The following is a 72,089-nucleotide window of genomic DNA, read 5'->3' on the forward strand; positions in this document are numbered from 1 at the left end:
AGAACACTTGGTTAAGGATATCTAGCATTATCTTGTTCTAGGCACTTAAACCCTTGGTTCTTTTAGATTATGCCCAATGTTCACAAGAATATATCAGTGCTATATCTTGAGCCTGGGTTGAACTAGTTAAAATTGGAATATCCTTTACTGGCTGCTCTATGATATCCACTAAAACTGATAGCTGCCCAATTCTGTCAAGTAACAGAGGTCACAAGGTAATGCCATCTACTGGACAGATAAAGCTGACGAGCTATCCACTGATCCAGTAGAAGTAATTATTTACCAATCTGTGCAGGTTGCTAACTGCTCTTATATTTTGTTTAAATAAATATTGTTTCTGCTATTATTTAAATGCATGTTGTCTATTTTTCACACAAATTGAATCAAGTTATTAAAAGTAGAAAACTCACCTAATTTTCAATCTAATATGCTGTTATTTGAAGGTTTACACCTCTTATAGTTGTCAGAAAATCAGTTTTACCTGAAAATACCATAAAATCTTTCTTTTAAACAATAAATACCAAAATTTAATAGTTTTAATACGTTATACCTTTCAGTGGATTATTTTGGATTACTTGATACAAAATAGCTGAAAAGCCAATCCAAATAATGAATTTTTTTCCAGTGTGTGAATAACGTTAATTTGTAAGCCTAAATTTGAATATGATGGTTCAAATAGTGTTTTACAAAATTTCCAAAAACAAACATATGCCCAGCTCATAAATACAAAACTCTACGACTCAGTAACTTGCTGCTACAATCATTCTTGTACTTTTATTTCTACATAATACACAAAATTTCTATATCCTTAGATTAAATGAAATTTCTTAATATTACATGGTGCTCCCTCCAACAAGCATTTAGGTTAAAATACTAAAAATATAGACTATAGCACTGATCCTGCCTCTAAATTCTGAAGTTTTTAGAACAATCCTAATTTGCGAACAAAGCAGCACATTAGGATGTTCATTCACAAAATCTTTTTGGTTTTATTTTCAGCATGTTATGGTATGCATATTCAATGACCTCTTGTACTTTATCATGTGCTGTTCTGTCACCATAAAAGTTCTCCATAAGTGGTTTTTTTAGCCAGCTCACTGACGTTGGAAACATTCTGAAAGTGCTCTGATGAGAAATTCTTGACATTTTCTCCAAATATAGTACTTTCAAAGACTGTCAATACGTACTACTTCTTGATTCTGTAAATCACATCAGTGGTTCTTTTTTCTAACAAAAAATAATCATTCTCAACACATGCTTAACTTTGAAGTTTATCCTTTTTATGATGGGTATTTCCAACCACAGCATATTATTTCAGTAAAATCCAGTCTTATCAGCTTTATTATAGCAATTTTTCATTTTATCATCATTACCTGATTTAACTCTTTACTGGACAAATATATGATATCAATTAATTTATCTAGCCAGTGGCTCTGTAGTTCCTTCACTCATAAGTAGTAGTGAAAGGTCTTGATTCCATGTTTTCTACAGTTCATCTACATAAATGGATAACTAATTTAAAAGTGTAATGTTGCATTTCCCTACTATGCAAAAAGAAGATGGGCAAAAGGATGTTGTCTGAGTCTATTTCCAAGGATCAGGCACATTTACACAAAGTTTATTCAAAGTTCCACTCTTGAATTCATTGACAAGTTTCCTTGCTAATTTCTATTTTCTGGCTATTTGGTTAAATAGTTTATTACAACCACGATGTATTTATTTCAACTGTTAATCTGTGAAAAAGGACCAAGTACACTAACAGCAGCTCTCTCTTGTGATAATTGAACACATTGTTGCTGTAGCTTTCCATGCTGTTCCTCCTCACAACATAGTTAACAATTTAAACCTATTCATATCCTGTAGCCCACTTTAGGTTGATCATCTTTACTCTCTGGCCCTCTATCTTTTCACAGTGTTTACATTCTTTGTTAACACACAGTTTCCACAATAATGCATTAGCATTTACATGGTTCCAAGGTGGTGCACAATGTTAAAGTTGTATTTCTTCTTTTTGCAAAAACTCACCAGCCACTTCAGCATTGTAGGATCTGTTCACAGTGTAAAGATGGTGATGAAAATGGCTGAATACTCAAAAAACACTTAGTAGCTCTTTCCAAGTGGTAAAATACCCTCTTTTTACCAGATTGGTTCCCATGCTATAAGGCTCTTTGTGAACTTGACGATGACTGTTAGTGAACATGTTTATTTCTAACAGCTTCAGCAACTAACTCAAAATATAAACAGAGACATTAAGTGTATGAAACAATTAAAGTTTATACTTTTATTTGTTCATGTCTTTGTACTAATTTATTTCACTGCTACCAGATTATTTATTCTCTGACAGAATAATACTTTTGGCATTATCATTATCTGTGGAATTTATAGCTAATTTGGTGATCAAATATTCAACTTTTCCAAAAGTAGATTAATTTATGCAAGTATTTGTAGAACAAGTTATTCAACAGAAATGGGATATAAATTATCAAATTAACAAGTATGTAGCTTTCCTCTAACTTATTTAACCCTCAAACAGCGGGAATGCTGTGGGTAGCAGCATCAATTGATGATGGCTGCCATTTAAGGGTTAATAAAAGAAAAAATAATGGAAAACTGTATAATCAGCTAAGGTTGATAATATATTTCTCTTTTAGAGCATGAATTTCCATGTCCCATGACTGTCGTCTAACATTTGATTAGAAGATCACTGGAGCCATCTGCTGAGAAATATTTATTTTCTTTCTTACACTTAGTATTCTCATGTCTTTTCCACCTAAACTGACTACAAACATATATAAATCTTTTATTCTGTAATTCATAAAAAATTCATGTAGTGTCATCAACTACAGGCTGAAAAGCAATAGAATATAATAAAAAAACTAAAAGTTGTGGTGTTTTTAAGTTTCGATTATTTGTGCAAAAGCACCATCTTTTACTATATTTATGAAGTACTAACATTCTGTATTACAGATAAGTTTTTATTCTATATATTTCTAGAATGCACTTTTTCTATTGTAAGGCAAACCCTGGAAATTTAGTATTTTTTGGGCACTATCTTACCAGTACATCTTCTATTTCTATTTTGAAAATGTAGAAAGTTAACATTTTTCTAAACTAAAAATATATTTCTGATATTTACATCCTCTCAAAAATAGCTTTTCTTGATTAGTACTGCCCTGTATCTGTTCAAATTTTCAATACCTGCCACTAGCCTTCCACTTCCCACTTCTGCATATTCATGTGTAAATAATTATGCAGCAGTTCTTCACATGTTTCTTTACCTGAAGATGACCAAAGAAAGTCAAAACATTGTTCTCTGCTTTATTAGTAAAAGTGTTAATACCCATACTAGCTGTCCTGAGATACGTTTTTACTTCAAGTGAGTTTCTCATCATCACAAAATACATGGGAGTCTCTGGAAGTGTACATCAGTTCCACAGTGGCAGATGATCATCTACCTCTTTACCTCAAAATAAGAAATGGTAAGGAAAACAAGCTTCTGTACCATAACTCATTTTGTAGGTTTGATAAATGCCCTATTTGATATCATATTTTAAAAAGTAGAGCCATTGTGTTGACAGGTTCAATCAACAAACACCCAGCAGCATCTGAAATTTTACATCAGGTCTGTGGTAGGAAGAGTCTGAATGCCATGGAGCATCAGAGATGGGTGGCAATTCCTGTCTGCTTTACTCATGGGTATCCATAAGTGTATGGTCTGGAATGAACATATTTCTGAAGCAATAGGACACTAGAGAGAACTACCAGTAGTCCTATGGAACACCCCATCTCTATGATGTGTATAATGTAATCCTGCAACGTAACTGTTTCAGCATAGATAACAACTGAATGGAGACATGCAACCACATCTGGTGGCATTTGAAATTGTACATTTTCTCACTTAAGGAATAGCTACAATGTAAATGAAATCATGCATGGTCATAAGATGAGCAGTGCAGATTTCCAAAGAAAATAAAAGTATATCTGGTCAGGCACCACTCACCATAAAGTGGATCTACAATATACTAGCAAAGAAGATCCTGTAAATAAAGAAATAACAAAAGCATGGTAAAGAAAAATTAAGTCTGTAATATAACAAAAACTGTTAATCAATTTGTAAGCAAAATTGAGCATGTCTGTACAGTATTATGCGCCAATTGAGAAGTTATTAACAAGTATAAGTGTGGAAAAGGCACTGGTTATAATAGGGGTTGTATTGTGCTCTTACTGGTGGAGTATTGCAACATAATCACTTACATATGAATACACAGAAGCAGACAGTGGAAGGCTAGTGGCATGCTTTGAAAATTTATGTTGACAGTGAGCAATGCTAATCAAAAAAACCTATTTTGTGAAAGGAGGTAAGATAAGATATCGGAATACTAATTATGTCTAGTATTCACACTCGGAAATATACTGTAAATGATAAATCTTGCAAACAGTGGCAAGCTTCCAAAATTAACAGATGAGTATTGAAATATAAGTGTCAAAAAAATGATGTATTCTTTTTTGAGTGGTCTCTTCCTCATAGGAACTCTTGATAAAGAACATAATACTCTTTGAAAACAGTCAACTTTAATAGCACAAATACACGAGTTGTGCAAACAAGTGAAAGTATATAGTTTTCATATCAATACTGATCAGTGGACTGTATTTATTAATTTAGTATTTATAAAAATACACATACAGCACTAGTCACATGTTAAGACACTGAATTATTCAGTAGTTAAACAAATACACAACCTTCAAAAATTAAAACAAATAAAAATTGCTTCAAAGCATTTCCTATGTACTTATTTTCTCCAAAGCCTGTATTTGTATTATAATTCAAAAATCTTTTTTTGAGCTACAATTATTTTTCTACATTCACAAGACAGAAATACTTAAAAATACCACAAACACATAACAAATTAAGTGCAAAAAATCTCCAATTCAAATGTGTACACTTTAAAATTGAGTTGGGCAGTTTAATTTCAATATTGGATGGTTCAAAATATTCAAGTTATTTTATACTTTATGAGTTTGGATAAGTTCTATCTTCTTGTAAATAAAAATAGCAACCAAAATACTAGAATGCCAGGCAACTGACTTTGTTTATTATTCCCAGTTGATAAGAATGGATAGAAAAAATCATGAGGTAGCCTTGCTTCTAAAACAGGTGGATGGACATAATATGGTGAAGATTGTTCTGAAACATCTACAAACATGACTGAAGTGGTCACTCTCACTACTTGAGTCCATTCTTCTGTCACAGAAGAGCAGTAAACTCCAAAACAATGAATCTTCACTTCTTTAGGTTCAGTGAATTTAAACAAAACACCAATGATTATAGATTGAGGACTAGCTATAGATCCTGCATTTGCAAACAATACATAAATGTTAAGTCCAAGCACAACCTTTGGACACACACCATCTGGTGTTAATTCCAAAATTTCTTCTGTCGGTTTACCTTCCTCTTGTATTTTTAACCAATCATTAATATCATGTCTATCAGAGTTACCAAATTTGCCAACATACTCTGGAGGGTTGTCTCCTACCAAGGCAAGCATAACCATTTTCTGGATGTACTGACAGCCCTTAGTCCTTAGAGCAGTGCTATTTAGGTGAAGGACACACCCAGAATGCAAGTCTTCAGCAAACTGTATCGGTAACTGACTTTGGATAGAGTCACATCTGCTATCTGCAGAACTTCTTAAAATGGTCAACCAATTATTTCTGTCACTGTCCAGCAAAATCACAGGATAAGATAAACCATGAGCATCTAAAACAGTATCCAAGTGGCCAGCTAGGACTGGCTCACCTACAATATAACCTGGATTTCCACTTCGTTTAAATGTTACATTACTGTTTGTTTCCCACAGAAATTTAACTTCCAACTTCTGTGATACAGAGTTTTCTGTGTCTCCTACTTCTACAGAGGCCATTTCAAAGCTTACACTTGCATTGCTTATCCCATGTATACCATTATGTACAATATTAAACGTAACAGCTGTAACAACATTGTGGCATATTTTGGATGACTCATTGAAGGATGGAGCAGGGAAAAAGCAGCTATCAGGTAAACCATCAGTATTCCAGCAATGATAATGTCCAGTTGGTATGACAGGTATGCAAGTATCAGAGTCTTGACACAAAATCTGTTTAGATTCTGTGGTGTTTGTATTGATGTTATCCTTTTCTTTCAAAAAAAGCTTTAGAGACTTTAATATATAGAACTTTTGATAATAGGTTGTAGTTGTAAGAGCAAGGTCCTGCTCACAGTTTTTGGATACAAGTCGTACACATGAAGAAACATGGTTGATCATGTACTTCACTGGTATAGAGCCATCACAAAAACTGCTCAGTAAAGAACCTGGCAAATCTGTAAAAAACATTTTAAACTCTACTTTGTTACAAGTTCTCTTACAATTTAAGTTTATTTTTAGAGAACTTGAATGCGACAATTCATATAGTTTTTACACTGTAATAAAGGCTATAGGTTTGGCTTATTTGAATTTTGTGCATAATTACATGAGGGCTATCTGTGTTAGCCATCCCTAATTTAGCAGTGTAAGGCTAGAGGGAAGGCAGGTAATCATCATCACCCACTATCAACACTTGGGTTATTCTTTTACCAATGAATAGTGGGATTGCCAATCACATTATAATGCTTCCATGGCTCAAAGGGCAAACATGTTTGGAGGGAGAGGGATTTGAACCTGTGACCCTTAGACTGTGAGTCGAACACCCTAATCATCTGTCTATGCTAGGCCAAACACTATCAGATTTATAAATAAATACAGCAGAGAAACAAGTGCATAAAATGAATAAAATAGAAAGTTAATAGTAATATTCATAAAAGTATTACGCTCAAATTAGCAAGTGCTATATAATAAGAGAACATTAGCATGGTTTCCTTGCAACATTCATATTAAAGGCATTTTAAAATTAGACAATAAAAATTATAAAAACTAAAAGGTAACAGATCAGTTAAGCAACCACTTATGTACATGAATTTTATCATGAGTGTCACTCTGGTGTATAGTTAACCAGGATGTTATATCCAAGGCTAGACATTCCATTAAGAGAACACAAAAAAGTATTAAATTCCTTGGGGAGGTTACTTACTACTTTACATTAATCTGTCAAGAAAACTTAGTATAAATCATTAACTACTGGTTAGCAGTAAGTTTGATAATGAGACCAAAGTAAACTTAAAAGAGTTTGCCTAAGTCTAGTCATACCCTCTGCTCCACCTATGCAAATCTCAGCTTCCAAGAAAAAATATATTTTTTTGTAATTACAATTTGTTGAGTGTAAGCTCCTAAATTTTTATATATATCAAAATTACATAGCTGTGGGTCCAGCACTAAATACTGACAGTTAATCAAATACTTGCAAAATGTACTGTAATTTATGATTGTTAATAAATGCCATATACTTCTTTACAAAAAGACTTTTGATGAATTTCGTATTCTCATGTATATTCCTTCAAGCTGGAAAACCCTATTGGATAGTGAAAAATAATGATTTAAAAGAAAAATTAGAATAAAAGCATTCTGCAGTAAATGGCATAAATATAGGCAAAGTATTGTACTTAATGACTAGAGAACTATTTTAGTAAATATTACAGTTACCAACATCTTTCATAACTTTTTGTTTGCCATTACTTCAAATATTATTAAAATGTGATACTCTTGTAAATTGTTAAACTCAGCAACAATGGAAAGTAGAAAACAAATTACATTTTACAAAATATTTGCTAAAACAAAGATTTCAGCAATTATATGCAAGAAATTTATTCCTTACCATAATTATTTTTAAGTAACTAATTAGAACTATTGATAAACATACATACATAATTTTTCTCAAACTATTTTAACTAAAGAATATCACACATACCCTGATACTTACACCAGTGATTTACTTGTTCAACTCCAGTTGAAATAACCCAAACTGGATCACCTGCTATAAACTCTTTACTGGAATAGATTATCAATTCTTCAAAGGAGTTTGAAAACCATGGATAAATATTTGTTGGAAGTAACTGCTTAAACTCTTCTATGTTTTCTACTGATTTACCATCTTTATACAGATGGCGTTTGCTTAGGTTATCACGTAAAATACAAAAAAGTCCACTAGAAGTTTTTTCTAAAATGTATTCAGTATTATTCCGGTAGAGAATCTCCGTCTGAGTACAGTAATGAACATCTAGGTTTTGCCACACCTTTGAACATTCAGTAAACACTTTCTTATCATCTGCAGAACAATCAGTATCACAACAACAATTAACATCACATACACTCACATGTAGGTCACACAAACAGAAATCTTCAAGAAATGGTTCTGACCTATCTTTTCTTGTAATCACATTGTTTTTAGGTGCAATACTTGTGTATGTAGGATCTATTAATGTTATATTGTCATCTTCTACTGTACTGAGTGTATCTAATACATAAGAAATTTCAGTTTCGAAAAAAGACTCTTCTGTTGTATCATTACTGTTGTTTGCATCTTCTTCATTTATAAGATATACCTGAGAACCTCTTGTACTGGTCTCATTTACCTTAACTGGTACAATCCCTGTCTTGTTCTTCCCCAATAATACTTCCTTTGTCTTTCCCTCTTTAGTGATATTACTTGTTTTAAGGTTATCAATAGTTTCTTCTTGCATAATACTTTTATTATTCAATGTCTTCTCCTCTTTAAGGGATAAAGTCTGATTTGGTTGTGGTTCAGTAAAAGGTTCCACTGTTGTATTCAGAGCTATATTAGACTTGTCTGATGCAAATAGAAATGCACATTTGACAACAAAAGTTATAAAGACAGAACCAACTATTTTCTTATGCATCATTGTCAACACCAGTTGGATGTAGTTGTTCTATCTCAACAAGTAATGCTTTGTAGAATTCAGAACTGAATTTTTCATTGTTAGGAAATTCTGTACAGGTGTATTGTGCCAATTACAACAGTTCAAAAGCTATGTCAGCAGAAGACCACTGTTACCAGAATCTGGATTTAAAAAATTCTTCTGATTGTTTTAAAATATTATCAACTCAACAGCTTACATAAAGTTGGAACATGACAGTCAAAGAACAGTATTTGTATGTATTCTGATGCCACACCTGGAAGTTGAATTAAAAAAAACCAACATAGTTATATGCATGACATTCAAAGAAGTAATTGGGAGAAAAAGTTTTCAGTCTACTTGCACATAAGATCAAGTTTTAAAAAATGAACCCATTGCCCATGAAAAAGGACTATATTTTTCTGTACTAAATAATATTTCACAATTATTCAGTAGACTGAGTTGCACAGCATTTTAATATTTTAATAGTACAGTAATACCCCATTTAGCACTCAGGAAGGGTTTCTGAGAACAGAGTTCTAAACAAGTTAGCTTTAAACATTGCCATTTTAACATTTCATATATGAAGATATGTAACTGAATGCATTGTTTCTTACCTGGGAATGGTGTTTGAAGATATGTAACTGAATGCATTGTTTCTTACCTGGGAATGGTGTATAAGTTTGGGTACTGGAAAACAAAGTGTTACAATACAACATTACTTAAAGTAAATGAACACAAATAGTCTTAAAATACAAAGAAAACACATCAAAGTGGTGTTGATTCACAATATGGTACCAACCCCAGGGTGGAAGTCAGCAAGTATGTGAGGCAGCAGATAGTGAGAGGCAAGGCACATCATATGGCTCTTCTCATCACTGGAAAAAAAACAAAACAACAACCTATAATGATGACCAACATGGTAATATGAAGTTATGGAGGTAATGAGCTGGTTGTTATAATAAAACTCACAACAACACTATCAGGCATAACTGAACAGCTGACAACTATTGTCTCAAGATTTACCATAAATTTAAGTAAATTATATTTTTATCCATGAATTTTTTTTCTTTTTTCACAACATTATTTATATGAACCCAAGCAATGTCATTTTACTTCAAAAATGTTTTAACATTAAATAACATGAAGAAAGCAAAGTGGGTGCATAGACCTAAACTATTCACATCACTGATATGCCAGCCTTCTACAACAGAAATGTTTTAGTCAGCCAAACAGTACATATTTAATATCACTTATAAGGAAAATACATGAAATAAATATGAAAGAATTAATTGTTACTGTGAAATTGTTTAAACAATTAAAAGAAAGCAAGAGGTATGTATGTACACATTCTCTCTCACAGAACATCTCTTTGCAACAGCCAATGCTTCTGAGCATAATTCTCTTTGCAATGATTTTGCATTCCCACTCTGAGTCTTTCTTTCTGCACTAGTCCATGAAATGTGTGATTTGTTTGATACTCTCTTCCAAAAATGCATGTTACTATTCTATGTTCTTTGTTAAATTATTCTATTACATAAAATTATTTAGTGCACTAGCACCATTAGTCAGAAAAAGTAGTGTTCAGAGAGATATGGATTTTCATAATTTGTTTTTCCCTCTTGTAAAAATAAAAATTCTAAAGAAGTCAAGAGCTGGATAGCAAATCAACTTAAAGTGGGGAGGTGCTAAATGAGGTTTTACTTTATTCCACAGAGGAGTTTGAAGTTTATAATTGATGGTTAAACTTCTATTGGTATGTTTTTAAAGTGTGAACAAGTTTTTTAAAAAATAAGTAAAACATCCACTACACAATAAAATAAACAACATTATTAAAAAATCTTAACTACCAAAATATAATACATATGATTAAAGCATACACTACTGTTTTTCATTTTTTCCTTTCTAGCACTTAGCATATCTACCAAGATGTATCCTTTCTTGCATGCAAATGGGTGAGCACATTGTTTCTATACCACAGACAGCATTTATTTGATAGCCCTAAAGCATTGCACTAACATGTTGCCTTTGAACAAATTTATATAATTTACAATGTATGACTTAATTTTTTAAAGAAAATTGTGCCTTTTTAATTCACTTTGTATTTTGTTGTTTTAGCTTCCACAAATGTTTATGAATATATTACAGAAAACCTTAAACTGTAAGTTTGAAAACCCTTAGTGATAAGTCTAAGGCCTATGAAATACCTTATCATATTCCATTTCACATATTCATTGCACTTTCCACTTGTAATAATAAAACATGTTTTAGGAGCTCTCATTATGTCTTATCTAACCAAGCATGAATGCGGTTAGTTCCACATAAGACAAGAATGTATGTTGTAAAATAGTATTTTCACTAATACTTTTATTTTTAATACACTTACTTTCAAGTTCATGACATACTTTAAACTCAACAGTTTAGACTTTCAGAGAATTCCTTATTTAAGTTATATTTCTATTCTGATTGAACACACACAGAAAAGTTAACCTCTGAAAGATTTTCAATTTCTAGCATCAATTCAAATAAACAATAAAACAAATTAGTACTAAAATGCACAAATAATTTTACAATTAATACTTCAGGTTTTGCTATATCACAATCATGAACAAGTAGCAAAAATGTGTGAGGTTTTCATTTATGTCTACAAATTTTTAGTCTGTATTGTGTACACATAAATCTCAACCATCTTTGCCTTTAATGCAATATTAAAATAGGTTTGTTTTTACTTTCTTCTACTACTACCAACCAAAGAAAAAACACTTATACAGCATTTTATGGATAAAACCCATAACTTATATAATGTTATAGTGGGACAGCATGTACTGGAATTACATTTTGACTTGTCTTGCATTTACTATACAGTGTCATGCCAGTAAAAACTGACGGCTTTTGGACAAGGTATGTAACTATTCTTTCTGAGGCTGAGGCAGAGTGCTTAGATCATGTTCAAGTTGGAGATTTAGAACTTCAAATCATCCAGAAAGAGACCTGTCATAAGCATAAGTGTACTATTCTAACACCTCATTTTTGCACTACTCTTTTCTATGCAGACATTTTATGTTTAAACTTTGCTCTCACTGACCTATCCATCTTGTCAATGTGTGATTGTAGATAAAGTGTAAGAGGAGGTGTGTTTCAGAAGTTAACATTTTCATTTAGAAAAATTTATTTCCACCCTTCCTCCCCATGAAATGGCTAACTATGGGTCAGTAACTTTGGACCTTCTCAAAAACTGAATAGGAAGTAATAATGTGGATCTGGTATAGTGGGTGCATTGATGTAGGTAGAGTGAATCACAAGATAAAAATTACTCTGGGTAATATAGTGGAATACAAAGGCTGGAGAAAGTGATGTAAGATTCATACCAATGCTTAAATGGGCAAAGAAGAGAACTTTTCATTGGGATGAAGAGAACTTTTCATTGGGATGAAGAGAACTTTTCATTGGGATGAAGAGAAATTTTCATTGGGATGAAGAGAAATTTTTATTGGGATGAAGAGAAATTTTCATTGGGATGAAGCTAAAGTATGAAAGGTGTATTTCAGAATATTGATTCTAAAATATCTTTAAACATAAATATATAAAACTTCCTTAAGAATTTGTGGTGGTAAACAAAATTGGAAAGCTAGAGTAAATCCTGTCTTTAGCTTTAATAATTTACATGTAGTTTACTCTGTTCATCCTAAAGTGCTGTACATAAAAATATTTCAAAAACATTAAGAACAACAAATTGAAAATATGATTAAGAATATTGTGCAGGTTTCTCCCTATGAATTTCAGCAAAAATGATATCCTGACACTGATGATTTTTTTATTCATGAAAATAAACATATTATTACATGATACTTTCACACAACAAATTTTATATAAAGTTAATAAACCTTGTTATCCTAAAACTTCACCAAGAAAAAAAAAAGTTTTGGCAATAAGCCAACATACATAAATTACTTGAATAATTCTTTCACTGTTGAAAATAAAATTATTTTTCAAACATGTGCAGAAATAAATATATCATGTTTCATGAAAAACAGCAATGTTCATTAAAAAAATAAATTTGAGAAGTTATTATTTCCTAAAACTGAAAATGTATTTCTAGCAATACTAATCCCTTCCCACACTTATAGATTCCACAGCTCAGGGTTGGAATTATAGAGTCATGAACCCTATATCCCATGTTGGGATGTACTGAACTAAGGACCCAGGATGGGAAAAACTTTGTTTTCAGAATTATGAAAAGACAATGGACCCTCTTCCATAAAAAAACATACTGAACCAATATTAATCAGAATAAAAGGGCCACACTTAACGTCACCAGAGAGATTAGCATCATATCTGAACTGTTATTATGAGTACACTCCCATGCAGGCTGATGCTTCACCTACTGACATTTGGGGAAAACATCCAAAGGCCCAAATATGAGTGCCCCCATTTTTGTCCTCTTCTCCAAGAGTGAAGGAAATTTGTTCTAACACTCTGGAAGAAAAGCTTCTGCTTACCATCCCAGTGACTGGAAAGTGAGTTTGGTAAAGACTCTCTACCTCCACTAGTAGAATTTGAGGGGATAAAGCATGTTGGGGAGCCCTTACAAACAGTACAATAGGTGAACCAAGTTTCCTAAATCTTTAAAAGCAAACCAACTCCAATTTATTCAATCTAATGATGGGCAGGAACTGGCAAGATCCCCTTATGCTTTTCTCCTGAATATCCATGAGAGGCAATACTGCATATCACAGTAATACCAGTCAGACTCTAGGTTGCCTTACAGAATACCTCACTTTTATGGAGCCTGCTGCAACCTGAAAGGTAGCAATGAAAATACTCACCTCTCTTTATACTCTAGCTAAAAAGGTTAAGATAGCTATAGGGCACAGGCAAATGCCCTCATATGCAGATACTGCAAGATCATACAAGTAATGTAGGATACAAGTACTGGGGAAGATCCACATATGAGACTGCACAATGTCCTCCTGCAGGAAAATCAACCAAGCCACTAAGAATATAGAAATGTGACATATCTGATTATATGACTTACAGAAAACCAACTACCTTCTAGCATCTCTGAAAATATTAGTGCTGGCAACAAAACTTACAAAACTTTCAATGAGCATGGAACTGGGAAATAGTGATCAAACGAGTTGGTGAAAAGGATTTATCCCCTTCCCTGTCTGACAGTGTCTGGGGTAAGAATAACCAATCTGAGGATGAAGCAAGAATAAAAAAGCAATTAGAGAGGACAAACAGTGCAAAACACTCTAACAAAACTGCATAACCTCTATGTCTGAAGCTTGAGCTTCTGAATAGCCAGATATATCATGTCAAATCATGGCTACCTCCACAAAGATGGACTAAGAAATGAAAGTGAATATTCTTGAAAGTATTGCAGAATCATAAAACAAAATGCAGCTGCTAATCCAGTACTAAATGGATTGGAACAAATCATAGTTAGTATGTTAAGTAACAGCATACAGATTAGCGGGAAGGTCTAGAATGATAATCCTATCCTGATCTGATGAAATGCACCAACTGCCAAAGACCAAAAGTGAGGTACTGAAGCAGTTTGGTGTTACAATAAGAGGCAAACTCTCCAATCAAAGTTGCAAAATAAGAGCTAAAGCAACAGAACCTTGAGATGCAACATCTGTTTTTGTTGGGAGAATCTGTTTTGGTTGAGATAATCAATCTGCTACTGCAATCACCACCTGTGTAACATGGCAATTTTGTAAGGTGATATGATAAAAGTGGTCCTGGTAAAGGAGGTCCAAGATTTGAAAGTAAGGAATCTTGAACCAAGTGCCTCTTTGATGAGAAACACAAAAAAAAAACACTACAGAATTGTTACAGTGAAGCCTGATGATTCTTCCATAATAAACCCTGACCATGAAGCATTGCTTTGGAAGATCAGGAAGGACTATAACAATATGTAAGGAAGCCTCATCATCTATGAGTGGACTCTGGAATTCCTAAATGTCAGTACATGTAAAACATCCCTGAATGGAGGTATTTATGAAGAGATGAAACTCTGGATGAAGAAATGATATAGGATCCAATATCCTAGTAGCAACCCAACTTAGCAACACCTCAAGACTGAAAAATGTTTGGGTGGTTAGAAGTTTATGGCACAAAATAATTGGAATGGAGAAGTGTGAAAAGCTCTGATATGGAGTTGAAGCCTCAAATGGTGAATGAGATCCAGCATCTTCAAGGCTGAGGTCCTGGCACAACCATAAACCAGAGACCTATAGTATAGTTTAGACTGAATGGAATCAAGATAGATCTTGAGCACAGAACATGGATCCACTTCTAAATAGGTGAGAGAGAAGATGCTCAGTGCCCTCATATTCTTGACAAATAGCTGCTTGATGTGAGGAATGAAAGTAAGATTATGGCCAAAGATAAGCCCCAATATCTTTGCCTCAGGGACCATGAGAAAAACAACATTACTGAGACAGAGCTCTGAATCAGGGTGAAGACCCCTTTTTGATGGCAAAAGTGTATGAAAACAGTTTTGGAGAAAGAAAAGGTAAAACTGTTTGCTGTGGTTGACTTCCACAAATGATTGAGACAGTCTGTAGCTGCCTTCCAATAAATCTTATATTTAACAATCCACGTGAAATGTGGTAGTTGTTGACACAGAAGGTGTTTGCAACAGTAGGAGGAAGTTGGCAAATAATATATATGGTGTTGATCTTGATATTTAAAAGTGTAGCATTTGGGATATACCTAAGAGCCTCCAATTCCGTGTGTAAAAGAATGGGAAATAGTTGAACCCACATGGACTTGGAATCACCTGTTCATTAAAAAAATTACAAATAAAAAATGGGTAAATGACCATGCAACCCATATGAGTGGAAAACCCATAATGTGCCATATCTAGATATAGTGTCACAAGTCTTCTGAAGGTCAAAGAACATGGAAACAACTTTTTCTCTCTTAAAGAAGGTTTCCATGATTGAGATTTTAAATCAAATCAGATGGTCCATGATAGAACACTGTTGACAGAACCTACAATAGGGTAAGAGGAAGTTGTCTGATTCAATGAGCCAAACTCAACAAGCATTAACCATTCTCTCTAAAACCTTACAAAGATAGCTAGTCAAAGCAATTGGATGATAATTAAAAGGAAATTTAGGATCCTTCCCATATGAAGAGGAAGGGAAGACAGTAGCCTGGAGCCAAGCATAAGGAAAAATATTCTCCTGCCAGAACCAGAAGAAGAGCAAGAAAGGCAGGGGAGAGATGGTGCAGTATTTCACAGTGAACATCATCAGAAGAGTGAGCTAGCATTCCATCAGTGTATAGAGGTGATTATAGTCACAGAGACAATCTGTCCAAAAGTAATGAGACAACTGCTCTGCCCAAGACTTGATGGGCAAGGAAGCAGGAGTGCTCTGTACATCAGCAATTTCCTGGCCAATGAAGAGCAAGATGGAAGGGGAATAAGAAGCATACCTCCCATTAACCTTCCAAATCCTGTTCACTTTGAAACTGGTGCTACAGATACTACAGGGTGTTCAGAAAGTCACTGTGCACTTACATATTTATTAACAGACATGTTTCAATATAGAATATAGGAGGTAAATATGAATGACAATTATAAACAATGTTGAAAGTGACCCCAGTTGGCATCAATACAGGCTTGGATCCTTCTTATTTTGTTTCTAAACACTGCTATCAGTTGATGGCTTGAAATAGACTGAATTAATGCTGTTATCAATGCTTTCAAAACTGCACAGTGACTTTCCAAACACCCTGTAGTTGTGATACTTAATCCAATATTCCTTTTGGTTTTGACATCTAACCTGCCTGAAAGCAATGTAGTTAGAAAAAGTGGGACACCTGTGAGAGATATATCACACCCATTTCTAAGCTTTCTGTACCTGCTAGAAGGCTGGAGACCACTGTGGGAAATGTGTCAAGGTTTTAGGTGCAGAACAAATGGCTGCTTGAATGATGCAATCAGTTACTATCTCTATGCAGTTGTTATCAGATGGAAGACTGAAGATAGTACGATCAAGTTCTCAAAACTATAGAAAAATGATAACTGCTCCTTAGGGCACTGTAAACCTTCCAAAAGAAGTGAGGGAAAAGTGAAAAGGAACAAAAAGATCAACAGCAGCAAAAGATTGGTGAAGTGCATAAAATTAAGTAAAGGAACCAGTATTTAAGAAAGAAAGGTTGTGATCTGGGAGCATATACTCCATGGAATGACCCTAACATCAAACAGCATCAGTCCCATCCCAGAGGAGATTGTGCCAATTAAAGTTTTCCAGAATTTCAAAGGGAAACAAAAACTGTTCTATGAAAGCACCTGACTGATCATAAGTCTCACCAAGAGACATAGAAAAAACACATGATGGTATGACCCAAGAAGATATGGATGGCTACAGCACCCAAGGATGTATTGAGCAACATAAATAAGGTAGACAGATGCTGGTTGACCAGCAGTGTTACCCCACCATGAACTCATCCATTATACAACTTATCATTTCAATATAAAGAAAACTGTCAAAAAGTGATAGTATCAGCAAGTTTCAGAAACGTTTCCTATAAGAAGATACACATGGAATGATAGGAATCAACTAAGGCCTTAATTTCTTTAAATTATAATGAAAACCTCAACAGTTTCACTCTATCAAAGTGGAGGAGAGCCTAAACTCCAACATTAGACACACTGTCCACAAAACTCATTGAAAATACCAAACACTGGTACTAAGTTGATCCTAGCACAATAGCCCTAGTCAAATGACCTGGGAACCACCCCAAGGCCATCTGTCTACAGGAATAGAAAGCTAAAGTGGTGGGTAGCAGTGCCACAGACATCACACAACCATCATGATCTTCTCCTCTTCAGGGGTTACTATGCATGGCAAACATTTTGGTAGATGTTCAGATCCTATGAGGTAAACTGAAATTATACAACTTTGTCTGAGAGATCCTCTCACCACATATAGGAATTCACCTCAAGAAGACTAAAGAATGATGCTGACTAAAATAACTGGAGAATCCAGTGAATTGATATTTGTGGTCCTTCAGTAACATAAAGACCATTAAAAGGATCACTTATGCTCTTATCCCAGAAGAGAAAGAACCATCCATACAGTGGGAGGAGAGGTGAAAAGAGTCAGATTTCCTCTTCCATAACACAGAGCCAGATGTGAGTCAGCTGAAGAGATTGTCATATGAAAAGAGATTAATCTCCTTAAAATTGTTTTCTCTTAAAAAAAAAAAAACAGTTAGAGGGAATCTAACTGATGAAACTTGTGAATGAAACTGATAATGTTGATGCATCAACATGTTTCATATTTAACAGCAAGAATCATAGAACTGGGTACACAAATAAAGAACCCATCTTCAGCTAACACAATTTTATTTCTCAAGTTGGGTGGTTGGCCTATGAAATGAGTTGCCTTTGGAAGTTGTAGAGGTAGTAAATTTGAGTGAGTTTAAAATAAACCTTGACAGATATACAAATGATAAAAGATGGATTTCAATTGTTTTTTTCATTTAATAGCTTTGGTTTGGCTTAGAGGATGGAATAGCTGAGATGGACCAACAGAGTCAACATGCTTCTACCTGGTGGTTTTAGGATATATTACAATGCTTCAACAACCTTGTTGGGTAAGGCACAGGTGTCCCTTCACATAACATAAGTGAACTGCCCTGCATGAACCACAATGTTTGCAGATGGAAATAAAATTAAATATTCACTCCTAGACCTTGCAGCTTTTATGAAAGGTGCTCGAAAGCATCTAGGAAGTGATCCAGGACAATGCACGTTCAAGAAACCAAATGAAGACAATTAACCAAAGGCAGCTTATAAAAAAGTGGCCTCATGTTTGATGCATACATCATTTAAACACTGTGTCGATTAATGTTGATTGAAACAACATTTAATCAGATAAATTTATTTTGTGAGAGCAAATTAAAATTGGGTTATTTGCTGTGTCCACATTAAATCCTGAATTCCAATGCTGCAAGCTCATAAACTCACCACTATCCTACAGGAGGACTGAAAAGCTCACAGATTAAAAAAAACAACAGGAAAACAAGAATTTAAATTCCCTCCAGAATGTCAAAGATTGCCCTCAATTACAGCCTTAGAGCTTCCTAAAAAAATTTTACAGAGTCAAATATATGAGGTGTGATCAAAATGTTCTAAGACTTTACTTTTATACCAAAGAGTAATGTACATACATCAGTATTATATGCCATCTCCTCCAAAGTAATCTCCCCCAGCCGTTCCAATGTTCCTGCCAATTTTGGAAGCAATGCTAGAAGTCTTCAACTGTTATGTCACTAAGTTCTGCTTTTACATTATTGTGGATAGTTGGAATGTCATCAAATCTCTTTCATTTCAACTTAATTTTGATTTTTGGGAGGAGAAAAAAATCACACAGGGCAAGATCAGCAAAATACATGAGGTGTGGTATCACAGGAATGTTTTTTCTGCCAAAAATTCTTGAACAGACACAGCAGTATGTGAAGGCACATTGTCATATTGAAGACACATGCAGAGTTTTTCAGTTAAAATCACTTGACACAATCCAAAGAAAATGTTCAGTTCATCAGCAGTTTTGCAGATAGTTAATTGTGGATCACTTCAAATTTTTCCTTTCACCTCAGTGACAGCTTCATCAGTGGACAATGTCAACGATCATTCAAAACATGGGTCACCTTTACCTGACTCCTGGCCATCTTGGAAGCATTTTATCCAGAGATAAATGACAGCCTTACTCAAGCACTCATCAGCAAAGGCAACTCTTTAATATTTCGAGGATTTCTGTCCTCCTTTAACATTTGTCACATAAGACTTGATGCAAAAATGCTGCTCTTCTTTTCTGTCCATTTTTATTAGGACAGGGGCAAGATATACGTCTGTCTTTGAACAACTTTTTGCTACATGCGTATAAGGTCTGGAGAAATGAAATGTTCATGAGATAGATCACTATTTGCACTTTGTACACACCTCAGTGAAGCTCACTGCCACTGTACTGGCATCTGTAACAGAAAAAGTCTTAGAATTTTTTGATTAGACCTCAAATGTTTACATTTCATTATGAGTAAAATTACTGATAGCCTCAACCATGAGTGATTTTCCTCCTCCCTCTGATTGTTGTGCAATGCTAGCTATCATAGGAGAAACCTGATTGGCCTCTATGCAAGAATAACAATACGATAATTCAAGTGATAAACCAGCATGCCAATCAGAAAAATATGTATCTAACTTTTTTATGAAAATTAACTAGATAACACTGAGACATCAAAGTATCTCCAAACAATTGTAGCCCTGGGAAAACCATTAGTAATGCTTTGTCAAGAAAAAGTGATAATTATCTAAATGAGGTGCTTGTATACAGTACAATGATTTAGGATGCCTTGATATAAATAAAGTGTGTCATGAGACAAATACTGCCGAGGGCAATTAAACAGGGTGTAACACTGGAACAAAAGAGAAAAAAAAAAATCAGACCAATGCTTAGATTGTCAAAGAAAGAAACCCTGGTAGGAATAAGAGCTGTAAGTGTAAATGGAGCTAAGTTTGTTTTGGGAATTTTAAAACTTGTTAGATGGAGTACTAAGTTAAACATTGTTAAAGATCCATGTTTTGAGAAATTTACACAAAACAGGGATCATCCAGAAACGATTCCAATTAGACTCCTATTAGCACAACTGATAAAATTATGTTATTGCCATTGCATATTTACTTACAACTATTCCACATGTGATTCCATATATTCAGAAAAAATCTTCAAACACAGAACAATGGAGAAAAAGAGCCATTTATAAGTCATGAAGATAAACTGAAAGTAGATGAATCTGTGTCCTTCCCAGTAAAATTCTAACAGCAACAAAACAATGTGTGTAGGGATGGGGCTAAATAGGACATCTGTGCCAAGGTAGATGTAAGGAAAGGGTATTGCCTAAAAACCCCTTAGGGCATTGAACAAGAGCAGCAGAAATGAGATATGGGTGAAAATGTATGATAGGAGAGCTACAAGGGTAAGACAAAAGGAGGAAACTGAGCAGGGGATAAATGGAAAGGATCTTCCAGGGCAGCCTTCTACACTGGAAAAACTCACACAAACTGCAGTGAGTTAAAAAAGGGTTGATCAGCTTGCTGATAAGCCAAAGCATAATGATCTTAAGCCCATGGAAGACAAGGCATGCAAACAGCAGAACTCAACTGAGAAATGAGAAATGCCCAACATGTACCCTGGTGTGAGGGAAAGGAAGAGAAACAAGGTAATCTAAGGATGAGTGTCATGTTACAAAGGAAAGAACAGTATCATATGTAACTGGTAAAAAAGAAGAAAATGGAATGCACCTGAGAAAATATATATATAAAAAACAGAGTTAGGAATAGTATATTCCATATAAGCAGCATGTAAAGGCACAGCATAGTTAGGAGGAGGAAAAAGACTGTTACGTTCTTCTTCATCATGCACAGGGAATAAGATGATGCAAGAAAAACCCAAACATTTTTAAAAGGATGATCCATATGATGTTCATTCTCCTGATGGATAGCCAAAAAATCCTTAGTAAAGACCCTCAGTCCTAAAGCTTGTATAATGGCACTCAAAAGTAGTGGTAAAAATATCAGAAGTTGTAAAACACAAAACATGAAATTCATCTTAAACTGTAAAGAAGACAAAAATGAGAAAAAAAAAAGCAAATAAAAGCAACTTAGAAAACTACCAATAATAATTGAATAAAACAAGTAAATCACTACTTCACAAAAAAGTTAAATTAACATGTGAAACGAGCCCAATTGAGAAATGTACACACTTGATCACTGCCTAACGAGGAGTGATAGTTCAGTAAAACTGAACAGAGGGGTCCTATGTGTCATGAAGGCATGTCGCACTTCTATCGGTAGATTGGTTATTGCATGATGATTTACACGCAACACACAGCTGAACCACATTGATTATGTTATGTAGGAGGTAAAAGCCTTGTTTCACATGCAGATATTTTGCATACAGAGAGCAGCACTAAATGAGAATAGCTATTCATGTGAGAGGAGCTAATGTATTGCACTGGAAACAGAAAATCCCGGACTTACAGATTATCACTTGTGAAAATCCCATTTACAAAAACTTAGATGTCTCAAGATATATATATAGTTGTATAATAAATGCGACTACAATCATTTAACTACATAATATGGACCAGGTCATTTTGATTGGATGACAACAATTTACTGTTTGTCTTATTTATATATGTGTGTGTGTGAGAGAGCAATGTTGCTTGCAACACCACTAAAAAGTGTAAATAACAATGCTGGTGTATTCTAAGTATTTCAAGAAGTTCCATCAACAAGCTAGTAGAAGTACCTGTCCAACAGATGGGTGAAATAAAAACTCATTTGTAACAAAGGATACAAATTTGAGCTTCTATTTTTTTAACATTATAAACACAAAACGTGCAACAGAAATACATAAAGGTATCAATACTGAAAATAAAGATAAACTGTGTTCAAGAATTCTATCAATTCTATACACATGTTATCCTACATCACTGTGTCAAGTTGTGCTGATTTTTCTTTTTGAAATTAGAACTAGGGATCACAAAAATGAATTATAGGAGGGTAGGAGTAATCATTAATTGAAAAAATTATTTTGCAAAGAGGAGTGGTTGATGTTTAGAATTATTTGCCTTCACATGTGGCAGATATGGTAAATTTAAAGAAGTGTAATGAAAGTCTAATAAATATTTAAACAAGAAGGGCTGGGATTTTTGGTTTTTTGTAGTTTAGTGGATGAGAACACTTACCAACAAGTACCCAGTTGTCTTTAAATTTTATGTTATTCTTGCCACAATTTCCTATTATATAGTTCATTAGTTTTCTAATGACATTTACATATGCAAGCAAGAAATTATATCTAAAATACACAACAAAAATATGAACTATTTGATCATAGAAAAGATTTTGAAAACCAATAGTTAACTCTTGAAATATTTTAGAAAGGGTTGTAAGCCTTAATGAGCTTATTACAGTTCTTTGGTAAAACACTAAATTGTTCTGAAAGGATGATGCTGTATATCTTGACTTACAGCTTCCATGTTTGCTGCTAAAGAAGAAAAGTCCCCCTTTAAAATGGTAATAAAGATGAGTAGAAAAATGAATTGATAATATAAGGAATGTTGGAAGGATGTGACAAGTGATTTTCTTTCTTATTTATGACATTTGCTATTATATTACTAACAGTTTGCATAGCTTTTCAAATTGTAATATTTCTAGATGAACAGGTTATGCTCCAAAGCTAAAATTGATTATCATAAGAACCTTAGTAATTTAAGAGAAAGATACACTGTCAAAAATATTCAGAATTGCTATCTAGTTACTCCACATAATTTTCTTGAGCAAGAGGAAGTTTGGTACTACATGAAAAAAACAACACCTAAGACATTAACATTAAGATAGCCTCATTTAGTTAAATTAGTTTGGTGAAATAATAATAACTGAGTTCCAAAATCAACCATGGCATTTGTGAAATTATCTGTAATAAGATTATTGTAAACTTGTATACAGTGATTTGACATCTCATTTAGAAAGCAGTTTTCAAATTTCTTTTGCACTTATTTCCATAAAGATAACATGAAACTGGAAACATAACACAAAGATAACAACAATTTGATTCTTCATGGTTGTCCTTTTCCTCAAAAAAAGAGTAAAAAGCATAGCTTGGGATTCTAAAATTAGGCCATGATACTTACCTTATGCTCTAATGAACCACTGAAATTTACCATTTAACAACTTTTCTGACAATGCATATGAAAATGTAGCATATCTTCTTATAATATTGGCAAGTGAAGTGTTTAATGTTTTAATATTTACAATAACCATAAACAGACATACAAACACACACACAAAGTTTATTTTAGTATTTCTTGTTATAACAAGATAGTACAATTGATTATAGAGTACTTATTTTCCTTGCTACTTTTATTATAATTTGTATAATTTAATCCATTCAAACACCTCATATGTAATGTACATTTTTGATGACAATGTGAAATGGCATGCTCTACATTTTTTAACAGTTAATTATACTGAAGAGTTAAATGAAAGTTTCATCTCCTGATGAAGGATATTTTTTAATTATAATATAAAACAAACTGTTAAGCTTAAGGATTACAAGTTTTAAAACATCCAAATTTTAAAGATAAATTTAGATATAGAGACCTTTAAAGCTATGGAAGACTATGCAGCTGTTTAAAACTGTACTGTTATGAGTTTAGGCAAAACTGTACCGAATTGCAGATTACTGAAATATAAAATACATACAAAATAAGGTAGAAAGGAACAAACTTTATTCAAACTTTTATCAGAATGAATATTTTCTCCATTAGCTTTACATTTGTGCTATATTTTATGTTGATAGCATTTTTGAGGTTTAATGATATTCTCTCAACATGAAATTCAAACCCAAATTGCTGATTACTGAAATACAAACTACATATTTACATACTTACAAAATAAGGTGGAAAGGAACAAACTTTATTCAAACTTTTATCAGAATGAATATTTTCTCCATTAGCTTTACATTTGTGCTATATTTTATGTTGATAGCATTTTTGAGGTTTAATGATATTCTCTCAACATGAAATTCAAACCCAAATTGCAGATTACTGAAATACAAATTAAATATTAACAGAATAAGGTGGAAAGAAACAAGCTTTATTCAAACTTTTATCAGAGTAAATATTTCCTCAATATTTGTGATGTACTTTATGTCAATGGTATTTTTGAGGTTTAATGATATTCTCTCAAAGTCTAAATAAATCTTATGCATCTATATGTTTAATGATTGTCTGATGGCTCATTCAAAGATAATTTCCTCTAACCTTTCAAGAAATACTAAAATAAATTCAACAAGACATATTCCTAATAAAAATATAATAACTTTATGCATGTAAGTTGGATAAATTTCACAATGAAACAAGAGGTCTGAAACCCTCAAACCTTAAAATTAAATGTTACAGTATGTGTTACTGTTAGTGTTATGCATGACTTATGTTACAGATGGTCTGACATTTCATACCAAGGTTAAACGTTTCAGATATTTTGTTTTATTACAACGACTTAGCCAACTCAGATGTGCAAGTTTACATTTATCAGGAATCTGCTTTGTTGAATTTAATTTAGTATTTCTTGAAAAACTTATGATAATTCATTTTACAATGGACATAACACTTATCTAAATAGAGATGTGTAGGACTGATAATGATATACTTATCTGACACTACTAGTAGTACAGCTTAATGGAGAGACGATACATATGATCCTAAACCAATACCAGCTGTTGCAATATTATGAAGAGCTACAGTCATGCACAACAGTTTACCAATTGACTTAAGTAAATGTAAACCAACAAAAGTAGGTAATCTTCTTCGCGAATAACTGACTGCAACCTCTAACCCTTTCAATAGCATAGTCCAAACAAAAACTGTAAATTATTAAATATTATTGAAAATATTACTCATTATTAGTTTACATTTGATACTTGAATTATTATGTCATTAGTCTTACTTACACCTCTTTCTATCCTGTGATGGTAACAGAAACAAAATTACTGTAAACATAAAATACCTATTTCTTGTTGGTAAACACGACGCTAACGTCACGCCTTATTTGTCATTTTAACCATTCAACGTTAAAGACAATTTTTTCCCTGTAGGGCGTAATGTTAAAACATAAATACAAATAACGTCTTTAACGCAACCGATATCATAATAAAATATAACCCGGTCTGTGAAGCAGTGTATCTTTCCTATGTCTGCAGAGAAAAACCATTATATCGAGAGTATTTATTTTAAATTTAATTAATTTAAGCCATCTAACAGAAATATTAAAAAGAAAATCAAACAGTGTATTTTCATCCCTCTATTGATAAAAAGGCATATAACACTTACTCAGTTTCCGTTAGAAAATAGAAAAAATTAAGAAAAAAATTTCTTAATGTATTTCCCTTACTGGAAACAGCGATAAGTTTTCAGATTTATAATACTAAAACGATGGTTTCGATTCCCCTTGATGGACAGAGCAGACATCTCCATGTGAGTTTGTTATAAGAAAAACATACACACTTCATGCAGCAGAACAAATTTTATACTTGGTATGTTGAAGGTGCTGAAAACCGATGAAAGAAAGAAAGGATTTTACTACCAGATATCTTACCTTGTATATTATATTTTATCGACGTTTCGAGAAACTTGCGTATTCTCTCTTTCTTTTTCTTTTTTTTTCAGTCAGAGATATAATTAGTATTTAATGTCAATTTTAGTGACAAGTGTGTGTCTTCAGGCATATGAGTTTCAGGTCTCAATCACCTGCTTCTTACTTTGCTCCATAGATGCCGCTGTTCGATCAAATTTTGATTTCATTATTCCTTACATTGTTGTTTGCTTGCGGAGCAATCTTTTATGTACCGCTAAAATACAGATATACCTTATTAAACAGGGGTAGAAAACAGACTACACATAATCCCTCAACCAGAAACGCGCCAGAGTTTTACGAAGTTGTCTATGACCTCCTGCATAAATTCTATAAAACACTTACTTGTCAGAGAATAAACACCAATAGTTTGTTTTTTTATAATATCGCGCAAAGCTACACGAGGGCTATCTGCGCTAGCCGTCCCTAACTTAGCAGTGTAAGACTAGAGGGAAGGCAGCTAGTTATCACCACCCACCGCCAACTTTTGGGCTACTCTTTTACCAACGAATAGTGGGATTGACCATCACATTATAACGCTTCCACGGCTGAAAGGGTGAGCATGTTTGTTGCGACGGGGATTCGAACTTGCAACCCTCAGATTACAAGTCGAATGCCCTTAAACCACTTGATCGTGCCGGGTCAATAGACAGTTTTCCTAATGGAAAGGGATTACTTTATTTTCTGACTGATTTTTTTCAAGATCTAATCCACGCATTTTGTTGTTCTTTTATTTTACAACTGCTTAGTGTTGGTTCTTGTTTTCTGATATAGTGCATTATTTACTTTCGTTGTTTCCTGATTTTTAAAGTTGTTTTCCCCTTAACCACTCTGTATTTTCTGGTACCTAGTACGTCCAATTTTATTGTGTTTTCTTCAGTGGTGAATATGTTTATTTTTTCTCAATGTGGTAACGACCTTATGTTATTTTAAACATTGTCTCAAGTGTCTGCCTGTCTCTTTTACGTATATTTCGATACCAGTGTATGGTAGTTTCTAAATATGGTTTAGGTTGTTCATATTTCTTTTGGTTACTATGCTGCTGTAACATTTTCATTTAGCACTGATTTTTTTTCCTGTGAGTGAGAAGATAGGTAAGTTAAATAATGGGAAATTCATCAAGATATTTACTACGGGTTATATTTGTACCCATTCACTGATTGAGTTCGCGGGAAATAAAGAGAGACCAAATACAAGTGCAAAATCACAATAAAGAACCTTTATATATAAAAAAACACAAATCAGTTAATATATATTGTAGAGGCAACAGACTCTGCCCATCACGAGTATCGAAACCCCATTTCTAGCGTTGTAAGTTCGCAGACGTATCACTGTGCCACTGAGGAAGGAGGGACAGTTATTGTTATATTTTTGCTGTTATTTAGTAAATTCAGTTTGCTTAGAATAAAATTAAAGTTTTATTCTATTTAACATCTGATATTAAAAAAATAATAGCGAAAACCATTATTAATTATGACACTGTGTCAGGCATACAACAAATGGTCAGATTGTGTTGGTCGGCTTAGAACAAAAGATCGCTTTGATTTAAATATGTGAGTTTTTTTACACTAAATATTATATCATGATTCAAAACATTGCTGTTAGATACTAAATAGAAATTTAAAATCATTGACAATGGTCAGTTTTGACTTATCTTACACAACTGTCTTTGCTAACATCAAATATTTCCGAGTCATACACAGATCTAACCATCGTTATTTTAACGACCATCCTAGGACTTTAACAAAATAGTGTTTACTTTGTCAAGTAATCAAGATAAAATATATACTTTGATACATTATTGTCATTTGTCTAGTAGTTTATTTTACTACAGTTAAAAATAATAAATGAATAGCTTACCATTTATTCATACAAATTGTATTAAAAGTTCACAAAACATTGAAACTATTTCATAAATGCAATCTCGACCTCACAAAACATAGAAACTAATTTATAGACCCATATGGTCTCGAGCTTGTATGAAAGATAACCATACGGTCACACATGACAATTAATGGTGATGTTTACTGTAAATATAAAATGTAAGAAACATATCATTAGCAGAGGCAATATGTTATAACTTTCGCTTTTCACATAATGTGATGATCTTGGAAATGACCTTTTTTTATATATTTATACAAAATCGTTTTATTTGGAAGAAGAATATCCTTCATCTTCATCATCTGTAATATATTTTGCCTAATTTGGATAGTTCCTAGGTTTCAGTAATATAGTAGCTGTCGAATATCCAAATGTTCAATCATATTATTGTGTGAATAACATAAATCTCCATAAACGAAAGAAATAGAATACTGACCAAAATTATTTGTTCAGAGATGATGAACACATCACTAATCATTTACAAAATATTATCCACAAAATATGCTCTCGTAACCCATGTTACTACTTATTTCTGTTTATTATTTTACACACACACATATCGAGAACAAATGACCTATCTAAGAAGAAATTAAAGGGTGACCATTGTTGTGTCCTCATTTCGTAGAAACGGTTGAGAATGTCTCGTTTAAATATCTTAATAAATGATGTAAAGTTAATAACTGATATTGTGTATTGACCAATAAGATGATTGATAAAAACAAGTATTGAGTTAGTTTCTACAAAATGGAGAGACAAACCAGAAATTCTGTTTCATAAACTTCATGTTTCGCGGGTTCGAATCCTGGTCACACCAAACATGCTCGCCCTTTCAGCCGTGGGAGCGTAATAATGTTAGTAAAAGAGTAGCCCAAGAGTTGACCGTGGGTGGTGATGACTAGCTGCTTTCCCTCTAGTCTTGCGCTGCTAAATTAGGGACGGCTAGCGCAGATAGCCCTCGTGTAGCTTTGCGCAAAATTCAAAAACAACAACAATCTTAGGATAAACCCACCATGTTTACAATCCAAACAAATTGTTCAGTTAATATAAAATTATTACGTAGTAAGTTGTTTTGTTGCATAAAGTCAAATTATAAAAAAATGTTACTGCACAATAAAATTTTATTGTAAAATGTAGTATAAAGTCAAAATTTTAAATATTGTATGATATTGTCCTATTTAGGGCAATTTAAACATACAGACATGTATTGTGTTCATGTTAAAATGTATATAATTGTGATCATGGTACATTAAATATTGTTTATGGCATTTATTATATCACTGAAAATTTTTAACCACGTGGTTGAGTAACATATAGTATTTTTAGGACAAGAAATTTAATTGACCGATGAAATAGTGTTAAGCAAGCTTTTTATGACAAATTAATTATAAATGATTTAATTTTGTTTGTTTTTGAATTTCGCACAAAGCTACTCGAGGGCTATCTGTGCTAGCCGTCCCTAATTTAGCAGTGTAAGACTAGAGGGAAGGCAGCTAGTCATCATCACCCACCGCCAACTCTTGGGCTACTCTTTTACCAACGAATAGTGGGATTAACCGAACATTATAACGCCCCCACGGCTGGGAGGGCGGGCATGTTTGGCACGACAGGGATGCGAACCCGCGACCCTCAGATTACGAGTCGCATGCCTTAACACGCTTGGCCATGCTGAGCCAAATGATTTAATGAAATAGTTATAATCGGTCTAATGATTTAATTATAACTGATTTAATGAGCTAATGTTAAGCATCTTTTTCGTGACAATTAAATTAATTAATTATCGACATTATGAGATATGTATTGTATGAAGCATGACAGCCTGAAAACATATTCTTTACTTTGTGGTGCAATTAGTAATCATCTATTATGGCCACCTGTCATGGAGGCCTAGTACGCTACTAACAATGCGTCCTCTGGCAGTAGTCCTTGGAACTACGTCGTATTCATCTTTGGTAACATCACTCCTCTCCTTGGGCGTGATAATGTGAATCTTAATACTGTCAGAAGATACCACCTGACCTATCACTGAAGGACACTGCTGTCTGCATTCTTACTCAAAGGGCAGCATCACAGTCGTGTCACCCATGTGACTTCAACAGAATGACAAGAAACAAAGACAGCTAGGATAATATCAATTTAATGACTTACTTGATCATGCACTGTGTGAAAACTGCATATAATTAGAAATAAATGACAAGTTTAGAATAGCACTATGTTTAAACAAGAACCTAGAGATGTATATACCACATTATCACAATTTATAAAGTTGTTAAAGATTTTTTTTCACATTCCCCAATTTATTTGTAAAACCACTAGAAGTTACTTGTTTCAGTTATATGCTCACCAATCTATTGTACGGAAAGTAACAGTTGTGTTAGATCTGGATGACTTAGTTTTCATCAGAGCTTCTGTAGCATCAGATGTAGTGTCTATTCATCAGTGGAGCTCTCACCATTTGCGTGATTTATCATCATGGCTGATACTTCGTTAAACTTCCTCTGGCAGAATTGTGTCCTGGGCTTGAACACTTTTCAAAAAACGGTTTGTGATCTATGACAATAATTTCCATATTTCATCACCTTGTGTCTGGCCATTCCCATGGTCTTTGAGTGCAAATATTATAAGCCATAACTCTCTTGTTTGTTATGTAAGTTATATATTACGATTTCAAATAACCAAAAATTTTATCGACAATATAATGTCGATATGCATCAAATTTATGATATTTCCTAACAAGATTAACACACAGTTTTCTTTCTTAACACAAATATATTTTAATATACAAGGGATAATATAATTTATAATAATGGTTATTACAAATAATGATTTATATACAAAAGTTTTATAAAATTACAATTAATATTGTCTTCTATCTTGTCTGGAACTGAATACTTTATCGGAAATTTTAACAAGATGATTCACGTAAATTTAGGTATACTAAACAATGCAAAAACCGTATTCAGAAACTTATCTGAAATCATTGGGCCTGAATATCAAATCAATCATTTAAAGCTGTAAGAGTATTGTGTATTATATAATAAATGAAAGTATGTATATCATCACATTGTACAAAACATATGTCAAATTAAAGTGCCTGTAAACACCTTGGTAATTTATTATTATCATGACAGAGACAAAATAATTGGAAAATAGGCCACAGATTGTCAAGCATTTCTAAGTCGATCATAATAGTTATGACTTACAGCTAAGATGGGATGTTAAACACATGAAGAATCAAGAAAAAACAAGGCATAGTTATGCCTTTCATACAAAAGTAAGCAATATCTTTTATTCCACATAAATGGAAGTTGTAAAACAGCTAGCGCTATTGAAACACTTCAATATATCGAAATTTTAAAGTGAACTAAACAAGAAAAAGACTTAAAATGAAAAATAATTAATACTTAGTTTAATGATAGAATTGCAGTTGTGTCAGTAGATCACGTCTAGGTCGGATTCCAAATATTTTCACTTAAAAGGTTTAATAAAAAAATAACTAAGAAAACTATTCAGGAAATGAATTAAATAAAAGATATTTAATATGTTCATAATAAAAAGAAAGGTTGTTGAAATGAACAGAAAATTTATATAACTGAATTTCAGGGTTTTAAGAATGTGATTTAAAGGCATATAAACTCCATAATCCTGTGGGGAGGCAGAGTAAGGAAAACAATATTAAATGATTTTCAACATTTTTAGCTATTTTCAATGATTTTTCGGATTTTTTTAATGAATTTGATTTGGCATATTTTTTTTGCACTATATAAGGCGAGTGTACCTCTGGACGGCTGGTATGGGTATTAACACTTTGACAAATAGAGCAGAAAACAACGTTTTGACCTCCTTAGGTCATCTTCAGGCTAACAAAGAGAGACTTTGGAACTGAATGTTGCTGGGCACCTGTCTTGGGGACAAGAGTATAAGTGGGTACGGAATTGTAGGGGACGTTGCAATTAGAGTTAGGTTATTAATTACTTTAGGTATAAAAGTGTTCTTTTATATTGGTTTAATTTTGGTTTCGGTTATTGTATAAGTAAGGCTTCTTTAATTTTGCGTTTGTTTATATTTATTTCTTTACTTAGTATCTGGGTTTTTTCTACGGTTATGTTGTGTTTATTTTATTTGCACTGTTCATAAACGTGTGAAGATATTTTTGTGTTATTTGAATCCCTTTTTCCATTAAAAGTCATGGGAGTAGTTGCATTGTATTTTATAAATAATGCTGGTGTTGTGGTTATCAGTGTAATTTTTACATAGTGTAAACTTTAGTTTTGTACTTGGATTTTGAATAAATTTGAGGTTTACTGAAATGTTGTGTTTTGTTGTAAAATTTTTCCAAATGTTGATTATTTTTTCGCTGATGTTGGGAACAAACGGTGAGCAGCATTGTAAGGTTTTGTAGTTTGTTATATCTTGGGATTAATTATTGTTCGTTTGTTGTTAATTCTGATGTTTATCTAGGCGTGTGCGTATAATTGTTTCAACATTCTTTTGAGGAAATTTGTTGAGGTTGTTGAAGGGTTGTGTTATTTTGTTGATTTAATCGTTAATTATATCAGGTGAGCATAGACTGTGGCTGTGTTAATTTGGTTTCTTAATATTTTGTGTATTTATTTTGTTACAAATGCTGAGTTCCAGGGAATGTATAATCTGGTATGGGTGATTTTTCTGTGGATTTCTATTTTGAATTGTGTATCGGTTCTTGTGATCTTGAGGTTGAGCAATGCTATTGGTTTAGTTTTTCTGTTCACAAGTGAACTTAATGTTGGGGTGTATAGAGTTAACGTGACTGAAAAAACTAAGTGTGTGTTCTATAGATGTGAATCCAGTAACTGAGTCATCAACATACCTGTTCCAGTATAGTGAAGGAGGGGGGTGTAAGGCTGAATTGATCGCATTAGATTCAATTAGTGCCATAAAAATGGTAGCTAGAACTGGTGACACCAGATTCCTCATAATTAGAGCATTTACGTATAGGTAGTTTACGTCATTGAATATAAAGTTAGTTTTGGTGAGGTCGAGTATTGCATGCCATTCTATCAGAGAGCAACATGTGTGCCGATTTCAGGCAATAGTGGAAGGAGCAGAATCAACGATTTGAAATATCACGCACCATAGACGATTACGTCAGAAAGTGACACCAAAAGGCGCTTGCAAGGGCTGCACAGCTGCCTGCCATTACCCTTGAAGATGGAAGTTATCTATAGGCAAAGAAAGCATTGCTGAAAGATGTCATGTGACATCATAATACGAGTGTTACTCAACAGCAAGCATATTGCTACACCACAAAGTAGCACCAGAGGATGTATTCAAATGATAGTGATCAATGCAGATAGTTTACAAGTAAAAAGTCAAAGTAGATCAATATGATATTAACTTTAGAATAACAATTAAGGTTCTAAAGGTGATAATTTAATTTAATTTCCGTAATTTTGCATTTACAACTAAGAACGAAAATGCATTAAATGAATTTTATTGTTTAATAATGCTGAGTTAAATAATTGTAATTGATAATTATTACGCTATTTACCTATATGTATACATATATAGTATGCTCTAACTAAAAACATGCCGAAACAAAAATATCTGCACCAATTGAAAGGATTCTCAAAGTACAGGCTATAATGTGAGATATAAAATGTACCTTAGGTTTTGAAGGTGACAGTTGAAGTCGGACCCACATTGCGGTGGGGATACACCCTCTATAAGTCTTAATATCTGTCCGCCAGTCTAACATAAAGAAATAAAATAATATTTATCGAAATTAAGAGAGTAAGTCGTGGGTGCTCAAGCCCACAACGTCCTACATTTATGAAGACAGTTGTGGGAAGATGACTGCTCTCCAATGTAAAGAAGAAGAAGAAAAAATAAGAAATAAAATGAAAAAAACATTAAAAATAAGGAATTACCGTTTCGAGGTAATTAAGTTAAATAAACTTACCTCCTGAAGTTAGCATTCCAGCCTCCATTATGGTCTTAAAGCGCTGTTAATACTAAAGAGTTAAGTAAAATATAACAAAATTAAAAGGAAATACAGCAGTGGTAGTTCTTAGTCTAGAGTACTCTATTAAAAAAAAAATCTTTATTCAACCTGAAACGTTTCTGGAAAAAATTTCATTGGCTGAATTATTATTAGTATTCGAGAGAGGTCGTTATGAGTTCCGAAGCACGTGTTTCTTGTAAGTGAGCAAGCGTAGAGAACTAGTGAGGTAGACTTTGACCATGATGGTGATTGTTTTGTTGAATGCACGTAGAGAATTAAGGTACATTGGTGAGCTGTCATCAAGTATTTGTAACAGCGATAACGAAAGTATTTTAATCATTGTACTTTGTGCTCCACGCGACAATTTTAGCAACCACGTAAGTTTTACGTCGTCAAGTAACAAGAGAGTTAAAAAATAACAACAGGATTTAACTTTGTAATGAGTGCTAATTTCCATGTAAAAAACTGTTAAAGGAAAATTATTTAGAAAATGTTCCTTGTTCAAACAAATAATTAAATTTCAAGAGAAAATTAACGAAATTTATAAATAATCGTGTTTCAAGGCAGATAATGGCTATATAACGACGTTGCTTTGTGCAAGTGGCTCTTGTGAAGTGGAAATACAGTAGAAAATTATTGATCTAACGTAAAAGAATAAATACAATGTAGTTGAAGGACCCGTCGAACAGTTTAATGTGACACAGAACGTTACGATGATGATACATATAAGAATTGCATAACGAGGCCAGTATGAAAAGTGAGTGTCATTGAAATGGCCCAACGGCGAAGAGGTTGTTGTCGGTTCTTGCATTTGGGAGAGGACAACGCTAGGTTTCTATTGCTGGCTGTTATCATGGTGATATATATGTTGTTTGGGGCCACAGCATTTCACTGGCTGGAAAGCGACCACAAGAAACTAAGTCGACAACGTTACGAAAGATCAGTTGAACAGTTCTGGATAAAGTATAACAATACTGTTAGCGTAAGTGATGTGGAACACTTGTTATACAGTTTCGGAAACGCTTCGGCAGCGGGTCTTCTCCATAAACGACGGCAATGGGACCTCTCTGGAGCCTTTTATTTCGTGGGCACTGTTGTGTCCACAATAGGTTAGTTGTGGTGTTCAATTAGTTACGATATTAGTGTAGAATACAGGGTCGTAGGAGTTCTTTTTTGCAATGGGGTCTATCAAAATATTCCTAATTCACAATATTATAACATATTTCAGTCATGTTGTCAATGCATTATTAATTATACTCATAATACCATGCTTAAATAAAAGATAATACATGTAGGTTATACTTCACCTATTAACAAAAACAACGTTTTTAAAGTTTATGTATATACGATTATTTAAAAATGATAGCATTATCTTGATGCCACCAAAACAAACAAATAATATGACACTGTATTTTTACTCTTTCTTACAAAAATAATAGTGAACCAAAATATTTTGTGTGGCACATGTCTCCAGCTCCTACATCCCTGGAATATAATATTACATTCGAACAGTGTGATATAAGTTACTAACTAAAGTAATGAGTAATTTCTGCCGTCACATAACGTTTCATTTCTTCGGTGTTATTCTCTTAGGGTATCAATATTAAGACGTGAATGTTTTCGTTTAAATTTGCGTATTTAGCACTGAAACAGTTTTTAGAGGGCAATACTTGCATTTCTTTAAATTTTTAATTTCATTACAAAATTAATAATTTAAGAAATAATTTCGTGGAAAATTGAAGATATACTTTTTAATATTTAATAAAAAAAAACGTTCGTGTGACTGTTTTTACTCATAGAACCATAAGGTAAATGAAGTGTTTTGAGTTAAACGTAATATTTTAGATCAAATACATTTCTTCTAAAGAATGTTTGTATTTCACCGACACACATTTTTATAGAAATATTTATATTCTTGCTATACCGTGTGCTTTTATATATAGTTGTATAATTCTATAGTCCAAATTGTGTCAATAAGAAGTACAACCTGGAGTGTTTTGTTCATTTAGCCTAGGGCCTGGCATGGCCTAGCGCGTTAAGGCGTGCGCTTGGTAATCTGAGGGTCGCGGGTTCGCGCCTGACTCGCGCCAAACATGCTCGCCCTCTCAGCCGTTGGGGCGTTATAATGTGACGGTCAATCCCACTATTCGTTGGTAAAAGAGTAGCCCAAGAGATGGCGGTGGGTGGTGATGACTAGCTGCCTTCCCTCTAGTCTTACACTGCTAAATTAGGGACGGCTAGCACAGATAGCCCTCGAGTAGCTTTGTGCGAAATTCCAAACATCATTTAGCCTAAGTAAAGTAACGGTAAACAAAGCTGAGGCATCGAGTTTTATAACAGGTTTAATGAAAACTTTTATATATATATAATATAATTATTGTGTGGCAACCTGATGTGTCAATGATTGTACTTTTCCTGAGTTCAGTTTCAACCAAATATATCTGAGTTGGATGACGAGAGCTACCATCACACTATCACTGGTTTACCAAAATCTATAAAATTTCCAGATTTGTTACAAAGAATTTTTCGCTATAGTACAATAAGATTTGTGAAACAGGTTTAAATTTTAAAAGTGGCTATCTACTAGTACGTCTCCGGTGGACCAGCGATATGCTAGTGCTAGTCTGTTTCTATTAAGACGCAAGTTTGATTTTACTATATGAAAATACAGGATTTGATTATTTCATTTTATTATTAAAATCCGGATGAAATTAAGAGTATTATTAAAATACTCGTTTTGTTTATATTTTCGTTTTTGTTAAAAACAACTTGTAGTTATGCTCTGTGAAAATAAAATACTAATATCTTATGTAATGACTGAAATGCAGGTTTTAACAATTCTACATTGATATTGCAATTCAAGTTATTCAGTGTATTATATTAAAATATACAGGTTTGAACTATATTATAGTATTATCAAATAATACAAGTTTTAACTATTTTATGTTATTATTACGATACCTGTTTTTACCTATCTATTTTCAGGAACAGGTTTTGAATTTATCATTTTATTAAACTACGAGCCTTCATTATTCTATATTATTTTTAAACGAACTTTTGTACGATTATATGTCGTACAATTATCAAAACGTAGGTTCTACCTGTATCTTATGTTATGTAATATAACTTATTTCGCGTAAGACGGGCAGGCCGGGAAGGCTAGTCGTCGTAGTTTCAACTGATTCTGTCAGTCCACACTTTATTTAGATCAATTCAGGAATGCAAGAGTAAGTGGAGCACACAAGCACTAACTGGTGTAATGTGCAGTTAAAGTAAGGAATCGGAATCTGACTAAATTTCACACTATAAAGCATTTTTAATATGCTTTCAGAATGTTCTATGATACAATCAATTTGAATATTTGAATATTTTGATTATACTAACAAAACTCTTTTAGTACAACTAGTAAACCGTTATTCAATAATACTTTCCATAACATAATTAATTCATTACACCATATCAACTTAACGATATTCTAATTAATGAATAATGGCAATAAGTTACTTACAGAGCGTGTAGGCGCGAAACATTTGGTAGTCTCATCGTCAAAGTGGTCATAACTCTTCCTTCAACTTCAGAGGTTCGGATGGCGATAGCCGCAACTGCTTCTTTCTATCGACTTGAAAATTCACTCAAAACACGAGAAGAGCTAACTATGAGCTCGTGAAGAACTAACTTTTGAGCTTCAAACACGAGTTTTACACAAACTCTTTCTGGTATTCTTGCGATTTTCTAAATAACGTACACAACTTCCCAGAAGTAGATCTGGCACTTATTGGTTATTTTTCTTTGATCGTTTCGCAGTTCTCAAAAACATAAAAAAAACACCTGCTCATTGGTTGCAGATAAAGTCTGTAAATTGGCAACCTTCTTACTTGTATCCATACACACACTTTTGAAATGGATACTACAACAAAGTTCCGACTTACTTCCTTTCTTAGCAGTTTTGTGCATGATAATGTAAACATGCAAAGCGTCTTTGGTTTAAACACATTTTTAATTTTAAATGATGACGTAAATACTAAACTTACTTGTTAGTAATACGTTTTGATTATTTTTGGAGTTTGATATTTGATTTAAAACTTTGTTTACCAATGAAAAGAGGAATAAGAATTAGTGGATGTTTCGAGCCATGTGAGATTTTTTGTATAGATTCTGTTTTATTTGTTAAAAATTATTATGTGGCAGTGTGAAAGAACTAAAAGGGATAACCATTACTTTGTAATATGTTATGATTTTTTTTTTTAAATTTCTGATGAAGACGAAAGTAGTCAGAACAGGTAATGTAAGGTATGCTTAGAAGGTTTAGAACAAGGTTATTTTGAAGGAGTCTGGTTTGAAATGTTTTCTTGCGGTAAATAGATGTGGCAGGAAGATTGTTTTATTTTGTATGCGTGGACTTTAAAAAGCTAAGTTATTGTTTTTTTCCATCTCACATGTAAAGATTGTTTATGGATATTGTAAACTTAGATATTCTATACTTCTTGGCGGGATCAGTGTTGTGAAAGAATAGAAAAGTATCATCAGTGTACCTTCTATATAATACTGGTGTGTGATAAAGAAGACAGTTATCCAGCCATTGACGGTTGTAATAACATTGACAAATATTTCCAAGGGTTAGACCTGGAAGTGATTCTTTCGCCATTCCATTTATCTGGTCTTAAAGATGGCCATTAAAAGTGCAGTGATTACCCTTTATGGCTAAGTTAAGAAGCTATTCGAATTTTTGTTGGTTAAAGTTAGATTGTTTGTTTTCCGAATTTTGCACAAAGCTACACGAGAGCTATCTGTGATAGCCGGCCATAATTTAGCAGTGTAAGACGAGAGGGAAGGCAACTAGTCATCACCACCCACCGCCAACTCTTGGGCTACTCTTTTACCAACGAATAGTGGGATTGCCCGTGACATTATAACGCCCCCACGGCTGAAAGGGTGAATATGTTTGGTGCGATGGGGATTCGAACCTACGACCTTCACATTACGAGTTAAACGCCTAAACCCACCTGGCCATGCCGGGCCGTTGAAGCTAAAGCACAGAGCATTGTTATTAGAGAATAATTCTTTAAAAATTATTTTAATTGTTTTCTCAGCTGAAATGTTAATGAATAAGGACTGAGTATTAAAGCTGGCCGTAACGAATTGGTCTGCATTAGGAAACTGAAATATCTCTTGAGCGACAAAAAGAACCTTTAACAGTAAATTCGTTCTTAGTGAGCTTAATAAATGTACGAGATATTTGGCAAGTTTGTAAGCATGGGAACTAAGAGAACCAGTTTTGGGTATTTTTTATGAGACGTACATAAGCCCAGGAAGGGTTTGTTTGTTTTGATTTTCTCGCAAAGCTACACGAGGGGTATCTGCGCCAGCCGTCCCTAACTTAGCAGTGTAAGACCAGAGGGAAGGCAGCTAGTCATCACCACCTACCGCAACCTCTTGAGCTACTCTTTTACCAACGAATAGTTGGACAAATGGAAGGGGCTACTGTTAAAATAAATAGTTTTTTTGCTTTTGTTTATAAAGAAAAGTTCTTTTAGATTTTGTCCAGTGGAACAACATATGATGTTACGGAATATTTTGCAATATTATAAAACACAAAAAAGAAGCGTTATTTGCTAAATTTGTGTATGAAATAAGTGACAATAAAGAAAATTGATTTTTTTTTATTACAGCGGATTTAATACTAAAGATGCGTTGAAGTCCTCTAAATTCATATAACGTGGTGAAGTTATAATCAAAGAAAATTTGGCCCAACTTCATGAAATATGGAAAAAAACATTTTCAAATTACTTCCAGTTTAATATAAAAGTTAATGTTAACCGTAATTTATTTTTTTAAAAATGATTGTGAAAACACAAAATGACTGAAAAAGTTCGAAAAGTGACACAACCTTAGGAGACAATATTGGAGTACCATAGTTCTACCAATGCAACTAATACATGAAGAGATTTAAAAGGCTTCTTTCTGCATGTCAACCCAGAAGCCGGAGAACTATAAGCACGTTAAACAAAGTGTAGTTAAAAAGAAGACCAATAACTAACAACATTGATAGTGCAGTAAACTTACGTATTCTGTGTAAATCTCAAAAAATGTAGAAATGGATTTTTTATATATTAAGTTCTAATATGAAAAGGGGATTAGGATACGTTAGCGTATCAACATTTACAATATATATCTGTATATAAGTAATGGTTATAGAGTCATTATCGTTATTCACCACAATGTGTAGGGGAAGAGGGCAAGTCGTGTAATCCAGCAACCATTCTATTACTGAAAATTCCATTTCGATGGAGGTTCTGATGGTTATTGTGGTTACATTTTATAGTAATCAATATCATTATTAAAAAGAGCGCAATAATATGAAGTTGCTGCTGACTTACAACACCAGAGATTGAATTTCGATACCGACAATTGACCCATCAAAATTAGCCCATGGTATAACTTTGTGCTTAAAAACAAACAAACAAAATCTGCATGGCAGCTTTTATAGATTAGGCACAGAAAATTATATCTACTCGGTATCCGAACTATAAACCTAGATTGGAAGAAAAAATCTCATTTATTTTATTTTTTTACTTATAATAAAAAACCGGAAAATTCATGTGAGGTTTGATGCATGTGTCTTTAGTGTCATCATTCAAGCTAGCTGCTAGATTGTAGTATATTTCACACAGCCTTCACCAACGTATTAGGCCTTCTTCGCATTCAATTTGCTTATCTTCATAGCAAGCCTAAACATACACTTAAATTCCTAGTTTCGGATATCTTGGAATATTTCTTGATCTGTGTCGGATTCCAGATCTTTACTTAAACTGGTTTTGGTGTGCTTGCTTAGGGCTCCTGTTTTGGTCTGTATCCACATCTGAGCGTGCGCGCGCGTATGTGTATGGGGTTCATTTAAGTGTTTGTTTGTTTGTTTTTGAATTTCGCACAAAGCTAGTCGAGGGCTATCTGTGCTAGCCAATTAAATGCGAAAAGCAGATGGTGTCGAAAATGCTCGATTTTGTCCAGTTGACATTCCATTTAATGAGCTGAAAATGAAAGCAAAAATTAAAGACATATGAAAATCAAACACACCATCTATTAGAGTAAAAAATTATCTACCAAATGACATGAAATATTTTGCGAAAGCGTTTTATTTATGAATATATTTTTTTTAACTTGAAAAAACGCTCACGAATTATTCCTCAACCCAATAACTTCCAGGAAAATCGGAAATACCACCTTCTTCATGAAAATTTGTTAATTCTGGTCAGACAGCTGACCAACTATTTCGATGTGTATGTTTCATGGAGTACTTGCATTTCAGACCTAAAAAACGATTCCTGATAATAAAAAAAGCTGAGAAACAAAATGCCTATGCCATCTATATTCAACATACTGCTAACAAGACTACATTATAAACACAAACATCACACCAAACGAGCTTAGACAGCAGACCATCAAACATAAAAACCAGAGGGTCAGTGTTTTATAGCACAAAGCAGCTAGGCTATCTGCGCAAAGACCAGAGGGAAGAAACGCACCAGATCAGAAAAAACTTTTGGTTTGGTTTGTTTTGAATTTCGCGCAAAGCTACACGAGGCCTATCTGCGCTAGCTGTCCCTAATTTAGCAGTGTAAGACGAGAGGGAAGGCAGCTAGTCATCACCACTCCCCACCAATTCTTGGGCTACTCTTTTACCAACAAATAGTGGGATTGACTGTAACTTATAACGCCCCCACGGCTGAAAGGGTGAGTACGTTTTGTGTGACGGGGATTCGAGCCCGCAACCTTCGGATTATAAACACTCGCAACATTAAACAATAATGTGTTGTCTGTCGGTCATTCAGTATGTGTTATTGTGACATCACATAAGGCCTACGAGTTTTTCCTCGCAATATATCAAAGACTCTTTAACCTCTAGCGTCAGTTTTACTAGAAAAGCTTCAACTACTATGAAGAACACTTCAAGCGTATCAAACTTGAAACATTTGTAAACATCACGAATGCACTACAATCCCAGAGGGAAGCTTTCTTTAAAGATGTCTTCCTTTTTATTTATTCTTATTATAACACAAAACTTTCTCATTTCATAGATCATTTTAGTTATCATTAAGCACAAAGCTACACAATGGGCTCTCTGCGTTTGCCACTCTGAATGTTAAAACTCATTTTTTAACGTTATAAGCTTTCAGAATTGCCGTTAAGCCATAAGGGAGCTCTATTAAACACAAGGTCAATTAAACATGTCTGAATCTCAGAGTTAAAAAATTTTTCTCTGTTTCACTGAGTTTCAGTATCATCAAGTAAATAGGTCACGACAAAATTTATTTTTTGGCAATGTTTTGCTGTTATATTTTTGACTGATCATAAAATTACTTTTTCATAATCATGAATTTTGGTCGTGCTTAATTTTTATTTTCTTGCTTAGTATTTCTAGGGAATAAATTAGAACGGAATAGTGTGAATCGGAGATCCACTTTTGAGGATTCAAGCAATCTGTGTTCCTAATCTTCTGATTAGTGGATCACAAGAAGGAATTTCAACTTTTTCAAAATTCCAGTTTAACGACTGAATGTGTTGAATGTATTGAAAGAAATGGCGAATTTCTATATGTTGTCAAATTATATCCGATGAGGAAAATAATGATGAGGCCTAAGACAAAATATTAACAGTTAGATCCGAGAAGTCTGGTTTGCTTTGCTGTTTATGTTGAACCAAAATAGAAATGAAAGGTCCCTTTTAACCAGCAGCTTTAGGAATAGCCAACTAATAACAAAATATATTTTTAAAGCCAAAGGTATCAGAACACCTCAGAAATGCACGAACTTCTTAAAGTGCAATGGCGGACGATATAAAATAATTTGCATACAGGTAGGATTAATGTATTTTACCACCCTATTGTTACAAATTATTTTGTATTACACCGACAGTAATTTTTCAGAGTTTGTGATCAAAAGTTTGTTTGTGAAATTAAGCCCACAAACTGCATTAAAGTGAACTTGAGCTGCAGAAAATATTATTAACACCTGTCTTATGCATAAGTAGAGTTAGGATCACTGAAACTGTCTTAGAATTTGGTTGAAGAAATCATACTAAACGTAACTACTACTGATGAAGATTTCATAGCGAGTTCTTTAAAGCAAAATATTAAGCAAAGATGAAGAAAATTACTTAAAGATTAATATGTCAATGAATATTAGCTTTATATAAATAAGGAATTTTAAATAACTAGTAATGCAATTGTAAACAGCTTTATTCGGAATGTGTTAAAAGATATTGTATTAAGACGAAAAATCATGTAAGTTTTATATCGATCTTAGTCAAATGAAAATCTTTGTCATTTTGTAGCGAAGCTAATAAAATTCTTCTCTGGACAGAATACAGAAGACGTTTTGAATGTACTTCAATAATAATTTTATTTAATTAATTGCGAGATATGTTCTCCTTGAATTCTCTGCTACCTTTTACAGTTTATTTTCGTATATAAACAACAATAACTGATATGCATCATTGGGTAAAATAACAGATAATATTTGACTTAGTATTGAAATGCGTTATCTTTATGCCTTGCTTCATTAATAGACTTAAATAACTCATTTTCATGATTTTCAACTTGGTAATTTTCTTACAAACAAAAAAAGAACAGCTTTTTCTGAAAACACCTCTGTTATCATATGGAGTTTTGTATTATTTCACTTTTTTATCACCGTCACCTCTATAATCATTATATTCTACTGAAGACAAAACACGATTATCAGTGAGTCATATCATCATCTTCACCATTGCCATTCACGATATTCTCTTTGTAATTTGGCCATAACCATCTTCTACCTTTTTCTTTGTTATTAGCACTCGCCAATACACATTTTGGCTGCTTTCCCCAGCATATCTGATTCAGTTTAGCAGAAATGAATAATTCATCACATTCGTAACCACAAAGAGAACATTCCAAGCCTTTTGAACATTTAGACATTTCACATCTGTCGGATAAAGGTTCCATTTTAAACTAGAATTAGTATTTTTTCGGTAGTTGTTAAAGCAGTTGTCAGCAATTTCTATCCATCGATTTGGAGCTGCCAATGGACTATTGAAGTGAAAATATTGTTAACTTAGGATAGCCTTGGCATTGTTTAAAACAAATAATTCAAACGACCGTATCCAATTACTTGTTTGTTTGTTTTTTATTTCACGCAAAGCTACACTACGGCTATCTGCGCTAGCCGTCCCTAATTTAGCAGTGTAATACTAGAGGGAAGACAGCTACTCATCACCACCCATAGTCAACTCTTGGGCTACTTTTTACCAACGAATAGTGGGATTGACCTTCACACTATAAAGTTCCTACAGCTGAAAGGGCGAGCATGTCTGGTGTGACCGGGATTCGAATCCACGACCCTCACATTATGAATCGAACGCCTTAACCCACCCATAGTATCCAATCGTAAAATACTTTATAATAGTGGTGTCATAAGTGTAATTTTTTAAACTAAACCTTGACCTGAAAATAATGGCGATGTGATCACGAAAAGAGACTGAAACACTAGTACAAATGAAGAAAAATAAAGAAAGAGACATTAAATAATAAAAACGAAATTAGATTTTATAGAGAAGCATAAAGAAGAATTTAACTAAAAAATAAACATGACTACAGACAAATTCTAACCCACTTAAGTGTAGTAGCCCACCCCTGTTTTGAAACTGTTTTTATTTTACACAGAAAAAGTATCTAGTACAATGCATATTATTGCAATGCATGCTCTTTTGGGCTGTTTAATGAAAATTATGCCAAGTTCAGTCCACATAACAATGACAAATTTATTTGTTTCTTCATTAATATTTGCTATACACCACACAGAATTTCAAGACCCGTAGTTCATAGGCCTAACTCATAACTACAAAACGTACAGAATTTGCTCACTAACTGATTTAATGAATAAACACAGAAACTTTCACTACAAACAATGTTCTGAATCACTCAATGAATATTCAGTAATTTATTATTATTTACTAACTGATTTACCATGTATATTATTCTTATCTATACCATACTTGGTGTTTACTTTCTATATCAATTTTCTAGATAATATGTTCGTCAGCTATCTAGCAAATATCTAAATTAAAATATTGAAATAAAGCGTACAACATAAAACTTCCTGGATTATAAATTGCCCTTAAATTCCTGATTTTTATATAAAACAATATACTAAATTCATCAAGGTTTTTTATGGTTTTCCAGGGGCTATGTATATAAATAGAATGGCCTCTTGCACTTACTGCTGACCTCTCATTGGAAAAGTTCCTCAAGGTATGTAGCAGAGCAAATTTACTCGCTCTTCTATCTGTGGTGGTACTTTAAAAATGGTTTCGGCCGCAGCTCCAGACTCTTTAGCAGGTTGACTTTTTGCTTGCGAGTTCTTCTCTGATATTACACATCTCTCCATTCTCCCACCAATGCAATTCTAAAGATTACCACAGTGTATTACCTTTGATTACTTGCCCTTCTGAAATCTATAAACTAAATAATCTCATTTATAGTTTTCGGTAAAAGTTATGGTTCTACCAAACATGCACTAAACTTTGGAGTTAATCGTTTTTTGATAGAAGAATTGTTCAGTCACATGTAGTTAGATGAAGCAATATCCTAAGCATTGAGGGGTTAAAAACGATAGTTTTTAGTTACATTTTTAGTTAGTTTTTAGTTTTAGTTACAATCATAGTTACACGAAGTGTAACCAAATGGCACATTTCTAAACAACCAATGACAACTTTAGTAACGTCGTACTCCTACATCCGTTGTCATGTGTCATGGCAGCTTAGAAATGTGTACAGTTCTTAGAATGATTGATTACTCAATAGTAATTACCTTATCTGCATAGCATATCTGTTTTTACAAAAAAAGAGAGAAACGGTTCTGAAAAGAACGGATTTTCCGTGATAACGTCTCTAAAATAATTTAACATACTCGTACAATCTTACTGTTTCCCTAGTTTAGATTTATGGATTAAACGTATTATTATGCTATTTCTCTACCTATATAACTATGATTATTATTATGTATAGCAGCAAATGAATTCTTGACAAAATATTTCATTTTACACATGTGGACAGTTACTATATATTTTACATTTACGTATTTCATGCGTTTTATGAAGGCTGATAACGCTTCTGCTGGCGGACGGTGTTACTATAAATGGATGCTGTTACCACAAGTACTGTGTGTCGAAGGTTGGTGTGATTAGACAGATGCTGTTGCTAAGATTCCACAGGCGAATGGTGTTTCTAGAAACAACTTGATCAATAGGATGACGAGCTCATCGCAAAATGTCTCAACATGGGATTACGTCATCAACACTGGGGTCCAGATTTAATTACGTCCTAAAAAGTAGAAGTGAAAACCATTATTTTAACGAAACAAGTATTATAACACTGTACATTTCGTTGTCAGTTTTTCACACATAATATATTAAGTTATCTATTATCTTGAAATTATTTTATCAAAAATAATGTACCATTTTTATAGGCATTGAAAGAGACAGTTGTCAATTGTGTTTTTAAGTATCGATTTAGTACATATTTAATGCACTGATTAGAGTTTTCACTTTTATATTCAAGTTGCATTTTTTTTTTTTTTTTGCATTTCCTTGATGTTCTATATATAAAACATATTGCTAATTCTTTGCTATAATCAGTATATTATAGAACTTTTATTCGCCCCGAGAAGGGTTTAAAGTAGCTGTTTAACACGTTCTATAAAGTGGCTAACATTGTGTGAGCTGAAATCATCTGCATTACACGTAGTATGAAAAGGTTAATATTTTGTTGGTTTAAAGCAGCTGTTTAACACGTAATATAAAGTGTCCAAAATTGTGCGTTAAAAATGGCTGAGAAACCCTAGTATAAAATGGTTGGCATTGTAAGGGGTTAAAGTATTTTTGTAATACGTAGTTTGAAGCGGATACAGCTTGTCACCAATGGGTATATATAACATTTTCACATTGACAAAAATAAGTGCGAGACTGCTTTAATTTATTGTCACTACGATCCTATGGTAAATACGTGTACTAGTTGTTAATGCATGCGTTCCTATAGAATAAAACGTAGTTTTATTATTTTGTTTTTTAAATTTGTTGTATTATCCATAAAACATTTGTCAATTATATTTAAATAAATATAAAAGTTGTAGCTTTGAATTATTTTGTACGCCCAAAAATGCTTGTAGGCAGTTTTTTTTTTTAATTTCGCGCAAAGCCACTCGAGGGCTATTTGCGCTAGCCGTCTCTAATTTAGCAGAGTAAGACTAGATGGAAGGCAGCTAGTTATCATCACCCACCGCCGTAGAGGTAACACTACATACATAAATGCTCTACAAATAATAAAAGATACGTCATTTATACAGATCTAATAAAGAACAACTGAGCAACTCTCTAAAAACACTTGGCAAAGAAGACTGTATAACACACTGAGCTCAGAAACTGACTTCAATGCACCAGTGGTAGAACTCTGTATGGGCGGAAGACTATCAAGTGCACTAGCAAACATATTTTTAATTCAACTGAAAAAAAAACAGCCATCTATATACTTTTATGTTGGATGATATATATCGATGATGTTACCTGTTATTTCAACTTTGACAAAGAAAAACACAAAAGAAAAATTCTCAACAGCATCAGCAATATACATCCTAACATTCATTTTACAACTGAAGACGAATAAAATTTCTCCATAAATTTTCTGAACGTTAACATCATAAGAGAACTAGCAGGATTTAGACTTAAAGTTAATAGAAAAATAAAAAATGAGAATAACATTGGAAATATAAACACATCACAAAACAGAAACTAAAAAATTTGAATTATGTAAATAGCATTTAATACATGTTCTGTAAATAATGTAAACGATGAACTGTAACTCAGTTCTGAAATCTTCGTTCAAAAATCAGCATCTGAAAAATGTTTTTTTATTTGAAATAATGGGCACATCTAAAAATTAAACGTCAAACACACACAAAATGTGTAAAGTTCAACTTTATTACCACCAGTAAATTCAGTAAAAATCTGGATTATGGAAACGATTCTTAAAGTAACACAACATCAACATAAATTACATAATCATACGAAAAACCAGGTATTAAAATCAACCACCTTATTATTAACAATTAAACTTACTGAAATTAAAAACAACGGAGTCATCTACAAAATCAACTACTACTCGTGTTAACACTTTTATACTGCAGAAACTGAAAGCAAAATAAACCTCAAACTTTAGGAACATCTTAAAGAAATAAAATTCATCATCAATGAAAACAACGTCAAAATCATCCTAAGAGAATCAAACATCAACAGAAGAAAAATAGCCGAACTGCTGATATTACCATCAAAGTGAACGCTAAATAAATACTTAGGAATGCTCTTTATCTACATCGGTTTTTATCCATTTCATTTTAATAAAAAAAGCTAATTTAACGGCACCTGTATACTTGTTGTCATTATTATGAATTTGTAACATCCTCCGAAATTCAACTGCTTTACTGAATGTAACTTCTACCCGATAATAATCCGTTACTATAAATCAAAACGTTGTGATCATTAAAATAAGAACTTGTCTACTGGAAAATTAGTTGATGCTCTAATTTTCAGTATATTACTCAAAAAACAATACATAACTGTTTGTCTTGTTGCAGTTTACGCAAAACTACTAGAATATTATAAACACTAAATTAGTTGATGCTCTAATTTTCAGTATATTACTCAAAAAACAATACATAACTGTTTGTCTTGTTGCAGTTTACGCAAAACTACTAGAATATTATAAACACTAAATTAGTTGATGCTCTAATTTTCAGTATATTACTCAAAAAACAATACATAACTGTTTGTCTTGTTGCAGTTTACGCAAAACTACTAGAATATTATAAACACTAACCGTACCTGGTTTAGAAGTAATAAACACAGCACAAGCAGTCCATAGTGTAGCTCTTCACTTAATAACAAACAAAAATTGTCCTTTAATCGTTGGAAAGTTGTATCAGATCCAAATCTGTCAGCTCACTTCATTCTTCTGATTTTCTTTGACTCTCAAAATATTTATTTTCCTTTCTTTCAGGTTTCGGGATGACCACACCTCAGACAGTTCCAGGAAAAATCATGGTTATTCTTTATGGGTTCCTAGGGTGTTCAGGAGTTTTTCTCTTTTTCAATCTCTTTCTAGAACGAAGTATTACCTTTCTGACTTTTGTCTTACGATCTATCCATGAGATAGATCTGCGACGCAAAGGTCAGTACTCTAAGCAAAGGTGCGACTCGCCAGCTTCTTTGGATGACCAGTTGAATATTTGGAAACCGTCTGTATATTGGGTGATTTTGTACTTGTTTCTCACAAGCATACTTTTGGCTGTTTGTGCCTCAACACTATATGCTCCAATGGAAGAGTGGAGCTACTTTGAAGCAATTTATTTTTGTTTTGTCGCCTTCGCCACAATAGGTTTTGGAGACTATGTAACCAGTCAACGTGCAACCTATCAGAATGTCGAGTTATACCGCCTGGTAAACTTCTTGTTCTTGGTGTGTGGGTCTTGTATCATGTACAGCTTCTTCAATGTTACCACTATAGTCATCAAACAGTTTCTTAGCCATATAATCAAAAAGTTAGACTGTAATTGCAAATGTAAGAAGAAAGCTAAAGGCAAAAGCCAACAGAACGTACAGTGTGGACGTAGGGATGCTATAACCCTTCACCAGATGAGACACTATAAGAAATCTGCATCTGTTCCAGAATGTAGTGACCTTGATTCTACGTACGACAGTGAGGGCGATCGGCGTAATTCAGATGAACTTATTTCCATGGAAGACTTTATGAAGTCCAACAAAGTATCACTAGCCGTGATGCAAAAACAGTTGCATGAATCAGCAATTAGAAGACAGGAAGTACTTCTGGCATATTTATGCGCTAGTGATAACGAAGATGAAATAAAACCTGAAACAGTTGGGCCTCTGACTATTGCCTCTAGAAAACTCAAAGGGGATATAACTTGACCCTCCTTATTCAACAGGATATTTTCGAAAGTTTATCTTTCAACAGACAAACAATCAGTGTAATCGAATATGTTTCTGAGAACTCATTAGCTAAATTCCAGTATTTGTTTCTTTTTTAATTTCGCGCAAAGTTACACGAGGGCCATCTGCGCTAGCCGTCCCTAAATTAGTAGTTTAAAACCAGAGGGAAGGCAACTAGTCATCACCACCCACCGCCAACTCTTGGGCTACTCTTTTACCAACGAATAGTGGAATTGATCGTTGCATATAACGCCCCCACGGCTGAAATGGCGAGCATGTTTGGTGCGACGGGGATTCGAAATTCAAAATTTCAGTATCAAACTATTTATATCAACTAAGTTCCAAGATCAAAGAAATGATTTCAGTTAAATTCCAGTAAAACAGAAATAATTTAATTCTAGCATCGCAGAGCTTATATCAGCTAAAGATTAGCACCACAATAGCATATCTACTAAACACCTATAAGCTGAATTTCAGTATCACAGAAATACATCAGCTAAATTCTATTGTCATACACTTCATTTCAGTTAAATTTCAATATAATAGAACTGATAAGCTAAGTTACAGAATTAAAGAAAGGATATTAACTAAATTCCAGAATCACAGAGACAATACGAACTAAATTCCAGTATGAAAGAAATCATGAAAGCTGAATTCCGATATCACAAAACTCAAATCAGCTACATTTTAGTATTATAGAACTTAATTACCAGAATTAAGGAAATTACAACATATAAACTTTATTTTGACATGTAGTGTTTCCATCAGCTTAATTATAGTGTCACAGAAAATGATAACAGTTTTTCTTCTATCACAGAGCTCGGATTGACTATAGACTGATGCCACAAAATGGATATTAGTCCATTACCATGATCATGTAATTCAAATCACCGGAAATGTTGTATTGTATAAATGATATCAGCTATTCTAATATCACAGAACTGTAATATCACTGTAATCACCTAAAAACCAGTATTACATGAGTGATATCAGCTAAATTCTTGTATCATGAAACTTGTATGAGCTGAAATATAGTATCACATAAATGATAATAAGCTTTTGTATCATAGAACTCATATTAGTTAAATTCCAGTGCCATGGTACTCACATGAGATAAATCCCAGTATTGTAGAACTAACATTATTTGAACTCGTGTTAAAATGCATATATCAGCTCGATTTCATTGACATGAAAGTCATAAGCTAATTTCCATTATCACAGAACGCAAATAAACTAAATTCAAGCATTATATATACAACTCATATGCATATTTGTATACGAAACTTAAACATTTTTTATTATAACTAAAACATAAGTTCATACTTTTATTTACCAAATTTGATGCATTTTACTAAGGAAAAAGTTATTTCTAAAAAGAAATATCCCTAGTGGCACAGCGGCATATCTGCGGATTTTTGCTGCTACAAACAAGATTTCGATGCTCGCGGTGGGCAGAGCACAGCTCTTCGTGTAGCTTTATGCTTAACAATAAACCACAACAAAATTAGAATTTTGCACAATTTGTCTAGTTAACCTTCCGCATTGTATCTAATTAACGCCCCCTCCAGGCATTTTTATAAAGCTCACTGTGTGACGGCAATAGTAATACAACATACAATCCACTTTTATTACCGTAATTTTATTTTGACAAAAAGAGAGGAAAAAAACACACACACTTATTAGCACTGAAATCAACAAATTCTTGTATCAAAAATAGAATCCGAAACTGCAATAATACTATAATTAGCGCCACCTTTTTATAGTTTGCAACAACACCGAGGGCATTAATTAAATGCATTACAGTATTTTTACAAAAATAAGGCGCTCATCCACAATAACAATTCCATAGATTGGGCTAGAAGTTCAATCGCGTATATAGTATAAAGCAGTAAACTTGATAGAAGTCATTGCTGCGTTCCTACACTTATTCCATTCTTAATACAAAAATCCTCTAATCATAGTTATTTTTTCCTTTTGATCCCTTAAAAAGTTTTAAAACTCTAAGTATCAAAGTAAAAAACAAAACAAAAAAACGTACTTATTTCACGGAAGCTCAACTTTTGGCTGTTAACAGGATGATGTATTTAAAGTTTTTAAAACATGTTTCATAAGGTGCTTCTTTAAAGATAGATAAGAAAATCACATTAGTAGTGGCTGGGAAAAAAAACAGTTAATTGCTTTGTTAGGTGGCTGGATGAAAAAAAAAGGAATATTGTTTGTTTTGGAATTTCGCACAAAGCTACTCGAGGGCTATCTGCGCCAGCCGTCCCTAACTTAGCAGTGTAAGACCAGAGGGAAGGCAGCTAGTCATCACCACCCACCGCTAACTCTTGGGCTACTCTTGTACCAACGAATAGTGGGATTTACCGTCAAATTATAACGTCCCCACGGCTGGGAGGGCGAGCATGTTTGGCGCGACTCGGGCGCGAACCCGCGACCCTCAGATTACGAAGCGCACACCTTAACGCACTAGGCCATGCCGGGCCAGGAATATAATTATTAACGGAGTTCATTCACACGAAACCGTTATTATAGAGGATTTTCTTAAGGATCAGTGCTGAAACCTTTGCTTTTGATTGTTTATAATAACGATATTAATAGCAGCATAATTAGTAAAGTCTATCGAAGACTTTAATATCTTAATATTTCTAACTGTATAGACGAAATTTGAGATGTGACGAGTTTACAGAATAAGTTGAATCAATAGGTAAATCAGGAAAATATTTACCAAATGACGGTTTATTATAAGTGAAAAGTAAACCATTATGTTTATCATAATTTAAATTACAACTCGGAAGCGTGACTATAAAAGAGGGAATATTTTGATAGAGGTAGATAGGTTACTCAAGCCACGAGGAAACGTTCTGTAGAGAAGCTAATAGGATTTAATAAGAGTAAAATGACTGCATTTTATAAACCAAAACTGGGTACACTTTATTAATAACTCTAACTGTACTCACTATAATTCTAGATGAAAGCCGTACTGGAGAAGTTTGCTGTGTTAGTGCCATCTGTATCTCTAATGGTGAGCGTTTTTGTTGTAGTCTTGTGTCGGTGTAACTCCACTAATTCTCGTCACACGACGAAACTTTCTTTTGAATTTTGCGCTAAGCTACTCGGGATGTTAGCCGCCCCTAATTTAGAAACGATAACCTTGTCAACACATCTCTCACAAACTCTTGGGAGACATTTTACCATTGAATAGTGGGATTAATTGTAATATTATAACGCTCCAATGCCAAATGTGCGAGCATGTATAAAGATACTATGCAAAACATAATAAAACTGAATGTTTATTTCTAAAGTACTTTTGCTACAGAATTCGAAATAAATTAAAGAATTAAATGTAAGAAAAATTTCGGAGTAAATCTTTCGAGTCGAGGAGGACATCTGATCACTCTGAATGTTGTTGTTTTTTTAGGACATCTGGGACTTATGCTCACTCTGAATGTTTTTTTATTAAGTGCAGTCATCTCTAAAATCGGCAATCAGGCTTCTCTTCGATTACTGCGTATAATTATGGTACACATATCTATAATGCGATATTGACGTGTTGGAAATGGTTGAGAGGAAAATTGGGATGTTTATGGGTTACGAAATAATCTTATTGAAGTTTGCAACTGTCTATGACTCGATAGGATAAAAATTTCCGATTTCTTAGAATAATTTTATACGAAGGCAATAGGATAAAGCATAAGCTTAAATTTTAAACAAGAACGATAGGTTCCCGTTAATAATTTTATTTTTATAACAGTGACTGGATTAAAGAATGAGTTGCTGTCGGTAGAGTGGTAGGCACTTCACAGAAATTAAGAGGAAATTAATGGTTTTCTAATAAATAAAGAATGCATTTAGATTTTCACCTTTCTCAGCGATGAGTGTACAGCGACATCCTTGAAGAACTAAATGGTTACATTTTTTTTGTATTGTTAAATTTGTTTTTAGTTTGTTTAGTGACAAACTATGTAGTAAACTTTAAAAATATTTTACTAAGTTTGACATATATAAACATAAACGATATTGTTCTTTTTGGTTGTATTCAAATCATTCATATTTGTAACGACTTTCCAAATATTGTACAAAAACTACTGCTTTTATTTCAGTTGACTTCCTATTTTGTCATAAAAACAATTATCTTGATTTAACAAACTCAACGTTTCTATAAAAAGTTTGAAATATTCTTCCTTACTGTAATTTATAATGCTTACAATGAGCAACAAAACGCAAAACAAAACTGTTTATTCTGACGTAGATATTTATAGATGAATTACATGTTTGCAAATGAAACTATTACATTTAATACTTTTTAAAAAGTGTTTAAAGTATAGGCAATCACCCGATATTCCAATAAAACTTATTCAAAGAGAAAAAGTATTTGCTCCGTTATTAAATTGAGAATAAATCATTTTCTACACTGTCACTGTTGTTTTCAGTCAAAGTTTATAATTTTGAAATTAACGTTTTCGCCAGATTAAGTTTCAAAATCTGTTTCTACATCAACTAACTTCACAAATTTATAATCACGAGACAGTGAATTATGATTTTTAGGGGATCCCGATATATTTCTTACTACATTATAAAACATCAACTGATACACTTTATTCACGTATATGCTGCTGTGGCCTGGAATAAAGTAAATTAATAAAGTCAATATTCAGAGCTGTCAAAACATCTTACACACGTTCCTTGAACAAAAACATTCTCCAACCTTATGAGGAGCTTCCAGGACTATCAAGAATCCGATCTCCACTCTTACAGTTAACTAGACAAATTCGTCTTTAATACCTTCATGAACAGAATCAAAATTCTGTCCATTGACCACTCAAACATTAAATCTCTCTCTCTCTCCATATGGATCTTGCCCATAAACACTAATATCTTTAATGACTGAAGTGTTCGTTACTTTAAGAAAGGTCACATTTGGGGGCTGTAATAAGCCATTAGGGGTGAGCTGACCAGTGGATTCTGCAATGTTATCCAAGGACAGACCTAATTCATCCAATTGCGCCTGGATGCAAAGGCCAAAAGGAGCAATGGCATATCGTCTGTTTTGAAAAAGTAAGGCCCACTGAGGAAGGAAAACACAACCCCAAGTGGGATGCTTTGGTAAGGAGCGAAGTTTCAAAGAATACACTAAAGGCAGTTGCAAATGGCAAAGGTGCAGAGAAGGTTTGTGAGATTCCACGTACAAGCTCTGAACTGGGGAGGTGCAGAAAGCCCCAGTGCAGAGTCAAACTCCTTGATAATGAATGGGTCCAGCATCTTTGACGCCAAGGGTCTGGCAGAGCCATAGACCATTGATCCACAGTCGAGTTTTGAAGGAATAAAAGCACGATATATCTTTAACACAAACATGGATCTGCTCCCCAACTGGTGGTAAAGAGGACACGAAGGATGTTCAGTGCTCTTGTGCATTTGACCCCTAGCTGCTTTTAAGTGTGGTATAAAGGTCAGCTTACGGTCAAATATAAGCCCCAAGAACTTGGTCTCAGGGACCACCGACAGCGAAACTTCACCAATACGGAGTTCGGGTGGATAACCCGTTGGCAGCAAAAGTGCATGCAAGCAGTTTTAGAGAGAGAAAAATTAAATCCGTTCACCGTAGTCCACTTCAGTACACGATTGAAACGAGCATTAACCATCCTCTATAAGGTCTTAGGGCAGTTTGTAGTTGCTGCTCAATACATCTTATGTTCGACGAGTGACACGATATGTGAAAGTCATTGACATAGAGTCCGTTTGAAACAGTGCGAGGGAGTTGTTCATTGATGGCATTTATCTTTATACTGAAAAGTGTGACACTCAAAACTTGGCGTTTGAGAAAGGCTTCTCTGATTGATGTTTCAAGTCGAATTAGATGGTCTGTGGTGAAATCCTGTCGTCGGAACCCACAGTGGGTGGGCGAGAGGAGGTTGTTTGATTCGAGGAACCAAACAAGATGAGCATTAACCATCCTCTCTAAGGTCTTACAGAGACAGCTCGTCAAAGCAATTGGACAATAGTTTGAAGGAATCTTGGGATCTTTCACAGGTTTAGAGAAAGGTAAGATAATATCCTGGCACCAGGCATCAGGAAAAACATTCTCCTGCCAGATCTGGTTAAAAACAATTAGAAGAATGTTAAGAGAAGCAGGAGAGAGATAGCACAGCATGTCAGTGTATATCATCAGGCCCAACAGATGTACTGCCAGACCAATGAAAGGCCATTTTCAGTTCCACCAGTGTAAAGGGACATTTATAGTCAAAGAGACAGTCGGTTCAAAAGGAAAGAGGTGAACAATCTGTCCAAGCCTTAATGGCCAAGGTGGAGGAACAAGCAGAAGTGATAGATACCCAGCAAAAGCTTTCACATAGAGTATCGGCGATGCTCCATACATCAGCTACCTCTTGGCCATCAGTGAGGGGGACAGAATTGTAGTGCCCACTGACCCTTCGAATTCTGTCCCACATAACCTTGGAACTGGTGGTAGAAGATATGCTGGTTGTGAACTTAATCCAAGATTCGTTCTGGCTTTGACGTCTTACCCATCTAGCATGTGCACGGGCCCATTGGAAAGCGATGCGGTTCGAAAGAGTGGGATATCTACGGAAAGTACCCCAGGCCTGTTTTTGAACCTTCCGTGCCAAGTGGCAAGCAGGATTACACCACGGACGAGAATATCGTGAAAAACGTGTCGAGGTTTTAAGAATATATAGAGCAGCTGCTTGTATAATACAGTCAGTTACTGCTACCACACAGTTGTCTATTGATGGCTGATTCACGATGGCAGGATCAAGTTCTGCGAGAGCAGTGAAAGTGGACCAGTCTGCCTACCACCGGAGCACGCGGGTAGGCTGGCATCGACCACGGCCATTCTCTCTCAAAAGTGTAGGAAAATGACCACTGCCTAGTGGATTATTGTCAACCCTCCATGAAAAATGGGAAAATAATGAAGGGGAGCAAACCGAGAGATTAATAGCGGTGAAGGACTGACTAGGTGCATGAAAGTAAGTGGAAGAACCAGTATTGAAAAGAAAAAGATTATGATCAGAGACCAATTAAACACCATTATTAATAGTTTTAATAATAATTAAAACATTATTAAGAAGTGATGTATTCACGTACAGAAATTTACACCGAGGAGTAGAAATTCGACAGTTATAATGTGTAAATCTTTCCACATGATGAGAGGTCTGGTAGCCAACATCTAACAAGCTTGACCCGGCTTGTTAATATTTGTTAAATATTAACATAATTTTTTCAGTCCCTCAAATGCTCTTGTTGGCATGTATCACATGCTTACAATTATATTCAACATGTACAGTGTAAAACACTACCTTTCTAAAATCACTGAAAATGTAATTGTTCCAACCATCGCAAAAATAAGTCTACAACAAAAATAAAGATTATGACAAGACAATAAGTACATTAATTCTTTGGCACTACGAACAAATTTGTCATTTGGACAAAAATGGACACTAGTTAATGCCAATACCAATGGAATTCACAGTAAAACAATTTTTAAATGCTATTTCAGAATAAAATTGACATATCAATTCCATACATCTTCTGGTTAGGTTTGATATCCAGCTTCAGGAAAATTATATAATAGCAACTAAATTTCACTTCCCTTCTCAAAAACATTGCACCAGGCAAATACGTAATCATTCATAAACTGTATATGTTTAATGAGGGCAAAAACTTAGCAGGGACACATGTAGGAAAGTAAATATGATTTAAGAAGTGATATGTTTACAAAAAAATTTAAATCTAATAGCTAATATCAAGCACAGCCAATATCCATTATATGAAAACGTCCAATACTGGAACCATCAGATCTGTTGCCATACGTTTCGTTTTTACCTAAGCTCAGTCAGCCCTAATAAAACTATATCAGAATTTTGCGCAAGTGGTTTTTCATCCAACCACCATTTCACCACATTTTCTAAATGTTTCAAATATTGATCCTTCTAGCAGATGAATCTCTGCCAAATAAGAGAATGGCATTTCGGATAATAAATTTATTGTATCTTGTCAGCAGTCATTGTGCCATAAACTTTGCATACATCAACGTTTGATCAAGATGCAACCCACATTTGTATTGCTTACCCATTAAGCTTCACAAATTTGTTAAGCACAACAACAATCTTTCTGCCATTAAACAAACTATCAGTGGTTGTTGCAAAATACTGTCAATCTGTAATTTGTGTCCATTTCTGATTTTTGTTTTCTCTCCCTCCTATGCAATGGTTCATAGGCAGTTACACTTCCATTAAGGCCACTCCATGCTAACGTATATCATACTGTTTTGGAGATAATATTCACATCCATGCAAATAGCTAATAAGTCAATGGCAAGATTTTTGATGGATTATCATGCAAGGTTTACCCTTAACATCACTCTTCATTAAGATACTGGGTTTTGAACCTCCCCATTTCTATTATCAACAGCACTGGTTTCAATTACTCTATTCAGAATATCCACACTGCTCCTAGTGAAACAGTGCTTCAGTTGTCATTATCAGACAAAACTTTCATTTCTGTTCTGGAAGCAATGGGTATATTCACCACCATAATTTTGTGTTGGACAGACATTAGTTTGTTATCTCACAAAGTGGTTGTCAAAAGCCACTCTCCCCTACAAACTATCATCACACAACCATACATTTGTGTAAAAAAGTGCAAGAGCTGTCATAATATTTGCATTTCATGCCTATTTCATTAATTTCCCATATTGTTAATCTCTGCTTGGCTATTACATCCTTAATACTGCACTATATTATTTAACAAATTCCAAGACAGTATATTTAATAGATCCACTGCCAATGAGTATTTTTACCAAATACCAGAAGTTTTCAGGCTGTGTAGGATACTATACAAACATTAGTGGCCAAGGTGCTATTTCAATTACTCTGTTTTTGCAAACTGCTTAACAATACTGATAGAGCATATGAACTGGCTCAAAATGAAATTATAATTTTTTTTTATCTTTTGAGTCTCAACATAAAACAATTACAATAAAGCTTGAAATGCTAAACTTAAATGGCTGTTACAATTTATATCTGTTTATGACTTCTTCACCCCGTCCCCCACAAAGTTCCCTATATAAAAAAGCCTTACCTTTCTTTATAAAGAATGAAAAAAAATTTCTCCACTCCAAACAAATGTAGTTTTATTTTTCCACTGGATGTGTTTCCCTGCATTATATTTTATGTATGCTAAATCAAACTTTTTTAAATAACTGCTCATTCAATACAAAAATATTATTTCTAATACATACTTTATTTTCCAAAAAAGTTTACATTCAAACAAGATTACTTGTCTTCTGGTTTGTTATAAACGTAGGTCAGGCAGCACTTGCCACAATACTGCCTGTCAAAGTGAGAGGCCATGAACACACCTGCTCCACACTCTTCATTGTCACATTCACGTCTAAGTCGAGTGATTTTCCCATTTTCATCCACCTACAAATATAATTTTTAAGAGATTTAATACAGATGAGCAATACAACTAAACACAATACATTTACATACTGAAACTTCGTGTCCATTTCTGCCTTTTGTTTTCTCTCCCTCCTATGCAATGGTTCACAAGCAGTTACACTTGCTTACTTTTAACTTTCAATACCCCAAACTTTCTAATCTATGTGGTATGCTGGAAAAACAAATACCTTATAAAACTTCAACACAGCAAGTTTCACCTTCTTCTTCTTATGTTTGGTTTTCTTGGGAGTGGTGTAGTTCTTCTTCTTGCGTTTTTTGCCACCACCTCTTAATCTTAGAACTAAGTGAAGAGTAGATTCCTTCTGGATGTTGTAATCTGACAGAGTTCGGCCATCTTCCAGTTGTTTTCCAGCAAATATCAGTCTCTGCTGGTCAGGAGGAATACCTAACAAAAAGAGTGACTTATTGCAACTTCTACATTCAACAGTATTCTGACAAACCAATATGAATATATTTCAAAACAACTATTTCATCTCTTTGGCCTCACCCTTAAATATGCACTTTCCAGAACTTAGAATTATTGAATATAACTACTATACACAGGAACACAACTGTAGGTATGTAGAAATCAGAGGATAAGATACAGTAAATAGTTTTTATATTAAGACCAATAACTTACAGGTCTAATTTTGGTTCTTTATGTTTGAGATCACTTTAACTGCAAACTTTAATAGTAAGCCAAAAGATAACAGTATTTATACACTAGGAGAAACGTACATGCATACATTTTAATTATTTACAAAGTTTACATTGACCCATGTGATTAACCATGGGGTAAAATTGAGACTTTAACAAAAGCCACCTTTTCACATTATGATGACACATTGTCAAGCTCATGTACAATAGGAACTGTGCACTTTCTTATATGTATTATTAGTACAGTAAAGAAGTGTTGTGAGAATACACAGAAATTGTAAAAATGTGTAATGTTCTCAAAATTTGCCAGATTTATGAAGCAATAGATAATGAAGTTTTGGAAAGATTATTAGCTTAATTTCAGCCAAAAAGAGTTCTCAATTTGATGTCTATGTAAGCACCATGGTTAGATTGCAATCGCAAGGCATGGATATTATGAAGATTTTCATATTTTTAATCTTAATTTTCATTAAGAAAATGTTATAGTCATTAGCAAATACACACATTTAAATCATTGTTGTTGTTAAGCACTAAGCAGCAAAGCGTACTAACTGTGCTGTGCCCGTCACAGATACTTGGGTCTTAGCATTATAAGCTTTTAGACTTACTGATGCTCCACTGGGATGCAGAGCTATCAATTTATTTTACACTGACACTCAATATTCTATCACAAATATTCCTGTTCTTTGCATGGCCTGTCATTTTCTTCACCATGATACACTAAATGGATCACCAGAAATGACTGCTCACAAACAAGCCTGTTTTAGAGCACTCCTCAATTCTTTTTTTTCCTTTTAAGAACTGGACTTAATACTGATATTCTGAATAAGTATACTCTGCTGATTTCCTTCAAGTTTGAGGTAGTTTCTCTTCAACACCCAAACACGCCAATCTAATACTGACTCATGGAAACCTGAACCTAATCATGCAATAACGCTCACCTTTTCTCATGAATCTTTCATGAGTCAGAACTAAGTTCATAAATATAGAACACTAAAATTAAGGGTTTGATTCTCCTTCATAGACAGAGCATAGATTGCCTTCTGTGAAACCATGCTTAAAAAAAAAGTAGCCACATGAAATGAGAAAAATTGGCATAATGTACTACCCTCAACCTAAGTTTTATTTGGGGAAAATACACTATCAAGATATTCATTTCAGCAGTAAATAAATTACACAGAAAATCAGGAATCAAATCCACTTAGATATCTCATCTGATTAGTCAGTTACATTTACAATTGATCTTGCACAGAAATCCATACTATCAAACATTGCCATTAGTCACTTCTAAATAACATTTGAACAGTAAATGGTATAACAGAATTTTCTTTGTTTGAAATTTGATTCCAAATTCATATTAACCCCTTCTTTACAGAATGGGTGCAATCCACCCATCTTATAACCACAAATAGAGTAATCATCCTATGATTTTTGTTAATGTTGGCATATATTTACAAAATCTTTGAGGCTATTGGTAAACATTACAAGGATTTCATACACAAGTTTTTGAAGTACTTAGATTTTTTTTTTTATTACCGATTTTCTCCAAATTGTTTTCTTTCAGAATGTTGTCTATCCCAGAAGCAAAGGAGCTTTAATATCAAGATTAAAAATACTTTTATGCATCAAAAAATTAAATTTCACATATGAAATCTCTATAATTATTCAGATAATTATCAAATGTTTCAAGAAAAAACTAATATTTTATCCATTATTCTCCCTATTAAATAGAAAGCTCTGGATGTTTGACAGATTTGACCAATCTCAACAACCACAAAACAAATTTAGGATATAAACACTTCTCTTTCTAGAATGCCTAGAAATAACACAAATGTTTAGTATAAATACCCAAAATGTCATAATATTATACATATATATTATTTTTACCTTTCAGACATTGCTGAAACATCACAGAAGTTACTATGATGCAAACACAGTCATGTTACCATATTCAAAAATATAAAATTGACCCCTACAAACTGACTTCACTGTTTTAAGACTAGTATTTTGTAAAATACAGCTACATTTTGGTTATAATATATACATGTTTAACTTTTCTTGTTAAACTTAAAACAGTGAACCAAATAGTTCTCTTCTTGTATTTTAAGTTTTTTTATTTATTTACTTTTGAATTAAGAAATTTAATACTGCATAAAATGAACATATGAACTATAATTTAGTTTCATACCCAACTTAATGACATTCATAAAATTTTGAAAGCAAGTCAATAAACAAAGGCATGGCTTTGACTCGTGACCCACATGTAAATAGTTAAACTGTTAGCAAGGCCATTTCACTCAAACATTCTGTTCAACAGAAAGTTTTACTGGTATTGATAGAAACATACAGGTTTCTTCTGCTGTTGTCAAAGGAACAGTTAAACTAATCTAATGAGAACAAACTAAGTTGCTAAATGTTGTAATCTAAAGTGTTAAAATTCATTAGTAAACCATGTAGTAACAGCATGCACACATCCAAGTTTCAGTGATCTCATAGCTCGTCTAATTTTAGTGGAAGGATTTAAGCCATACTCCAATGGCACAAAGCATGTGGACATCAGCAAGTTTGGATCATGGAAAGTCTGCAGGTACCTTTCCAAATGAGAGAAAACTGAATACCACCCCACTATTTTGTTTAGTTTTATAATCAGTTTTTACAAGTACAAAAACAGAAATGAATTTTTAATATGTAAAAAAATAATGCATTTATTTTAGTTTTATTACCACAATAACTGACAAGGAATTGTGATAGTACTTAGTTTATTGCCCAAATCTCAAATATTGTGTTGTCAAAAAACTACCTCACTTCAGCAGTTGATGGGGCCAGAGGGCTAGATGCTTAAGTTTTTGTAGCTTGAAGATGTGAGAAAAATTTGGAACTTTACAAATATTATGAAAGAAATGATCTACAAGAACAGTAAATCCAGTAAGAACTACTATACAATTTATAACCAAATGTAATGAAAGTACAGATTTATCACCAAATGTTAAGAGCCCATACCAGTGGTCAGCACATTTCTATTACAGCTTTTGCACAGAAGTTTGTTGTATGCAGCAAGATTTTACAACTTTTACACTAACTTTATACAATTCAGTTTACTCTGATTGGGTAACCCCAATCACTCAGCATACAGTGTTACCCAAGATCGTTAACAAACTAATGAACTGATTTTTCTCTAATATTTCAGTTTTGTTCCTTTCTAATTTCATCTTATTCAAGACTTGGCCATGATATGCAAATTCTAACTATTTCTTTATTAGAAATATAAAAGTAACAAGATTGAGCATAATATTTTAAGTTTTATAGCTCATTTTGGATGTCAATATATTCAACATACTGATGATTAACTCACTAAATCCTTACTGAGTACCCTTTACAATAAGTTAGGTATCTCCACCTTTCACTACAGATGGTATATTCAACTTTTGTTCAACTATGAAGTTATGAAGTACGTGTACGTGAAATTTAAATAATCTTCTGATTGTAATAAATATTAAATAAAAAAATTGCTGTAAATGCTTATAGATTTTTTAGTTTGAAATAGTGTGAAAGGTTTTTTTTCAAACTTAATCATGTGTAGTTACAGTGAATGATCTGATTTCAATAAATTATCAAATAAGAAATAAAACAATTCACTCAGGAAACTTCAGAACTATAAATTGATAAGTAATTATATACAGCTTAACTTTTTAAATGATAAAATAACACCTTTCTCATGGCAGCAACAAATCTTAGTATAAATAGAAATCATTGAAAGAGTAGAAAACATACTTTGCAGTGAACATATAGTATATACAAGCTTCAAACTTGACATTACTAAAGCACCTATCACGCATTAAAATAGATGCTTGCATTTATTTAAACATTTCATAATTCTTACCAGTTTGATTAATACATACTCTTTTCAACCATTTTGTAGTAACAAATATTTTAAACACTTCTTTACAAATAGCTACAAAGTTCAAACATCATTAAAATATAGAAAACAACCAATTTATATCAAATTACAGTAACTAAATTCACTCCTAACTCCTAGAAAAATGAACATCTAATTGAAGTTTAAACTATTTGAAAAAATAATAGGTTTGTTGAATTTTGCCCTTAAAAATGTTTGTTATACATGTTTGAAAACTATGGAACTTTTCGAAACAATAAGGGGATCAGGCAAGCTCAGTCAGATTTGGCAAATACAGTAGTCTACAAAAAACAAAACACCCCACTCACAGAAGGTGCAATAAAAATATGTATGTCAGCCACAGTGAATGGGTGAAACAATGTTTCTCTAATTATCCAAAATTTATTTTAAAACAAAAAATTGTCTTTGTTTTGTTACAACCATTAAATGTTGAAATTTTGACACATGACTAAATTAATTATAATCCAAATGATCAAGATTAACAATATTTATGCATTAAATAAATAAAGGCCCTTTAAAATTATTAGAAACTAAGCATGTTTGTAATTACATAAAATGAAATATTTTCACACTGGAATTACATTTCTTTTGAGTAAAAATCAATTCAAAATATGAACTGACAACACTGGAAATGTATTTAATGTTTCAAATGATGAGCTGTCACCACTGATAGCATTTGATGTTATATCAAAAGTGTTAACAGTGATGCAATTCCAAATTCAGAACACCACTACCATGGTAATAACATGTATTAAAAATCTTAACCAGTGAAAGATTGTTCTCACCTTCCTTATCCTGAATCTTTGCTTTCACATTCTCTATGGTATCACTGGGTTCTACCTGTTAAAACAAATGAATTCTCATAACATGCAACACAATAAAAAACACCAAAGCTTTAGTTAATTTTAGAGTATTAAACTAATAATCCAAGTGCCTATTAAGTTCTTACCTTGGGTGAAAACACCACAGAAAACATTCATTTCCTGAAATGTGAATTACAGTTATGATTGTAATCCAATATCAACAAAATTAGGACATTTTCATAACACTTAATCAGCTAAACACTGCCAAAAACAGATTAAGCTTGTTAACACTAGCTCTTCGAGCACATCACAAGGTTTTAAATTGGCTTAAATTAAGTTTAACCCTTTCTATTTAGAAACAAGTTAGACTTTTTCAAATACTGAACAATGAAAAAAGATGTAAACAACTATCTCTTCTAGCTACAGCTTTTAAACTTGTTTGCTGCTGGTTGTAAGTTCCCTTTCAAAATTTTACATGTGGAGGATATGAATTTCTCAAGGCTTTACATTACAGTGGAATACCCAAAAGAAATTAATATATTCATACTATAGAATTTCATTAATTTATCAAGTTTAATAACCACATTGTATTTAGTTAAGAAACAATGAAACTTGTAGCAGACTAAAGATACAACCCACCTCTCTGAAATCTTGGTTCAAAAAAAGGTGACGTTTTAACATAAAAATGGATGAGAATACCACAAGGGGGACATTCAAAACTGTTGAATGGTTACTCCCATGTCATATATGTAAGGGACCATTTCCAAAAATGAAAAGGAATAAGAAATGAACAGGGATATTGTGAATTTCATTCCACATAAAAAAGTCATATTTCAATGAAATAAAAGGATGAGGTTTTTATTTTATATTCTACCTTGTCAATATTGGTACTCTGAGCTCCTAATTTGTATAAAATGAAAGTATACATTGTAATCTACAATTTCATACCAAACTTAATGACAAACAACAATTCAATAAAATATTGAAAGCAAGTCAACAAACACAATTGCATGGCTTTGATCCATGATCCATATGGAAGAGTTAACTCTTATGGAGAGTTTCAATTAAAAAAAAAAAAATCTGTACAAATTTTGTACAACTAGTATTGATAAAGAGGCTTTTGTTTTGTTTTGCAGTTATCAAAAGCACAGTTCACCTATGAATAGCCCATGTGAAAAAGTAATTTTCATATTAAGAATAGTAAACACTTTCACATCTCAAAAATTCCAATTTTTTGTAAACCTAACCTAAACACAAACTATATTCTGTGAGACATCAGTTTTTTTCTCTACCTTAATTACAAATGAGAAAAGTCAATTAGTGACTTCACAACCATAAAATATCTAAGTTATTTTTTCTTTCTAAGACTTCAAACTGTAACATGAAACTACATTAGTTTATCCTAAGTAACTAAGCTTGCAACAGTATATATCTACTTATAATTAAATTTTATTACTCTTCAGTGGCCTTCAAACTACAGTGTTTCTCCGAAAACAAGACATGGCTTATATTAATTTTCACTCCAAAATATGACACTAGGGCTTATTTTTGGGGGATGTCTTATTTTGATATATTAAAAACATGAAGTTACAAAGTAAAACTATTAAACTAACCATTTAAAATAAACTATTATTAAACTATTAAACTAACTGATTAATACTTAAACAAACTAATTAACTAACTATTAAACTAATTAATAATTTTTTTTTTTTTTTTCTTTCCTCTTCCTGCCACTCTTAACTAGGGCTTATTTTAAGGGTAGGGCTTATATTAAAACTATCCTCAAAAATCACACTAGGTCTTATTTTATGGGTAGGTCTTATTACCAGAGAAACACAGTATTTCCAACTACCACTGGCACCATTATATGTTGTAAATCGTACATGCAGTTGATGTTATACTGTCAAATTACATTAACCATATGCTGCTCTGCTTGTCATATAAAATATTTTACCTAATCTTAACTAACCTAAAAATATCTACATTTTTTAACTTTAGCTACTTTTATAATACTAATAAAAGAATAAATATCTAAAACAAAAAATAAAGTGCTTTTCCTTTCATTTTTCTTGCCACCAATTGTCAAGGATATTTAAGCCTATTTTTATAATACTAAGGGTGGTACTCCAACTAAATCATTAAATCAAGTAACCCACTAAAGAATATAGAATAAAATGTAGAAAGACAATGTTCCATATCATCAGTTTTTCTGGCTTTTTAACGATGCCACAAGAACTGTAACAAATTCATCCAAGTTACACGATGCTTCCTGTAAGAATAATGCTTATTCTGAAAGAGAAACTGACAATCCCCTGTATGGAAAATACTTCACAAATGAAAACCTAGAGATTCTATTATAAACAATAATGTATTAAATATGAGAAGTTAAATCCTGAAAGATATGCAATGAATGGGATCCAATTTTCTAATTAACATTTCTGCAACTAAACAAGAGAGAACTATATTACAGTGTAACTTACATCAAATTTAATAATGATCAGAGGTGTGGTGAAAAATGCAGATAAGAGAAAAATTTCTCACACTGCCTCATAAAATCAAGAACTTAAAAGTTATAGACAATTAAAATGTGGATGATTAACATGCTTTTATGCTACACTAATTGACATATCAAACAAAAAGCAGTTCTTAACATAAAAATACCTTGTGGCATGCAGAGCAAAGGATGCCAGTGAAGAGAGGGTTAATGGATTATTTCCATTATCTAACTTTTACTTCTATGAACTTCCCCTTTAAACTCTAGAATTTTCATAACCAGATTTTTGGGATGAAGAATAGTTTTTGATTATAAGAAGTCACTTTGCACTTCACCTAATAACAATACACTCAACATTTATATAAACAAACATTTGGTTTATTACAGAATCTGATGTTTTGTATATAAATCTATCAAATGTTGTTAAGATACACACACAGCATCAGAAGTTATAAATGTTCAAACTGTGTATGTTAATGAATAAAAGCCTAATAGTCAGGGTGCTTTAGAAAGATGGAATCTCTTACTCCACTTTGCTCCTGAAGATGAAAGGTCCACTTTTTGAAAGCACTCTGGTTTCATGGTTTTAGTTATTTCTATCAAAACTTCTTAAACCTAGTTTGTTTTTTTTCTAACTTGTGTAGATTACACCAAATCTGTCAGGAGAGGGTTAAGTATATACATACATATATTTAAATTGGAGGCTTGATTAAACAAACAATGTAAGAAATAATGAAATTTTATTTACACATTTAGTCGTTTTCTAAACACATGAAAAACAAAACAAGATTGAAATATTTATCCTCTTGGCAATAATTATAGTAGAAGCATAAGTATACTGTTGTTCAAATGTATTTATTCAATGTTCAGTCTTGTTTTAGTAAAATTTATATTTTTTTTGGAGCCAAATGGGAAATTACTATAGTTTTATATAAATACTCTGATAACTGTACTTGCATTGACAAATTTTTTATTGATGACAAACAAACAATTCCTCATAAAAAATAAAATGACATTTCAGAATTCAATGACAAGTCGTTTCTCCACGAATGACTTTCTCAAAAGAAAGAGAGGGAATGTATATTTATGAAACCTTAATACTAAAATTTCATGCAATGATTAACTACACTATGAATAAACAGATGGAAATGTATGAGCATCTTCATATGACAAAACTTTCCAAATACCTTAATTTCATCGACACAAGACTGCAGAACAATTTTTTTTTCAAACCTACCTTTTCCTAGTAAAACAATGCCTAAACTACACTATGGAACACAAATTTTGTTCCTGAATAGTATGTGTTATTTCTTAATTGCTTATGTTGTAAAAGTACAGAAAATGGCCATTATTCCCTTCAAACAAACTTTGATTTTGTGACCTGGATAATGAAATTTAGAAATTAACCTATTTTCTGTGTAAAAACAGGCAAATTTGCACATTTTCATTTACACAAGGTGTGAACAAAACATGAATCAAGATTTATATGTATTTATACTAAAATTATAGAAAAATATTTGGAAGAGAGTAGTTTTGAGATTTGCGACTAATGTAAATCACTTTCCCGTACCAGCCCCAAATATACACCCTTGTGCAAATTAATTGAAACAAGACAGAAAATTACAAGTTTTTGCATTTTAATTCTGAGAATCCAAAAATTAATCACAAATTAATACATGATATGACCACCGTTATTTTTCAGAAGATCATTAAGCCCCTTTGGCAGAGTTCACGAGTTGACTGCAATTTTTACTCATTTTTGGATCATGATGCCACATCTCAATCAGCTTATCTTTCATAGTACAGTCTTTTCCCTGCAGTCTTTCTTTATAAATCACTCAAAGATTTTCAATAGGATTTAAGTCTGGAGAGTTTCCAGGCCAATCCAGCACCTTTATTTGCATTGTAGTCATAAACCTCTTCACAACTTTCGATGTGTGGCACAGAGCCAGATCTCGCTGAAAATGCCAGATCCATCTGGAAATCTCTTTTTCAATTCTTTCAAGTCTCGTCACTGAATAATACCTTCCTCCATTGTTCTTACATTTCAGACCCCATTGATACTGTTCTTTTCCTTATTGAGTTAGTAAGAAGTTGTTTTTTGACTGGTCTCCTTGCCCTTCTAACGCAATTTCGAATGACGTAATATTCCTCAAAATTTCGTCATGTATCCCAAAAATAGATTGATCGTACTGCAAAACACAGCTAAAGACGTCATCTGTGTGTGAAAAATGACTATTAAAAGAAATCAGCAGGTCCAGCAAGCCTACACCAGCTACCATGCTGAAAATATTGTAAAATAACCATTTGTTTTGATTAATTTGCACAAGGGTGTAGTCTCCCATCATGTTTTTGTTATATGCTCCTTGGTATAAGCATTCAAAGTCCAGTATATCTTGGTGTAAGCACTTGCCTTGCTTCTCTGAGTATGTTCCCATATTTTCCCTTGTATTTATCAAGATGAGCATCAAGGATATAGACTTTCAGGGACACCCCACAACCGATTTTGCTGTAGTTTTTCACCAAAGCGTCAACCAGTTCCACATAAATTTTGGCTTTGAGTGCTCAAGAAGCCCCAATCCACTGCAAAAAAGCTGCTCCACACTTTTTTCTCACTTCATACTGAGCTTCTTGGGGAATTCTGTGCAATCCAGCATCTTTATTTGTGGTCCAAAGAAGACACCAATTTTGACCTTTGCCTCAGACAGCTTAGGGAAGAAGCCTTGAAGGCTGCAGACTCCTTATCAAGAGTTGCAACAAATTGTTTCATGAGACCCAATTTTATGTGCAATGGTGAGAACAACATCTTCTGGAGATTCACTAGTAGCTCACATTTGACATTGTGCCTTCCCACAGAAAACTCATTCCATTGTGACCAGTGCTTCCTGTTAGTGTGCTTAGAGACCCATAAGCTACTCAGCACTGAATCTACCCGAAATTTACTAATTTTCCAGAAGATTCCAAAGTTTTATTACCCACATCACAAAAGCAAAGTTTGAAGAGAAAAACAGGTCTACTTTCCATTTACTTTTGGCATAAGCACTTGGGAAATAATACTTTCTGCCAGGAACAAGAAAAAGTAAAAATGTTGTTACATAGTGTTATCATCTTTACATGTCAAGACTAACAAGGCAAAATAAATAAAATTTATTAAAAATTTTCAATCTTCTTGGTAAGAAACTTACCTCAAGTGTGATGGTTTTCCCTGTTAATGTTTTTACAAAAATCTGCATTTTTCCTGGTGGAAGCTATAAAAAGGAAAAATACTTTCAAAACCTCACTCAAGTCTTTCATAAAACATAGCACTTCCAGTGATTTCTATTTGCTTTTAATACATTTTCCTACAGCTTTTTGTGCACAAACATGCTCCATTTTCACAACTGTTAGTTGAAGGGTATCTGATGGCATTTAAGTTTCAAAGAAATAAACTGTAATCAATATTGCTATTAATTCTACTAACTATTGTTGGAGTTATAAAACAATAAATTTATCAAAATTCCTGTTGTGCTACAGGATGATTAGGCTAGGGATCATCTTTAACCAGTTGAAAGATCTTGAACATACCCATACACAAGGTCCACTTGAAGCTACTGATAGAGCCATGAACAGGTATGGCAATATAAAAAGGAATAACTTTGTAGGGGCAGAATTTTACAGTTCAAACATGAACTCTAGAAAAACAGTGACTACTAGGTTGAAGGGAATGCCTAATGTAGTTAATGTGCACTGTATCACCTTCACTATTGGAAACCACATGCTTAGGGCAAAATAAACAGGTTAAGTCTTATGGTGGGACAAAATCAAACCCATGAGATAACAAGGAATTGTTAAAACATTTCAGAAGAAATTGTGTATGATTTTTAATTGCAGGATCACTTATACAAGCTAGAAAATCTTTCAGTTCATGTTACTCAAGTATAGCTTGCTAGAAATCTCATAGTACACCAAATTTGAACTTCAAACATATGGTGTCACATGAGAGGACATCTTAGATGATTCAGATGCCACTAATTTGCAGTTAGTGCATTTTAACCACCAGCCAATTACACGAATCTCAATTTTCATAAACAAAACTACAGACACTGTATGCAAAGCAGACCTCAACAGATCCAAGGTTCCAGGCCACCATGATGAAAAATTATCATTGCACCTGATATTTTCTCTCATTTTATTTGTGCATAGGGATGTGCTAAATTGAACTTTAGTCCAAAACAGTTCTGGATTCTTAAATTTTGGAACTATTTCTGGATTTCAATCCCGAGCTGAACTCTGTTTCTAGGGTTTTAATGGCAGATTTAGCACTTAATTTTTTTTAAAGAAATGAAGCCATGCAACTGCACATCACCTAACTAATTTTGCACCATTTCCTTCTTTCTCCAAATACAATCAATCAGTGCATATGTTTAGACTCAGACGTAGCAAAAAACAGTTGTTTCAGGCAATACTACCAAATAGTTGTTGGTATCAAATGACCATTGGCATGTACTAATTGCTGTAAAAGTAAATAAATATACATTTCTCAGTAGAAACAATATTGAAGTTAAGCATGCTCTAGAATTCTGAGACTAACCCCTAAGTCTAAAAATATGATATAGATTGAGAATGTTCACAGTGACAATGATGAGATATACGTTAACAAGTATCACTGATAGCATAGTCATGATCAGGAACACACCAATCAACAAAAGGCCAAACATACAACCAACTTAATAGCTCAAAACCTAACCCGATTCCAAAAATTTGTAATTCACATACAAAGCCTTGCAAATTTTAATGCAGTATACAAAAGGTTTCTTCACTGTAAAAAGGATTAACCCTT

At 33.3% G+C, this 72,089-nt stretch overlaps 3 protein-coding genes across 14 annotated transcripts in view; 1 reads left to right on the forward strand and 2 right to left on the reverse strand.

Annotated features, from left to right (window-relative positions):
- Nucleotides 1-4,555: 4,555 nt before the first annotated feature.
- LOC143230659 (tectonic-1-like) lies at nucleotides 4,556-37,657 on the reverse strand. Of its 9 annotated transcripts, XM_076464567.1 has the most exons (6): nucleotides 37,415-37,657; nucleotides 33,568-33,653; nucleotides 30,268-30,473; nucleotides 9,627-9,702; nucleotides 7,891-9,101; nucleotides 4,556-6,358 (listed from the first exon to the last, which is right to left on the reverse strand). In XM_076464567.1, the coding sequence occupies exons 5-6, from the start codon at nucleotides 8,828-8,830 to the stop codon at nucleotides 5,031-5,033; spliced, it is 2,268 nt and encodes a 755-aa protein (XP_076320682.1). In that variant the 5' UTR covers nucleotides 8,831-9,101; nucleotides 9,627-9,702; nucleotides 30,268-30,473; nucleotides 33,568-33,653; nucleotides 37,415-37,657; the 3' UTR covers nucleotides 4,556-5,030. The 9 variants fall into 9 exon arrangements, with proteins under 9 accessions (XP_076320682.1, XP_076320678.1, XP_076320679.1 ...); XM_076464563.1 differs by having other exon boundaries at nucleotides 7,891-9,702; XM_076464564.1 differs by lacking the exon at nucleotides 30,268-30,473 and having other exon boundaries at nucleotides 7,891-9,702.
- LOC143230660 (potassium channel, subfamily K, member 13-like) lies at nucleotides 33,843-50,640 on the forward strand. Its single transcript, XM_076464569.1, has 2 exons — nucleotides 33,843-35,015; nucleotides 48,991-50,640. Exons 1-2 carry the CDS (start codon nucleotides 34,679-34,681, stop codon nucleotides 49,917-49,919), a joined length of 1,266 nt encoding a protein of 421 aa, XP_076320684.1. The 5' UTR covers nucleotides 33,843-34,678; the 3' UTR covers nucleotides 49,920-50,640.
- Nucleotides 50,641-59,179: 8,539 nt separating this feature from the next.
- The window catches only part of RpS27A (ribosomal protein S27A), an 18,924-nt gene continuing 6,014 nt past the window's right edge, over nucleotides 59,180-72,089 (reverse strand). For all 4 annotated transcript variants that reach the window (XM_076464580.1, XM_076464581.1, XM_076464582.1 and 1 more), the window contains 4 exons: nucleotides 70,456-70,518; nucleotides 64,759-64,813; nucleotides 59,589-59,806; nucleotides 59,180-59,382 (listed from right to left, as the gene is read on the reverse strand). In XM_076464580.1, coding sequence (XP_076320695.1) covers nucleotides 59,233-59,382; nucleotides 59,589-59,806; nucleotides 64,759-64,813; nucleotides 70,456-70,503 — 471 coding nt within the window. In that variant the 5' untranslated portion in view covers nucleotides 70,504-70,518 and the 3' untranslated portion in view covers nucleotides 59,180-59,232. The remainder of the gene's footprint in view (nucleotides 59,383-59,588; nucleotides 59,807-64,758; nucleotides 64,814-70,455; nucleotides 70,519-72,089) is intronic.

This window comes from Tachypleus tridentatus, chromosome 10, assembly GCF_004210375.1.
Source record: "Tachypleus tridentatus isolate NWPU-2018 chromosome 10, ASM421037v1, whole genome shotgun sequence".
In the NCBI taxonomy this organism is placed as follows: Eukaryota; Metazoa; Arthropoda; class Merostomata; order Xiphosura; family Limulidae; genus Tachypleus; species Tachypleus tridentatus.

Coding starts and splice junctions, on each gene's coding strand:
- LOC143230660 (XM_076464569.1), top strand. CDS start 34,679: ATGGCCCAACGGCGAAGAGGTTGTTGTCGGTTCTTGCATTTGGGAGAG. Junction 35,016..48,990: donor CACTGTTGTGTCCACAATAG/GTTAGTTGTGGT, acceptor CCTTTCTTTCAG/GTTTCGGGATGACCACACCT.
- LOC143230659 (XM_076464565.1), bottom strand. CDS start 8,830: ATGATGCATAAGAAAATAGTTGGTTCTGTCTTTATAACTTTTGTTGTC. Junction 6,359..7,890: donor TGAACAAGTAAATCACTGGT/GTAAGTATCAGG, acceptor TGTTTTTTACAG/ATTTGCCAGGTTCTTTACTG.